The 72,089-nt window shown below is 33.3% G+C and overlaps 3 protein-coding genes across 6 annotated transcripts in view; all 3 read left to right on the top strand.

Moving 5' to 3' along the window:
* Positions 1–14,308, top strand: part of LOC111053226 (uncharacterized protein C18B11.02c) — a 658,598-nt gene extending 644,290 nt beyond the window's left edge. For all 3 annotated transcript variants that reach the window (XM_039425338.1, XM_039425336.1, XM_039425337.1), the window contains exons 9-11: positions 1,395–1,592; positions 3,919–4,196; positions 6,495–14,308. In XM_039425338.1, coding sequence (XP_039281272.1) covers positions 1,395–1,592; positions 3,919–4,196; positions 6,495–6,572 — 554 coding nt within the window. In that variant the 3' untranslated portion in view covers positions 6,573–14,308. The remainder of the gene's footprint in view (positions 1–1,394; positions 1,593–3,918; positions 4,197–6,494) is intronic.
* A 3,521-nt stretch (positions 14,309–17,829) lies between these two features.
* Positions 17,830–46,448, top strand: LOC111053227 (integral membrane protein GPR180). The gene is made up of 6 exons (XM_039425334.1): positions 17,830–18,389; positions 27,742–27,907; positions 33,978–34,211; positions 40,482–40,619; positions 42,369–42,624; positions 46,198–46,448. Exons 1-6 carry the CDS (start codon positions 17,902–17,904, stop codon positions 46,422–46,424), a joined length of 1,509 nt encoding a protein of 502 aa, XP_039281268.1. The 5' UTR covers positions 17,830–17,901; the 3' UTR covers positions 46,425–46,448.
* Positions 46,449–70,749: 24,301 nt separating this feature from the next.
* Positions 70,750–72,089, top strand: part of LOC111051715 (glycerol kinase) — a 59,108-nt gene continuing 57,768 nt past the window's right edge. Inside the window, exon 1 of one of the 2 annotated variants that reach the window (XM_039425332.1) lies at positions 70,750–70,931. The gene's annotated coding sequence lies outside the window, so the exon portion shown is untranslated. The remainder of the gene's footprint in view (positions 70,932–72,089) is intronic. The other variant, XM_039425333.1, reaches the window with a different exon arrangement.

The raw sequence follows: 72,089 nt of genomic DNA, 5'->3' as shown, positions 1-72,089 counted from the left end.
TGTAAACAAACTAAATTAGAACTTTTATGTTTTCAAATATTTCACAATAATTCAAATTTGAATTTGAATTCCAATGTATTGCTATTTTTGGTCTAAGACGTGTTAATTGGCTACACTGCGTTCCATTCACAATTTCCAGGCATTGATAATTATATAGATTTCCATTTTCCTGTAAAAATGACTCAACTTTAAAAAATAAAATGAAAAAATTTCTATGTATATTTTCAAAATGGCGGCCATTTTAAATTTTCGATTGCAAATTTCACGAAAACCGTTCACTTTACAAAAAAATTACTAGAGACAAAAAAGTTAGCAAAATTTATAAAGATTTCAAGGATACCTTATTTAATAAAACTGGTCGAAAAATAACAAAGAAATTATTTCTTTTTGTACTGCATGCATGACCACTTGTCACCATTTAAACATCAGAATTAAATTTCCAATTCCAATTGTATTCAAGATGAAGCTTTGGAACTCGGTATGGCTCCATATGGCCATCCAGCTGATTCTACAATGTTTTTCAGATGATCTTGTTTGTTCATAGTCATACATGCTGTACAAAAAGAATTAATTTCTCTGTTATTCTTTGACCAATCTCAATAAATAAGATATATCCTTGAAATTTTGATAAAATTTGCCAACTTTTTTGTCTCTTGTAATTTTTTTTAAAGTGAACGGTCTTCGTGAAATTTGCAATCAAAAATTTAAAATGGCAGCCATTTTGAAAATTTATATCGAAAATTTTTTATTTTATTTTAGTTGAGTCTTTTTAGCAAAAATATTCATGCAAAATTTCAGATCAATACAAGATTTCGATCTTGAGATAAAAATTCCTAAGTGAAAAAAACAAAATGTCAGTTATAAGGATAACCGCTGAGTTTTTGACACTTCAAATACGACATTTGTAGTCTCCTATCATTTGGTAGAGAGTTAGTGGGGAGGATATTTTTAATATTCTTTCCGAAGAATGGACATTGATAAGTCCAAAGCTCCGCCAATTTATGTAGATGCATAACAATATGATTATTATCTATAGTTATTATATTACAAATCACTTTTTCATATCATATACAGTTCAATAATTATTTTCTTAGTCTATATTATGTAAATTCATCTATAATTTTGCTGTATTGTAAGCTATTGTATATAAGTGTATAAGCCAGTATAATATATTGTAATCTACATAAATAAAGTACTCAATCAATCAATCAATCATCCAGGAACAATACCCTAGAATGTTAGATACTACTTCTGAAACACTCTGTAGATTACTCGAATGATGATTAATAAAACTAATAATAATAATAATAATAATAATAATAATAATAATAATAATAATAATAATTTTATTTCTCAATAAGCATTTAGTTTGATAATTTGTCCCACTCTTCCAGGCTATCCAGTTGTGAACGATCCATTGTATAACCATACAGTGTTCGGTCCCGAGAAGGGCAAAGGTGGTAGAATAGGCAAAACCGACGAAGAATTGATAAGAGATCTGATCAGCATTCATAACGCTGAGAACTGGCTGGGGATGGACGGCGACTCTGAACTCTCTATGTTCAAACCACTGTTCGAAGATGACGACAAAGGTAGGGGCTGGCTGACATTCTTTCAAGTATTTTTTGAATCTTACGTTTTTCACTATATCTTATCTAGTGAATTTGTAATCTCAGTTTTATAAATTTGAATCACAGAATCACGTGTAGGAAAGAACTCTTCTGTTATCTTTCAGTTTTTGCAATTTCATTGCAAATTTTTGAACATTTCACTTTTTGAAATATATTTTCTATTTATTAAATAATAAATTTCCATTATTGAGATAGAATATTTGTAGAATAATTACATTTCTACATCATTGAAAAACGATCTGGCAACGTTGACAGAGCTAGAAAAGGATAGCGCTATTTGCTTTGTCGAATGATAGACAAGGATAGCAACACCAATCTTGATTAAATACTGCCATTATAACGTGGACCTCACTATACCAATTTGTGTTCGACATACTGACATTATGATACAGTATCAACACAATATGATACAGTATCATCTCAACTTGATACATAACACCATAATTTGATAAAAAACAGGATAGATCTATCTGCTTTGTGGAATGATAGACAAGGATAGCAATCACAATAGCGTAATGAGAAATCAGGTGCTATAGTGAGGTCCACGTTATAATGGCAGTGGATAAAGATAGAAAAATAGCGATGCCGATTCTCTGAATTAATTAATTATATTTCTACACTGTCAAAAACATAATTGGTATCGTTGTGGACCTAGAAAAGGATAGTACCACCGGCTTTGTCGAATGATAGCAAAACCAAAGTTGATCAAATACTGTCATTATAACGTGGACTTCACTATAGCACAAAACGTCTTCTATTCCCAAATTTAGTCTAATAATTATTGTTCTGTCTGAACCGCTTCAAAACTCTTTCAATTTACTTCAATTTTTTTACATAAGATCTTAATTTTTATTTTGTTTCTTGATTCTTGGTAGAGTGAGACCATATTCAGCGTTTTTCAGTGATTTGATTATTACATTAAGGATTACATTCATATAGTGCAATTTAATTCTCCTGTACAATATGTTCTGTTCCTACTAAGCTCTTAATCCGGCTTCAACGGAATAGATTTTCTTTCTTTCATGTACAATTTTTATTCATTCATTAAATTTCAACAAATACTTGTTATTAAACCTATCATTAGACTGACAGCGTCTAAATAAAATTGCTGGTAGTATAATCCTAAAATATTGATTGCATTTACGGTAATTGTTGTATTATTCAAAAGCAGGATAAATTTCATTTTCATTAATATGATTGGTAGTGAAAAAAATCAGGAAATTATATTTTTGAGTGTACAATGCAGGGTTTTTTTAATAACATTGTTAAAAATGAAATTTCTTCTGAAAGAACAATCCCCTTGAAATGAATAAAGCTGCAAGTATAATACAAATTTGTATCTGATTAAAAGTAAAAACACTTTACTTATATGGGCTACTTTTGTACAAATTAATAAAAACAATATAAAAACCTTGTAGTATCCTTTATTATTAAAAACTTTAAAATATTTCAACAAAAATAAAAATTGTTGGAATATTTTAAAGTTTTAAAATACAAGTACTACAAGTTTTTATTAATTTGTACAAAAGTAGCCCATACAAGTGAAGTGTTTTTAAGGATTTATAACTATAATATTTGAATTGCTTGTCATTTTTTTCTTGATTATCTCTTTGTAAAAGAGGTGTGTACAGTTGGAATTAGTATATACTCAGAAAATAATTAATATAATTTTATTTTTAGATTTGTAATGGAATGTGAGAATATAGATACCTTTTTTAGAATTCTCATGTAGACTTGTATATCATAATATTGTACAATATACTTCGAAGCTAAAATTGATAAATCATCGATACTGTTATGTAATATGTGTCACTTCATATGCGACTGTCGGCCTCAGTAACTACATTTTAGCGCTAGTTTTGTAATCAATTTTATATCACCATCTCAAACAGGTTTAGTACCTCGAGATGCAAATACTCAATTGGCATTGCATTTTATTTTGTAATAGTATTTCCTCATGTTGTAACATTTGTATTGCTTTTATTATGTATTTCTAAGTTGTTGAGATTGAGTTTATATACTGCATAATTGGCAGAAATATAAAATTACAACAACTTAGAAATACATAATAAAATCAATACAAATGTTACAACATGAGGAAATACTATTACAAAATAAAATGCAATGCCAATTGAGTATTTGCATCTCGAGGTACTAGGCCTGTTTGAGATGGTGATATAAAATTGATTACAAAACTAACTAATTTTATATTTCTGCCAATTATGCAGTATATAAACTCAATCTCAATATGCTCAGTAATAACATTATCGCGATTGTTGTATTCCAGTTCCGAGTCGCGAGCCGTCGCCGTGTGAGAACGTGTCTCCACAGTCGCAGCAGCAGACGCCGCCGTGTCCCGTGAGCGTGCCGGCGCTGGCGACGCTTTCGCCCGTGGCGGCGTCGACCAAGGTGACAGTGGCCACGCAGACTGGCCACGAGGCGCCCGACCTCGTCTTCAATGCGGAGCGCATGACCTCCGACCCGCACTGCTACGAGTGCAAGGTCAAGTACCGCGACCCCAAGCCCTCCGATCTCGTCATGTACCTGCACGCCTGGAAGTACAGGGTGAGTGCTTTAATAATAATAATAATAATAATAATAATAATAATAATAATAATAATTCAATTCAATTTCAATTCAATTTATTCATTTCTTCAAATTACATTACAATCATAATACACTCAGTGCTTTTAGTTACTCCTCTAGCTTATAGCTAATTGAGGAGTGTCAAAATCATTTACATAATAATAATATATTCACATTCAATCATTACTGTATGTATTCTACAATGAGGAAATTCTTGAGAGTTTGACATACAGTAAGTTCCGATTTTCACCACTTGATAATAATAATAATAATAATAATAATAATAAAAATAATAATAATAATAATAATAATTTCTCTGATTGCCAATGAATTGCAACCAGAGGAGTTTATTGACAAAACATATACATAATTATTATAATATTATTATACATATAAAAGTTGCTAATAAAATAATAAATAAATAAATGCTTTATTCAACCAATAAAATAAATAAATTACATTACAATCACATTCAAGAACACAAACGCATTTCACAATCATTAAACATTCAATAAATAAACAGAATCCTATGTGTAGATAAAATAAATAGAATAATACAATATTTAAAAAATAAAATAAAATAGGATATAATAATGAATGATAATAACAATGAAAGGTAAGTGCCCTTGAAAAAATATGAATGGTTCGTCCCTCTTTAAGCATAATGCTTGTGCTGAGGGATGAGTCGCTTAACATAATAACTTTATCTTGGACTACAGTACAATAAACCAGAACACATTCAAACAAACCGGAATATCATTCAACTTAACAAAAAACTAACTACAACAAAATAAACTAAAAAATCCTCCAACAAAACTAAAATAAACTGAATCAATTGTGTTATACTTTTACACTATTTGTTATGAATATTGTAAACATTTGTACCAATATTTAACAAAACGAAACAATACTAAACTTAGTCCTAATTATGATACCCCACTATAATAATATGTGTCGAGGTGATCTTAATCATAGAGAAACAATAGCATAAGTAGATATCCCATGGTATAGGGCGTTTATGTCGCAACTTTTACTGTTTTGACCGGGTAAGAGTGTATGAACTGCACAATAAGTCAGCTGTTGAACTTTTGTAATCATTCAATCAGGTACTTGGTGCCGGTTGCAAAAAAGCCGGGTAATTATCAATCCTGATTAATTCCAGTAGATCCATCTTTTTATAATGGTCTTCTCTGATTTGGTTCACGTGAAGTTAATCAGGATTAAAATTTAACCGGCTTTTGTGCAACTGGGCCTCTGTGAGGGAAATTTTTGCATTCCTCTGGGAATTAATCTCAATTTGCTGTGATTAGATAGAACATTTCTGTATGAATATCAAAGTCTTATTCTTTCAATCATGTATGAATGTTATTATAATTTCTTCTTTCGTATTAAATTTTTTATGCTTTTGTACTCCAGAGCAAAGGTCGGTCCCCGATATCTGGTTATTTATGTTCAACGGATCTCGAAAACGGCTGTAACGATTTTCACGAAATTTGGAGCATAGTAAATTTATGATATAAAAATTCGATTGCACTAGGTCTCATCCTTGGGAAAACTTGCTGAACGACATTAAAAGGATAACTCATCCTTGGCTGAATCAGCTGAGACTTTCGTCGTCTGTGGATAGTAAAAAGTGAGCGAATGATTCTGTGGAAAATCAAAATATCTTCCACCAGATCTCGAAAACGGCTGTAACGATTTTCACGAAATTTGGAGCATAGTAGGTTTATGATATAAAAATTCGATTGCACTAGGTCTCATCCTTGGGAAAACTCGCTGAACGACATTAAAAGGATAATTTCATTCATCGTTGGCTGAAACAGCTGAGACTTTTGTCGTCTGTGGATAGTAAAAAGTGAGCGAATAATTCTGTGGAAAATCAAAATATCGCATCCCCGAAATTCATAAGCTGACGTATAGCTAGCTGTAAAATATAAACACGATAATTTTAGAGAATTGTGTTCTGTTTATCAATGAATAAAAATAACGAGCGAAGCTCGGTGCCCCGATATTCTTCATTATGCTCTAATTAATATTGTATTTCATCATGTACTGTGAATATACACTCTTATTATTTAATTTTGGATTCCATCCCGTACTCTGAATATACATTCTTATTCTTCAGATTTGGAATTCATCACGTACTTTGAATATACAATCACTTGTAACAGTGCTAGTAATTTGGATAGTGTGATTTTGTGCTCATAATATGATGTTTAAATGAAATTATTGATTGATTGATTGATTGATTGATTGATTGATTGATTGTGTTGGCAGGGACCAGGCTGGAGTTATGAGACGGAGCTACCAGAATGGGCCAGGGTTGATTGGACAGAATCGGAAGCAGCGGACTGAAGCTAAGTCCAACCAACCCAACCCAATGTGTGTCTTTCTCAACCACCAATTAAATGGACGAGTCATCATTTTGTCCTCCTAATATTCCTAATAGTTGTTTAATCGGTTACAGAAATGTGACTATCGTATTTTGGAATAATAATCACCTTCTATTTTATTACATCATTGACTCAATAGATGGTAATTCATTCATTTCGGTTGTTGAAACAAAAAAAAAACATTTTTATCAAAGAAGCCAGGTTTAGTTGATGAGGAATGTATAAGCATTTACATTTTTTATCTTTTAGTCATAGTTATTATTATTATGTTTGATATTGACTATTCATTATTGGATTGTTTATTAATCTAACGGGTTGTTATATTTGACTTCAAATAAGTCGTTCAATGCTGAACCGATTTTTTGGTCAATGATATTTTCAATTTTTGGACAAAAGACTCGATTTATTGTTACAGTTATCCCAATACAATAATAATGTGGCCTTCAAAGTGTCAATTTAATGAGGGGATGGAACTGGTTTTGCAGTGAAGTTGAAAAGAGACAGTATGCACACAATATCATCATAGATTACAAAGCGTAGTAATAAGATGAAAGCTAGATATCGCAATTATTCGATTCACCCTATAGTTAAGCTACCAACAGAGCCCTTGAATCATTGATTAGTTTGTGGAGGATTACCATTGAAGAAGTTTTGATTCACCAAAACAGTAGTGTTTTCAAATCTTTGGTTTTTTCACCATGTACCAGGTGTTTATTATAGCCTTCTCATATTTTTAAATTAATACAGTGAAATAGTGATTCCATTAGAGTTGAATTTTTCTCATACATTACATAAATATTGAATGATTTCAATGAAACTTGATCATTTTTTTCATTCAATATCAATCAATGAATCTTCTCATCAATATTATCGCATCATTTCTAGAGTGATGCCAATATTGAATTTCTAGAATGAATCGAAATTAATCATTGTGGAAGAAATTGTTAACTTCAAGCTCAAGCTAGAAACTTCTAGAATTTTAGACTTGACAGCTAACTGACTTCTAAGCTTGACTTCTCCAGCTTGACTTCTGTCAGCTTCTGACAGCTTGACTTCTAAGTAGACTTGACAGCTTGAGACATTTTTCCATGTCAGTTGATGAGCCTTTTACAAATTTTGTTAGAAAGATATCTAGTAAAATAGATTAATCTCTATGGCTGTAAAAAAATTAATAATCACGATCTATCTGCAGAATATTTTTATGGGTAACAAATTTTGACTCTCACAGTCACACAGTTTAATAATCTCAAAATCATATTTTTTCCAATATTCATGTCACATGAATATGAGTACTTCCCCAGTCCCACTTATGCTACGCTTTATTGAAAGTAATAACAAATTTAAAAGACATATTGTATGGAATTGTATTAGCAATGAGCTTGGAAATTTTGTTTCCAATTGCAATCATGTAGTTGTAGTTTGGAAATAGAAATGATGTTATGATTATGAATCATGTTTTCTTGATCTAACTCTTAATTTTGAGTTTTATCATGATATAATCGTTCGCTTGGTATCTTTGTTTCTTATAATTATTGGGGTTTCATCTTCATTTTAAATTTTTCTAAATTGTTTGCAATGCATTAAAAACAATCAATAGACTGCTAAATACTGAGACAATCATCCAAGGGTTACACTGTTGACTATCCAGTATAGTTATCAAAAGCTTTTCAAACTAATCTATATTTTAGAGTAATCATCTGCACATTGGTTTGGGTCTCTTAGTATAAAATATTGATGTACTAAGCCTGGTTTCTTCTTGAGGTGAGGTTTTAAAAATGAAAAAACATTTCATTAATGTTGATACATTGTACCTCATAATATTCTCATTTACTTTAATTTTGTTACATTGGTTATTGAATATAGTTATCAATTCGTGTATTTTCACATTCATTGAAGATTGCTATACATAATTTGATCATGATAGTTAAATCATATTACTGTCTTATTTACTCATAATAGATATTGAAGCTAGTGTTGAATAATGAATAGTGTTTGCCTTTTGAACATCATACAGAGCTTAATTGTGTGAGATCGAGTGTCGTGATAAAAGGTCCAACTCCACACCTTTGGAAAAAAATTATGTGGTAAATAAATTATGTATGAAATAAGTGTAAGTGTTGTGTAAATTGAACTGTGTAATCTATGTAAGATTATTAGAGAACAAAAGACATTTTGTAGGATTGTAGTTTATTATTGGATAGTTTAGTTTATTGTGAAGTAGTTTAAATGAATTCTAGGCATGTTGGAATTTTGTGAAAATATTGAGAGTGTTTTAGTTAGTCACTATTCACTTCAATCTTGGACTGGTTATGGTAAATGATTCATCGAACCATGTATGGGCCAACTTCATCATATATTATTAACATTCGAGGAATATTTCTAAATTTTTATTATTTATTACCTTATTTTTTCAAAATCAGGAAGTTTGTGTAATAAATACAAGCTTGTTGAATGTTATTCTATGGTTATTGTTACCAAAATTGTAAATGATTAATATCTATCTCAAAATCGTTATTGCTATGCTTCATACGAGTACCGTACGTTATTGCTATGCTCGTTCTAAAATAGATAACAACTTCCAAATCATATCATGGTTTTGGGTCCACTTTATTATAAATATGTCATTACTTTATTAGTCATGAAATTTTGTACAACTTTTCTTTCAAGTTCTTTCCAAACAAAGATTAAGAACTATTATGCTGATAGATATCATCAAGTACTCTGGATTTTTCTCAATCAGTAATACTCGAAGTTTTACATTATTTTGTTCATATTGTGAATAGCACTCCAAGATTGAAGAATAGATTGATGGTAATGATGTGAATGCTTCCCTTGCCTTTTGTGCCAGAACTCTATCATGGAGTTTGTGCCTTCAATCGAGCAGAGCTTCTTTGAGCATACAGAATAACAATGTAAATAATATCTTTCTACATCATTTTGTAATCGTCAATCCCGGTAAAATTAAAAGATTTTAAAAAGTGATCATTGTTTGTAATTTTTAGATGCTTATCATCATCAACAATCAAAGATTTCCAACTTATATCTTCATCGTATCTGATGAATGAATGTGATGTTAGCTACTTTACCGTTACTCCATTTTCATTCATGGAATCCCAAATAAAACTTTGTTCTGCTTTTAAATAGCCTTATATATTTGTCTATGAATAGTGAGAGATGAAATTTGTATGCTCATTGAATATTTGCCCCTATCGCTTCTTCAAAAAATGTAAAGAAAAGTTGATTTTTAAACAAGATGTAATTATTTATTTTTCCAATTCCCAGTTATCTTTCATTGTCAGAAAGATTTATAATGATGTAATTATTATCGATATTGGCAGTTTAGGATTAAAGTATCATTTTGGTGTTGATCTGTTGTCAATGGAGTCGTGTGTGTTTTGTTTGCTAGTCTGTGCATATAGCTTAAATATTATGTGATAGCATATCTCATAATTCTCGTACAATACTGTTTAGTATTTTCCAATTTGATAATCTTGTAAACCTCAATACATATCATATTTTCTGTTCATATTTAGAATAGTTCTTCAGAAACAGCTCTCTGTATAGGCATCTATAGAGCCATAACCTGCCTTTTCTAAGTGGATTGATCAACTTTCTGAAATAAACCGAATTATTCCATGCCATTATAGTAGAAACTCTTATTGCTTGATCTGATAACAATATTTTATTCAACTCATCTCTTATTTATGTATATGAAGATATATATTTTTACTTGAACTATAATATTATCTTCTAAGAAACTTGTCGAAACTCAAAACTTCTGCATATGCTTCTATTACAACTCATGTATAAGAGTACAGTATACTGTCTAAATAAATGGTAAATCTTGAATCATACAAAACGTATAGTTTAAATAGCTACAATCAATCATCAGCAGCAATTTGACTCCCTTTCCAGATTAGATTTTTTTGTAATTAGAAAGTTGAGAATAGCCTAGACGCCTAGCCCAACATTTTTTGTATGATCTCTTTTAAAGAAATAAATTCAACTCTCTTATAACTATTGATTCTGGTATAATATGGAAGTCTCCAGTGTCTATTGCAAAATCACAATATCCATTAATGAACTATTTCACTAAATATTAGAGTGCATTCCAGTATTGAACAATCAATTCAAGGCTGTTGAAGATGTTTTCAAATAATGATACAAAATGTACTGCTCTCGATGAAATTAAGAATTGAAACGTGAATAAGGTAACATTTGTTAATTTTAAAATTGAAATTGAAACTTAAATTTCATAACCTCTCAAACGGAACTCAAAATTGCTCCCACTGAAATGAAAAAAAATTAAGATCATAATTGTAGAATAAATATCAAGTTAATAGGGCTTTAGTATAAATGGTGTGCCTTTTTTCTGACAAGCCTTTATCGAAAAATATCACTCCATTCATCTGGTTAATTTATGATGATTGATACTTTCAAAAAGATATTTAATAATACTATGAACCATCAATAATGTTGCAGCTTTTCAATAAATTCAAAAGATTTTCGGTGTTTTAAAAAAACGAAAAAGTATATTTCTCATGTTTCTCAAATTTATACCTCAACACTCATCTGAAAAATAATTTTCTGTTGCGGATTCCCTGAGTGTCATGGATCCATTCCATAAACTTCTGATTTTTACTTTCCTTGCCCTATTACCATAGGTAAGGAAAGTATTGCTTCCCGAAATAATTAAGGTACACGAAATTCTAAATTTCCATACGTTTCAAGGTCCCCTGAGTCCAAAAAAGTGGTTTTTGGGTATTGGTCTGTATGTGTGTATGAGTGTAAGTGTGTCTGTGTACACGATATCTCATCTCCCAATTAACGGAATGACTTGAAATTTGGAACTTGATGTCCTTACACTATAAGGATCCGAAACGAAAAATTTCGATCAAATGCGATTCGAGATGGCGGTTGAAATGGCGAAAATGATGTCAAAAACAGGGTTTTTCGCGATTTTCTCAAAAACGGCTCCAACGATTTTGATCAAATTTATACCTAAGATTGTCATTGATATCCTCTATCAACTTCCGCAAGTCACATATCTGTAAAAATTTCAGGAGCTCCGCCCCATCTATGCAAAGTTCGATTTTAGATTTCCAATTATCAGGCTTTAGATTCAATTTAAACAAAAAAAAATCAAGTGGAAAAGATTCAGCATAAAAATTTCTACAATTAATGTACCGTTACATTTTCACCTCAAATTGAAAATAAGCTCGAAATTCGAGAAAATATCCTTATTCAATTGCAAACTGTTGGCAACTGTTGATTCTATTAAATCATTCACTGGAAGAGATAGGAGAATTGATCTTGTCAGCTTATCAATTTAAAATTATATTTCCGAAAACTCGACTCTTACGCTGGAGATACCTGATGAAATTTTATTTTCTGGTCATTGTGTATCATGTTTATTTTATAGTCCATGCAATTCATAGGAACCAATGTACCTAGAAATGTATTCTAGGTACCTTGATAGGAACTGAATTTGAACTTTCAAGAGAATTTCACAGATGATATTATAATAATGTACCTACGAGAACAATAAAAATTTCATTAAGGCAAGGAAAGTTGTTTGAGTGCGCCACACCAGATTTTTTCATAATATGGACGATACCAAACTATCTTCATTAAATCTTCCATATTTTTTTTAGCTGATGAATAATTATGTCTTACAGAATAGTGGCTTAATCTCTTTCTGAATAAACTCATATTTTCAAAGTGATTTTTAACATTAGAAAGTGCCTGGTCTTTTGATCACTTGACAAAAGGTAGATTATAATACTTATCCATCAGTGGGTATCATAGTAGATTCTGTACCCTAGAGCATTATTACTTTTTTAATAGAAAACCATTCTCAATGCACTCATTTCAGAATCCCTTGATTGACTCATTTTTCATCCTCAATTGATAAGTCTCAATTGAATATTTAAGAGTATTGTGATGTTACCTTAATGTGAACATTTCAAATAGATTCAAGTAGCCAGTAATTCTTATTACAGAATTTATGGGAAATTAGTGATTAGTATTTTGTATATAATAAAATGTTGTGTATGAAATAAATGAATTGAAACTGATCAACTGATTGAATCAATCTGAGCATAACACAGAGTCCAACATCTTTTATCACCTAGATTTTATAAATAATGAGTAAACAATAAAAATGCATAATTTGAAATATTGTCATTGCTATGAAATTGAAAAAATATTTTTTTATCCAGTCTGCATAAGAATGTAATTATATAGGATTTTTAGAAAGAATATTAGGAATGATGATTGTTCAAGAACATATAATATAACTTTGAAATTAAACTGTTTATGAATTTCCGCTTGTAAGCTATATGTATCATTTAGTTACGGTAGTGCAATGTTAGATACTTTTTGAGAGCTACAAAAATTTAAATTTTACAATATCATGATCTGCGAGTTTTTTATTCTGTTTTTTTTTAGGATAGTTGATTAATACTAAATGTAAACACCACGTCATTCAAGTACAGGTATTCATTGATATTATTTTCATCCACCAACAAAATATTACAATATTTTGGAGAAAGCTAATGGATCACTTATGAATAAGACCCTTACAAAAATTTAAAACCTATAGTAATATTACGTTTTCTTAGATTTGAAGTTTGAGGTGCACAGGCCGAAACGTGTTTATTATATTGAAACAGTTTAGTTAGATTTTGTAAATAAAATTTTAAATTCTGTTGTTGAATGTTTGTTTTGCTAGCTAAAAATTTACTTGTTAGGTACAGAAATTGAGTAAATTTGAGTGATGCGGTGGGTACTTGTACTCATTTGTTGTTGTTCATTGGAAAAGTATAATAATTGTTTTGTCATAAAAATATTCGTATATAAAAACAAAAGTGAAATTTGAAAATAATATATTATTTTGCAAAGCTTAAAGAAAATGTAAGGTAGGAATTTTTTCCCACATGCGATAAGCTCTGGGTTTTTTATATGCGTTTGACCAAACTTACTCTATATTTTCACCTATATTCTTATTTTTATGTACTGTCATCAAAAATAAATATTTATATTACTTCTGGATTAGACCTACTCGCGTCTTCTCATTCATTTACAAAATGTCGTTTACTATTCAATTATTGTTGTTTATTGAATTGGAGACAATAAATTTTTCAATTACTGTATCGAAATAAAAATTATTTATTCTGGCGTTCTGCTATAACGATAATTTCTATTGCCACAAACTGTCAGAGTAATAGAAATGGAAGTTTATTCTGGAAGTCATTGTAATTAATGACTGCAGCATATTATTTTCATAGCATGTATTTAGGATGGACGTTTATTACTTGACATGCTTTTTATCCATAATATTCAAAATTATGTAAATTTCAGAGTTAAGTTCAACCGTCTATTGCTCAGTGCAGACTTGATTAAGCAGCATTCAAACAGATTCTGGCTTTTGTGATTCGCACACGAACATTTTTTATCAAATCAATGTGCTTATCTTCAAAAAATGTTTAATTTGAAAAGAGAATTGCTTAGTTTTACGTATGTGTATTTGACATTTGTATTGAAGTGTTTAGTATTTGTAAAAGAAAATCTATATAATTGTATTTATTGACAAGTTTTGCAACTTGTACGTTGCAGGTATAGTGTACACAGAACATGATAAAATCTTTTATGGAGAAAAATGTTGCTCTTTGAATGAAATAAATTCCATCAACTGTATTCTGGATTTTATTCTTTTTAATTTTACCAACTCTGTTATGCATTTACAATAATATTATAATAAGTCTAACGTTATTATCAACTTCTATAAATACCCACTTTTTCAAAACCATACTCTTCTGTACTAAGTTGCTAAGGTCCGGTTGCACAAAAGCCGGTTAAATTTTAACCGTGATTAATTTCACGAGAACCAATGAGAGAAGGCCTTTTTGATAAGACGGCTTCTCTGATTGGTTCTAGTGGAATTAATCACGATTAAAATTTAACCGGCTTTTGTGCGACCGGCACTAAGACTTGGACTTATTAACAACAGTAGAAAATAAGGATCACATAAAGAATATCACCTTGGAAGAATGTAATTCAGCTTATTTGATATGAACTATATCACAGGACCTGTTTTATAAAACGTAGATACAAAGCGTTTTTCTGGGAGATAATCACTGTTTAATAAATCGATTTTAGTTTTGTAAAGTAGATGAGACGGTGGCACTTTCTCAATAACTATGTAAGCTAATGCCTTCACCAAATATGTAAGCGAATGGTAGGAAGAAAAATAAAAACTATAGATTTCGGTTTTTATTGAACATCAAAAATTATTTATTTAATACGAATATTCCAATATGAAACGGTGCGAAATGGAAAACAATTTATTGCAATTGAGATATAGGAAAGATTACAACTATAATCAAGAGTCAAAATTTCTGATTATAATAATCAGATAATAATTTAAGGGCTACTCGCTTAGCTGATCCGTGATCGTTCAGTTTTTTTTTTGATTTTTTTTATTTTGAAATTTAGAATATTTTGGGTCTGAAAAATAAAAAAATGTACAATTATCTTAGGCGTGATGCACACCGGAGAAACGCATTTCGTGAAGCCCTCTTTCATGAAACTTGTTTCATGCAATCCGTTTCACTCGCGCATGCATACAAAAGAAACGTTCCCTGCTTAATCTTATCAGTCGATTGCGAGCAACTTTCGTTTCACGTTTCCTGAAACTTTATTCACGAAACGCGTTTCTCCGGTGAGCATCCCGCCTTACTTTACCTTGAAAAATTGTCCCTTGGCCTGATATCCTTAAGATCAGGTTAAAACACTCCCGACTTTAAATAAAAAATATGTAAAAAAAACGTCTGCCAGCTGATTGAATCAAAAACACCAGCTTCCCTATAAGATTCAAATCCTGAAAACACAATTATTATGTAGGTTTAAACTGCCCGAACTGTGACAGCCTATAATAAAATTGAATTCTCAAGACAGAATCCTTCAGGTAACCAATGCCTTAACTCAACAACTAACTCCACAAACGGTTCAAAGAATACGAGCCTCGAAAGAAAAATTCAAAATCTATTTATGTGAGAAAACAGCCTTGATTCACAGATCAAAAGTCGACTCACTCTTGTTTGTGTAGCATGGGGCTAAAAATCATAATATTGCCTTCACGAAACGTGATAAAACACACGTTTCATATTTGTACATTGGAGATCTTCTCGCTTTATCAATTACATTTAATAATTAAATCCGCGACCAGATCTCCAATTCACAAAATAATATTTCAAAAAATTTAATGGGTTTTGATGTCATGTATGACAGTTTTATAGACGAAAAAAGAAAATTGATTCCATGAACATTCATTTTTTTTCTCACTTGTTATCCACAATTCAGAGCTTATTCTTCAAAATAACTGTGAAAATTACTAGAAATTGGATGTTCAAAGAGAGTTTGGAATGTCAAATATGCTATAAAAAAGTTCCATTAATATCATTTGTGGGATCGGATTTGTGAGAACTGTATCCTACTGTTAGTAGTTGACCTAACAAGGTGTCGTGCTATAATATGAGACGTTTCGCTACAATACAGAGTGAGTTATCCACTGAAACATGAAATGTTTCCTTCACTCTCAGATCAGAAAAATCACTCATCTTTAAATGCTTATAACTCAAAATACTTAGAATAGGAGCTAATCTCGCCAATATGATGACATATTGTTCCCCTCGTCAAGTACTAGAGATTGAGCGATTCTAATTTTTGACCATTTTTGCAAAAATCCTATTCATGGATTTCATGAAAAATGCAAACATCCCAGATTTGTTTGATATACGGGCTATGGATAGAGGTTGACATAACAAGTGTTGTGCTATAATATGAGATGTTTCGCTACAATACAGGGTGAGTTATTCACTGAAACATAAAATAATCTTTCCTCCACTCTCAGATCAGAAAAATCACTCATCTTCAAATGCTTATAACCCAAGAATAGGAGGGAATTTTGCCAATGTGATGACATATTTGTGTTGGAAGTAAATTTCTGCAGGAAGACTGAATTGACTGGAAATCATATGATGGAACGTAGGCCTATATAGGTAAAAAACCTTGGTGAGGCACGCACCTACACTCACACTTGCTGAGGCTACACTGTACCGTACACAGTGTATTGAAGTAGCGTTATACCGTACAATAATTCCTTGGTCATATATGTCATAAGCATGAGCACTTAAGTCCAAAACTAGTTTTGAGAAAATGGGTCAAAAGTTTTCTTGTATGTTCAAACATAATTTTAAAAAATTTTCTGATCCTATCTCAATGAAACTTTACAAAGTAGGTTCATGAAACAAAAATCACTTCACTCTTATAATATGGGCTACTTCATTCAAATTAATAAATGTTTTAAAGTTTTTAAAATGTTTTAACAAAATGGCACCCTACCTACTACAAGTTTTTAAACTGGTTTTATTATTATGAAACAACTTTACTTAGAAGCATTGAAAAACATACCGGTAGGTGATTAGAAATTTTCATGAAAACCTCATCTCTCTCTCTCTCTCTCTTTCAATTCCTTCAAGTCTTTATTCAAACTCGTCAACTGACAATTTTGTCAGTTTAACATAAACTCATGTAAAAATAATATTTTTGAAATAAGCATTAGGTTGTGTATTGTGTGTTACAGATTCGCACGTTCACAATTTATAGATTAAAATTGAAGTAAGCTAGTAAGTTAAGCATTTCTTTTTTGAAGCTATCTATCCAGTTCACTGGTCATTGATTTAGAAGGATGAATAAATAATTAGATAAAAATAATAAGTTAAAATGCAGTGACAAACAATAAAAATACTTGACACGTTTAACAGCTCATATCATAATCAAATACGTACATATACAGGATATAGGAGATGGAGGTATAGTATGTATGTAAAATATTACATGAAGAATCTAAAAAAATAATGAAAAATCTACACTCCCTCAAGTTTATTGTGGTTATCATTTCTCACAAAAACGTGTATTAGGGTTCCTAAATGATTTTGAATTTATCTAGTAACTATTATCAAAGTATACTAATATCAAGCCAAAGCCATGAAAAACAACAATTATTTTTTATCAATCACAGTGGAATATTATCACAGTATTAAATTAAATTTTGCCGCGCGTGGCAGTGGAAATTTTGCTCTGCACCAGGCTTGTTGTTGATTGGTTGGAACTGGAAACTGCTCAGTTCTTGGATTGATATCACAGCGCAGCAATCCAGTCCAGTCCAGTCCAGTTCAGTCAGAGTTCGCGTTCTCAGAATGTAGAAGCAGGTTATGTTCTAATTCAAAATGGTTTTTAAACTAAACTTAAGATCAAATTTAATTTTATTTATAGTATTGATAGTCTTGTGCTGTGGAAATTGTAGCCATGTAAAGGGAGTGTGGAGTACAAAAGACTTTTTTAAATTTTTATTGAAATTTGGTGTTCAAAAGACTGACGTACATTATGAGAAAGATACAAAAGGTTATGTTTTTGGTAATATTACCTCTAGAACTAATTTCTCGCATTTAGTTACATTTTCTGTCCTTGATAGACGTTATTTCTTAGAATACTATGGTAATAGAAGTGTTGACGATAAAGAACAAGCATGTAAAAAGATGTTTAGGAAGATTAGCACAATTGCGTTTGACGTGCCGTGTTTTGAAAATAAGCAAAGTGAAGACTTTATTAGGAAAGTGCCATGTGATAAAAATGAAGTGTGTAAAGAAGACAAGCTTGGGAGTGTAGTAAATGGATATCAATTGACATTTGAGGTTACTGATATTAAAGAACCTAGGTAAGTAACAGAGGGTATAATAACTTGCTTCATATTTGTTAAGAAACTAGTTTACAGTAAGTTGGCTTCCTTCTAAAAACTTGTTTGAATTGTATTTTACTTCTATTATTCTTTAAATTTATAATTTCAATCAAGTTTGAATGTCAGTTTAATTATTTAGAAATGAAGGTGGTTTTGGTTATTATTAATTTGAAGAAACTAGTTTTTTGTCTTATATAGAGCTGATATGTATGCTTGTTTATAACAATTAGCTAGCCTACACATCATGAAGAGTCTTGGGATTTATTACTTCCCGTCAACCCTCAGATTGCTGGCACTTCATTCTTGCAGATGTAATAAATACCCTGGCTTTTCATGAACAAAAAAAAATAGAAAATACCACAGACACTTCATGCTTGCAAATGTGAAAAATACCTTGCACTCTATGAACAAAAAATATCCCTGGCACACTATGAACAAAAAATAGGAAATACCCTGGTACTTGATGAAAAAAAAATAGAAAATACCCCTGGCAATGGAAGGGTTCAGACCCACGTTCACCCTCATCCTGCACAAATGTGCGTAAGGGTTCTAGGCTACTGCGAGTGACGGTTAAAAGAACCAATGATCGAGGCTTTATTACTACTGTAATCTGCTTGATGAATTGGGCTCTACTGCATTGCACTGTTTTAATTCTATTATTGGCTGATTGCATTTAATCCATAATTGGATTCAAAGTTTGTTCCTCTGTCGGAATGATTGACTTTGTTCTTGTAGATAACAGACGTCTCAGTAAAGTGTCTACTGAATTATGAATATAAACTCCAATGCTAACACAACAATGATACTTTCATTAACTGGCAAGCTGCTTACTAAGCCTTTTTAAACGTCTGTTGATTGTGTCATTCACAACTAGATATACGATTCCCTTTGTCGATGTTTCTATTACTCATCCAAGTCTACCTTGCATTTGTACTTCTGATCATCACCAAGCTAGTTTATTAAACACGGCAGACCACTTTCAAAAATGAGGTTCATTGCTTACTTTAACTAGAAAACTAACTAAATATATATTTAGTGCCCTCTGCACAGCGTCAGTTTAAAACTAGATTTCATTTTAAAATGGATTGAACCCATATCAAGTTTCATTCGTTATAATTTGGTTCATTTTGAGTTTAATCCACCAGCTGATTAAATTCAGTTTAAGCTTGGACTGAGCAAACGGCTCTAAGTGTTTTATAACTTTAATTTGTAAAATCATTATTTGATAGACCACGTAGACTAATAATTATTGTAGAATCGTTTATCGTTTTTGACGTTGGAATGTGAATGAATAAGGCCATTCCACACGAACGTGGTTGTGTAATTCTCACTGCGGTACATTTAATACCTTCAGCTTCATCCATAACCCATAATTGTGGGTTCGATGGCGTAAAAAATCAAAACGCGTACAAAACACACATTCAAAAAACTTAACAGTTCAGATGGCAGTAATCCAGTGCTCGCGCTCTCAATAAAAATTCAAATTATTACCCATAAATTAGTTTACACTGTAATATGCCTTGTCACACAGTAGCCTCCTGACGGTTCTCCTGAAGGCGGCCTCATTCAATTGCTTCACACTATTAAGAAGCTTGTTGTAGAATTTCAGGGCTGAAATCATGTAACTGGCCTGTTGTGGCGGTGGATGTCAATACGGGCAGCTAGAGTATGCTGTATCTTCTTGACATACACCAAGCACAAGAGGATGTAATGGCTGAAGACAGTCAGTACACCAAGGCGAGAAAAGATGGGCTTACAGTGGGCAAGCTTGTTATAATTCTTAAAGCCCTCTTTTGCAGCCTCAGGACATCAGCAGCCCCTGTCGAATGACCCCACAGGAGCAATCCATAAGTGATGTGGCAATGGAAGAGAGCGTGATTCATCATTAAGAGATACCTCTCCGTCACCAGGCCCCTCATCTTGAGCAGCAGAGAGCAAATGCGGGAGAGTCGGCTGATTACCTGCTGTAAATGAGTGTTCCAGCTGAGTTTGCAATCCAAGACAAAACCCAGCAGCTTTACTGGATTCTGAGGGTCAAGCAGTTCTCTTGACAAGCTGCAGATGATCCTTTGGGTCTTGTCCTCATCCAGCTGGAATCGATTAGCGAGGAAACATGAAGTGACAGATCGAAGATGCTCCGCAGTACACGTATCTCGTCGGCTATCCACACCGAAAATGTGTATTGCGTTTGCGGTTTGCTGCCTAGCTATTTGATTCTTATGCCATCATTAGAGAAGAAATGCAGCAATATTGCGTACTGTAGTTCAGCAGACTTCGGGCATACCTGTAGCTGCGGCTGCTACAGGAGTTTTTTAATGGTCTCATGTTGTAGCCTGCACAAATTTCACCCACAATTATTGTTACCGTAGAGCATAATTGGGGTATTAGATGCTTGGCCACGCCAAGTTTGCAAAGGGGGGTGGGCTGGAAGCGGAAATACAGCATAGACGTAATTGCTTATGGTTCTTACTTACTCACTTGTTACTTGTCTTAGTCTTCTCCGTAGTCAGGTGACCGGGGAATCGTCAGTTCAACTGGAGAAGGATGAGTGATGTGCTCTGCTATAAGAGTGTAAACTGTAAGATGAAGGGTAAAGTGTACAGATCAGTGGTGAGACCAGCTTTGTTGTATGGCACTGAAACCTAGCCTGTTTCAAAGAGGCGAGAGAAGAAAATGGAAGTGGCTGAGATGAGAATGCTGAGATGGATGTGTGGGGTCTTGTGAAGAGATAGGATTCGTAATGAGGTGATAAGAGGTACAGTTGGGACCATACATTTGGTGGAAAAATGCAGGAGGCCAGGATGAGGTGTGCAGAGACTGAGGATGATTATGTGGGACGGAGGGCGCAGGCGCAGGATTTGAATCTGAGTGGACGAGAGTGCGAGGAAGGCCAATGATGAGGTGGAGAGACAGAGTGGTGGCTTAGGCTTAGACAGAGAGTGGCAGAGGGAGTGAGACTGGTGACGCGGGGAGGAGATGGACAGGATTTTGTAGAGGAGACGGATGAAAGAGGGAAATGCCGATCCCATATTATGATTGGGATAAGGTTTAGCCAAAGAATAAGAAGATGCTTTGCCACGCCATGGTGGTTTGAATTGACAAATTTGATGATAAGGACGATTTTTATAAAAACCTACCAATCAAAGGCTACGCTGGTGAGGAATGACCTACAGCAATGTGACTAATATTAATTTCTATAATTTTTTTTTTTGCTGAGTATGAGATCAATTTCAGCTTACTCTTCAATTCAATTCAATTTTAATTCAATTCTTTATTGCCAGCATTTAACAATACAACAAATCAAGGATAATAAAATCAACTTTAACATTTTATTTTTCGTAAGCAGCAATTCTTATTGCACTATCGGTATTTATTTTTTAAATGATCATGTCTCATTAACATAAAAGCAAAACCTAATTTTCTTTAAATATAATTGAACATTTTTAACATTATTATTATTTGATTTAGGAAATTGGTCTCTATTTTTGGAATTTGGGATCTTAAGGCTGTGCAGAGGCTAAAAATAAACTTTCTACTCGTGATATTTTTCAAAGTTTTTTGATTTGTATAACATCAACGTATCAAAATGAAAAAGTTTTCTCAGGAGAACATTTTTTTCTGATCATTACTTTTTGAGATATGAGCGACTAAAGTTTAAATTCTTGGGACAAAACATTTCAAATTCGGTAAGAGATAAATCCATGAGATTTAGAGGATAGATTCTTCATGGAATTGTTAATCTAGTAAAACAAACATTTTCTGAAAATATCAATTTTTAAGATAGTTATTCAATTTACTAAAAATAACAAAAAATAACTTTTAGTTGAGTTATTTTTGGTTATTTTTAGTAAATGAATAACTTTTCCAAAAATTGACATTTCAGAAAATTTTTGTTTTACTAGATCAACAATACCATGAAGAATCCATCCTCTAAATCGCATGGATTTATATCGTACCGAATTTGAAATGTTCTGTCCCAAAAATTCAAACTTCAGTCGCTCATATCTCAAAAAGTAATGATCGGAAAAAAATGTTTTCCTGACAAAACTTTTTCATTTTGATAGCTTGATAATATACAAATAGAAAAACTTTGAAAAATATCACGAGTAGAAAGTTTATTTTCAGCCTTTACACAGCCTTAATGATATAGGAGTCATTGGCCTAGTTGTCTGCGACTTATCTGTCCATACTTATAAATTTCTAATTTTTAGCGAATCTGTTCACTATTTTTTAATATACCTATAACGAGCGCTTGGCTCTTCAGTGGGTTGCTCCTTAATTAACTTCACAAATTTCAAAAAAAAACTTTTATTAGACTAAAACTTTTGCTGGCTGCTTATATGGAGTATACTTTACCATATACCACCTATATACCTACCTTCATCATAAGAACAAGAGATAAATAATTAAGGTCAATCCCTATTCCCTTATTCCCTGTGCCAAGAATTTGAGAGCAAATTACTCAAAAATAACTAGTAGTTCAGTGAACAGTAGACCTCACACAGTTTCCTCATTCACAAATATCTGATGTCACTTGTTCTAGCTCATTCAGTTGAATCACAATAATTCACAGTTGAATCATAATTCACTCTTAAAAACTGTTATTTGTTTTCTCCAAGACCAAAAACTCACTTATGTTAATAAACTCAGTTCACGTTTGAATTTTTATACCATATGATAATTCTCCAGTTCCGTGATAATCTTTCCATCTAATAAAAATATTTCTCAACTATTAAAATTTTTTTTTCAATCAAGAATATTATAATTTCTTCAGCATTATTTAGTTCATTTAATCATTTTTATTTTATTTTCAATCACCTATTAAATTTGTTTTCCAAATGTGAGAATATTGATACTGATGGGCACGTGTTTTCCAAATTTGAGAATATCGATACCGATGGGCACGCATCATAAAAAATATTGAAACCCTACCTTATAGAAATAGACACGACCAGACATCTGTGCAATGCATGCAATGAATAATCCACTTGTCAGCTGATTGATTATAAATAATTATATAGTCTGATTGATCCTATCTTCAAAGTAGATGATATATATATATATATATATATATATATATATATATATATATATATATATATATAGTGCGATATCAGAGTATGGAGGAATTCATTTCCTTTTCATATTATCCTTAAAATGCAAAATTTCAAAAAACTTGCGTATATCGACACGCAGTTGAAAAAGGAATATTCCTGCCAAATCTCATAGAATTCTATCAACGCGTTTGGCCGTACTCGCGTTACATACAGACAGACAAAAGAAAATCCGAGTTAAAACATAGACCTCTTTGTCATCGAATCTCAATATCCCCAATATTGACTCCTATCATTTGGCTGTAGTAAAACCAAATACAGTAACTCAACTATCCGAATTAATGGGGACCGGGACCCATTCGGATAATCGGAGTTTTTTCAAAAAAATTGCCATTGGAGGGAAAAAAAGCTACGTTTTGATATTGCACTAATTTTTTATTGAATTAAATGAAAAAAACATGATAGTTTCACATGTTTTAAATATAAATAAAATGTACTTACGCAGTTGAAAAAGGAATATTCTTGCCAAATCTCATAGAATTCTATCAACGAGTTTGGCCGTAATCGCGTTACATACAGACAGACAAAAGAAAATCCGAGTTAAAACATAGACCTCTTTGTCATCGAATCTCAATATCCCCAATATTGACTCCTATCATTAGGCTGTAGTAAAACCAAATACAATAGAACTCTAACTATCCGAATTAATGGGGACCGGGACCCATTCGGATAATCAAATAATCCGATAATCGGAATTTTTTTCAAAAAAATTGCCATTGGAGGGAAAAAAAGCTACGTTTTGATATTGCACTATTTTTTTATTGAATAAAATGAAAGAAACATGATAGTTTCACATGTTTTAAATATAAATAAAATGTACTTATGTACAAGGGAAGGATAATAGTGAGCGAACGCGCAAACACTGGCATCGCAGGGGGAAGAATTATAGCGCACTTGGACTTTTTTTGGACAAATTTTTTTCTGAAAGTGATTCGTATAGTCGGAGTTCGGATAATTGGAGTTCTACTGTACTTGATAATTAGGAAGGTTTTCTATCTGTTTACAATTTACGTGAGATAATCAATTTTTCACTGCAAAATAAGCTATAAATAGGATTACTGCAGGTCTATTCAACATGAATTTGCTCCTTGTTATTATTACCTGTTTTGAAATTATGATTTCAACTGAGTAAAACGTTGAACATTTTTTATGCATAATTGCAGAAATATTGGGTGTTTGAATTTAGTGAGCAGTATTATGAATTCTCATAATGTAGCTCATGTAAACAAAATTACAAGTAGAGTAGTTGGTTCAAGGACAATAATTATGAATGCATTCCAGTTATATTTTATCTTACTTGTTGAAAAATGAAAAATCAAAATCGATATTTAGTAGTATAATGAAAATGTGACACACAATGGATTTTATTATTATAGTCCAGGCAACGAATGCTCAAATAAAGGTATAGAGGGAAAAGTTTGGAACACAATTTTCAACTCCACAGCTCTTTTAAGAATAGTTAGAGGATTAACATATCAAAAGTCCTCACCCCTACACCCTGTGCTAAGGGGTGGGGGTGGTTTGAAAGTACCATTTTCTCATTTTTCGCATATGTCTCGGGAACTATGCATCTTATGAACATTTGTATTCTTTGCAAAATTTAAGCTTACAAAATTACCAACAAGTCTTGTCTTCTACATTTTTTCCATATCTCTCATAGTTTCTGAGATATCCGCTCCTGAAGGTGAGACATTTTTTGAAAAAACATTTCTGCCTCCAATATCTTCATCTTTTCGGCCTTATCATTTTTGAGCGATTGATTAAAAAAAACCGTCTGATTATGAGCTGATAGAGCATCAAATTATCTTCAATTTTATGTATATTTACACTAAAACCACCCCCACCCTTTTACCACAGGCGGTAGGGGTGAGGACTTTTGATATGTTAATCCTCTAACTATCCTTAAAAGAGCTGTGGAGTTGAAAATTGTGTTCCAAACTTTTCCCTCTATAATCTTTCTTTGACTGGACTATTAGTAAGCTATGAAAAACTTGAATATTTCAATAAATCATTTTAACTTTTCAATTATAAACTCAATAATTTAAATAAATTATTAAAAAATGTATTCTTAAATAAAATTCTAGTCTTAATAAATATTTGAAAAATGTTGCATGTATTTTATCTCCTCTCACAAATTGAAACTTAATTATTTGTTGTATGAGACAATCCTATCTTTTTGTCTGACTTTAATCAAATCATTACGGAACATTACATGTTATATTATCACATGTAGATTTCTCTGATCACTTTATTCGACTATAGACGCTGTGAATAGTCCGGAACGTGTTTCTGCCGTTATGATTATGACTGTTATTGATCGCGACCAGAGAAAGTCATGCTAAAACCCTTCACTCCAGTTTCTTAACCGGTTGCATGTCACTGTCCTTGTTGCTACAACTAAAACTGTATTGTCTAGTTCATAGGCTGCAATTTGAAGTGTTGCATTCATTCTAACCACACAGACTACGCCCAATAATAAGAACTTGAAAAATACCTACCATAAGGAAATTTCAGAATTGTTATTTTCTCCGAATTCGGATTTCTTGGAATCATTAATATAATATTACCTACAAGTTTTCCTCATTTGATAATTATTTTACACGAGAAACATCTTCAACGATCCTTTATTGCTTCTCAACAATGTATCCATTTATTATTTAAAATTACTTCTGTTAGGTTCTGAAACAGTAGAAATAATTTAGTAAGAATTCAGTAACCGATAGGTCCGTTTTCTATGTTGACTTTACATTTAAAAGAAAATTTAATATGTAGATTGTAATGTGAAGGCCTAACTTGACGTAATGCAGCTTTATTAGACATTGGTTCCTCTCCTGAAATTTTATAAACCTTTCATTTGAACAGTTATTTATTCTCAGTTTCTTGTTGAAAGATTGATATAATTTTGATGTCAGTACTCAATCTGTATACGAATGAAAAACAATTATTGCTCAAACTCTATATATGTATTTAATTTTGGTGATGTAAAGAGAAATGTTATTAATAAAATTTTCATTTGAAACTAATCCACCTTTTTACTGGGCAATGAACAATAATATTATTATAGCCTACATGTTGGCAATTCCAGTGAGCATGAAATATACCATTCTATACATTCTATACTCACTGGGCAATAGTATGGAATAGTATGGGAATAAAATAATAGTATGGAATATTACATTCTATACTCACTGGGCAATTCAAGGTATAACATGCTTATTTTAGTAATCAAAAATTACTTGTCAAGTTTGGAAGTCTAAAGAGCGTTTCAATTCTATTTTACTTCTGATGTAGTCATTTATTTTTGGGTTTAAATTATGCAGCTAAAGGACCTGACTCCGTGAAAACTAAATCGGGCTAAACAACTTCTCTATCAGCTTTCTATTTATGGTAATGTTTTGATCAAGATGTTTATGTAATTCGGGAAGTATTGGAACTTTATTGTAAAAAATAATTGCTCTAGTTTTCAATTCAGTTCAGTTTTCAGTTGTGCTCCTATTCAAATGAAAGTTTTATTATTTATTTAGTTCTTATTTATGATTTTTGAGTTCAGAAGCCTATTAACGGTATTGTACATGTTTGATAAATGAACAATCAATATTCTGATCAGACTAAAGCTGCGTTTACATCAAACTTATTAAAAAATGTTAATAACTTAATCCTTATAGATTCTATTGGATTGAACGGAGCTTGACAAACACATATGTTCATCATGTGTATGATAAGTTATTATCAATCTAATAGAATCTATAAGGATCAAGTTATTAACAAAATGTTAATAACTTAATCCTTATAGATTCTATTGGATTGAACGGAGCTTGACAAACACATATGTTCATCATGTGTATGATAAGTTATTATCAATCTAATAGAATCTATAAGGATTAAGTTATTAACATTTTGCTAATAACTTTGGTGTAAACGCAGCTAAAGAGTTTGATGTTTTTTGAACGGTAAACTTTATATTTTAATACATATTACATACATTTATATCGTTTCATAATTATGTAATACATATTGTGATGTATTAATTCTAGAATGATAGGCTATAAGCTCTCATAATACTTTGCCACAAAAACTTTACAAATAAAATAACTTTAATTGTTAAAATTAATTCAATATTGATAATTTATCCTAAATACTTCTATCTTAAATTCCTCTTTAGAATAAAAATGATGTGTAACGACCATTTTATCTTTAACCGTTTTCCTTATTTTCAGATTTTGGTACCTGAGTCTAGTCGCATGCTACCGAAATGAAACCACCTGTGAGTGGCATCATTTCAATGAAGAAGCTGAACTTGAATATGATATTTGGTTTGTTAATGGAAATCCAAATATTAGCAGCTTCAATCCGCTCATCTATCAATTCTCTTTTGATAGACAGGTAATATGCCTTTATCCTATTGTCAGAAACACAATTACTGAATGTATACTTGATATAATTTTATGACGAACCTTTTTTTATGAACAATAAAGTCGAACAATAGTCTGATGAACAATAAAGTCTCGTGAGCTCGATCAACAATAACTTGTCACAATTTATAGTTTGGAGAACAATAACGTGTTACGTCTAACGTCTAGTTTGATGATCAATACGTTGCTTTCATCTCAGTTCATAAAACAATACTTGCTCTAAATAATTCATTTGAAAAGTAATTAATTAAAAAATTCATTCAAACACATATTAGATCCACTTAAGCTGCGCTTACACCAAAGTTATTAACAAAATGTTAATAACTTAATCCTAAATATCGGAGACCGAGCTTCGCTCTGGAGTGCAAAAAATGTATTACGAAAGAAGAAATTATAATAACATTCATACAGAAATGTTCTATCTAATCACAGTCAATTGAGATTAATTCCCAAAGGGAAGGCAAAAAATTTCCCTCACAAAGGCCCAGTTGCACAAAAGCCGGTTAGATTTTAATCCTGATTAACTTCACGTGAACCAAATCAGAGAAGACCATTTCAAAAAGATTGATCTACTGGAATTAATCAGGATTGAAAGTAACCCGGTTTTTTTGCAACCGGCACCAAGTTCCTGATTAAATGATTACAAAAGTTCAACAGCTGAGTCATAATTTTGACACAGTCCAACACATGAACTCTCTCACTCACTTCCATCACCAACAGACGACGAAATAATTATTATCAGCTGTTTTTCCATGGATGATTAATAATTATCCTTTTAATGTCCTTCAGCGAGTTTTCCAAAGGATGAGACCTAGTTCAATCGAATCTTTATATTATAAACCTACTATGTTCTGAATTTCGTGGGAATCGTTAGAGCTGTTTTCGAGATCCGGTGAAATACAAACATATAAACAATATAAAAACAGAAGTTGCTCGTTTAATAGTGTAGGATCATAGCCACCTCTAATACAAGGCCCCGGCCTACGATATTGCAACGTCGCAGTGTAGGCCTAGAATCTAATACATGATTGGTGAAAAATATTTAAAAAAATACCAGCTGCCTATTCATGTTAAAAGATCAGCTGGTATTTTTTCAAAATCTTTTTCACCAATCATGTATTAGATTCTAGGCCTACACTGCGATGTTACAATATCGTAGGCCGGGGCCTTGTATTAGAGGTGGCTATGATAGGATAGATCATATAAGAATGAACATAACTTATCATACACATGATGAACATATGTGTTTGTCAAGTTCCGTTCAATCTAATAGAATCTATAAGGATCAAGTTATTAACAAAATGTTTATTTTTCCGTCCTCATAGACTCTATAGATTAGATTGAACGGAACTTGACAGAAACATATGTTCATCATGACTGTGTACAGGGCCGGATCTAGACAATTTTTGAGGGGGGGCAAACTAAAATTTGCCGCCCCTCCCCCTCTTCACCCACAAAAAAATCCCTCACAAATTAAACAAAAATGGAACAGGTAAACAAATAAATTAAGAAAAGTTGAGATAGTTTTTATAAAGTATTTTAATTCATACAAATATTCACACTATAAATAATGGTATGTAGGTCGTAGTAGTATAGACTTTAGATGCATCATAACTTAATCTGTAATGATTACTTTACGACTCTTTTTGGAGGCAAATTCTTTGATCACTTTATCAAAACTAATGTTTGAGGCTCGCTTGTGTTCAATGGTAATAATGCTAAGATCAGTGAGTCTTTGTTGAGACATAGAACTTCTTAGGTGATTTTTGACCAACTTGAGCTTGCTGAAACTCCTTTCTCCGGTAGCAACCGATACTGGTAGTGTGAGGAATATTTTAAGTCCTGTTGTGATATTTGGGTACATTTCTTCCAGCTTGTTCTTTAAAATGAGTTCTAATGAAGTGGAAGCACTAGACGTTTTCAATTTATTATCCACTCCTAATGCAAAGCCTTTGAAACTTTCAATTTCAGATATCAACTCCTTTTTGTTCAAGTCTTCCTTATATGTGTCTGCCAACTCACCAGCTTTAGAATTAGTAAAATATATTTTCAAATTGAGTAATTCTTTTATTTAAAAATTTACTCTAAGAGTAAAAATTTACCTTTCAACTAGGCGAAAATTCCCCACATCTGGCAACACTGATTGGGGGCGGCATGGCAGTGAGGCTGGCATTGAGTGGGATGGCGATCAGCTAAAATTGTAAAAAAACTTTGCTGTGCTGCTTATTATGCTATTAGGGCTCTCACTCGCTCAGTGTTTTCTACTCGTTGCAATAGATTTATATTGATTGCTATTGTAAAATTATAATTATTGTTTGATTATTACGTTATGCAGTTTTGAAATTACTTAATTGACGTTACTTATGACGTTTGGCTCGTTTCATTAAAAACTTTTACAAACTGTATTAAACAAATTTTCTGCAACCAGAAATTTGCCGCCCCTCAACCCTGCCGCCCGGGGCAACCGCCCCCTCTGCCCCCCCCCCCTTGTTCCGGCCCTGACTGTGTATGATAAGTTATGTTCAATCTAATAGAATCTATAAGGATCAAGTTATTAACAAAATGTTTATTTTCCCGTCCTTTATAGACTCTATAGATTAGATTGAACGGAACTTGACAGAAACATATGTTCATCATGTCTGTGTATGATAAGTTATGTTCAATCTAATAGAATCTATAAGGACGGAGAAACAAACATTTTGTTAATAACTTTGGTGTAAACACAGCTTTGAAATTGTTGGCTTCATTATTTAATTTTATAATTATACACTCGCAAAATAATTGAAAGTAAATAAGAAAATGAACGTTTATTGTAATAATATTATAGTAAGTGAATGCCGAACGAGGGGTTTCCAATATCAATAAATTTATTTACCTTCTTTTATTTATCTAATATTCAGATGTTTATTTCAAGGTAATTGTATCTAATTAGTGCTCGTAAAGGTCAAGCAAGAAAATTATAGGCTATTCATAATTAAGATTAAAATCGTTGGAAAAAAGAAGATTCATATGGCTTTTTGTTAGTGGGGAGTCCCTTACGGGAAGGTCCCACCTAGTCTGTATATATATTTAATTTTAGCCGTCAATGGGCTTCACAACTCACGACTTTAATATGTCAGCCGGGACCTTCAGTTTAATATGTCCATCTGTTTTTAATTCCCGTTGAAAAAATGTCAACGATAAAAACCAAGTGTTCCAGAAGGGAAGACATGTTGGGAAGGACGTGGAAAAAGTTGTTCAGGATAAGAGGCGTTTACAATAGTCAAGTTTCCTTGAATTCAAGTTTTGAGTAAAATGAAAGTATTTTGAAAACTTGAATTCAAGTTTTGAGTAGAACAGAAACTTCCATCCACCATCCACCATACTAATTTAGACCCTTATTCTAGTTTTGTTGATTCAAGTAGATATTGAACATGTTTGACTTTCGGATTCAACTTGAATCTTGAAGGTACAATCCAACCTGCAAATGGGGAAATAAGATAAAAACAGTTGTCAGTTAATGTAGAAATGAAAACACTAGCCTTCAGGCTCGTTTCGCCAGCAACCGAGCGACAACCGAGCGGCTGTGGTCTGAGACTACAACCGCCGCGATTCGCCGGCGACTATTAAAACCGAGCGATGCATGTGTACGGCACCATGTGTTTCCCTATACCTGGCAATCGCTCGGTTTGTCAACCGCGCGACAACCGAACGTAAATCGCTGTCATGTGAACTGGCTCTTAGTAGTCGCCGGCGAATCGCGGCGGTTGTAGTCTCAGACTACAACGCTCGGTTGTCACTCGGTTGCCAGGCGGCTCGATATACTAGAGAAGGCATGAGAGCGTACACATGTCTTCAGTCAACCGAGTGGTTTCGATCAGAGCAGTAATATATGTTTAAGAGTAATATAGTGATTTAGTACATAGATTAAGATATTAAGATTGAGTACATAGATGTTGTACCTAGTAATTATTTATCATAACCGAGCGTAAACCGCTCATGAATCGCTGTCATGTGTACGAGGCTGGCAAACCGAGCGATTTGCCAATCGAGCGACAACCGAGCGTAAATCGCTGTCATGTGAACAAGCTCTTAGACCTCACTTCGCTCGGTCAATAATGTTGTGTTAGAAGGAATTTGCAATAACGTCAAAGATACGACCAAAATTAGCGTTTTTTTTTTTGCTTTTTTCTCAGATTTATCGAGAACAAATGAACAGAAATTGTTCAAATTTAGTACAGAATCTCAGCTAGGGTGTAATAATGTTGTGTTAGAAGGAATTTGAAATAACGCCAAAGATACGCCCAAAATTAGCGTTTTCCCAGCGTTTTCTCAGTTCTTTCATCAATTAATAGACAGAAAATGTTCAGTTTTGAGCATATCATAGGCGAAATATTGAAGACCTCTCGATTTGTAGAAGACCTCAGCGGAACCTCTGTACTGAATTTGAATGTTTTATGTCAATTTGATCTCGAAAATTTGAGAAAACGTAGAAAAACGCTGGTAAAAACACCTGTTACTATATCGGCGTGAAGCATGCTCAAATGAAAAATGCAGGCGAGCGAAGCGAGCCCGCTGATCTCATTTTTTGACGATCCAGTCGGTGGTCCTGGCTAGACGGATACGGCGAGCGAAGCAAGCCTGACGGGTAGTTTTTAGATATATTAAGGCTGTGCAAAGGCTAAAAATAAACTTTCTACTCGTGATATTTTTCTAAGTTTTTTGATTTGTATATCATCAAGCTATCAAAATGAAAAAGTTTTCTCAGGTAAACATTTTTTCCGATCATTACTTTTTGAGATATGAGCGACTGAAGTTTGAATTTTTGGGACAGAACATTTCAAATTCGGTACGATATAATTCAAATTCAAATTCAAATTTTCAAATTCAAATTCTTTATTTGCCATAATTCAATACAATTTTTTCAAAACAAAAACACAATTAAAAACTTGATTTAAACATTAACATGAAATAAATAATAATTCTTCTCAAAATTAGCTTATAGGCGTTGCCAGCAAAACCAGAGGTTTGTGTGCTGCAACGAGTATCAATCTTAGAAATCTTAACTTACAAAATTAATAAACCATTTAATCGATGTATCAATTGATATCAATCCATGAGATTTAGAGGATGGATTCTTCATGGTATTGTTGATCTAGTAAAACAAAAATTTTCTGAAAATATAAACTTATGGAAAACTTATTCAATTTAACAAAAATAACTCAACTAAAAGTTATTTTTGGTTATTTTTAGTAAATTGAATAACTATCTTAAAAATTGATATTTCCAGAAAATTTTTGTTTCACTCGATCAACAATACTATGAAAAATCTATCCTCTAAATCTCATGGATTTATCTCTTACCGAATTTGAAATGTTCTGTCCCAAAAATTGAAACTTTAGGCGCTCATATCTCAAAAAGTAATGTACAGAAAAAAATGTTTTCCTGGGAAAACTTTTTCATTTTGATAGCTTGATGATTTACAAATCAAAAAACTTTGAAAAATATCACGAGTAAAAAGTTTATTTTTAGCCGTTGTGGTTATGTTTTTTTTTTCTTAGATTACGTCCTAAAGACTCCAGTCATGGAGTATAAGACAAGTCATGTTATTACATAATAATTCTAACACTAAGTAGTTCAACCTAGTTTAGGTTTGAAAGGAATTCTTGTACACTATAAAAAGCTCTATCAACTAAATATTTTTTCATTTGTTTTTTGAAAATCTTTAAATCATCATTACTTTTCAAGATTTGAGGTAGCTTGTTATAAAATTTCCTACCAATATAATCTGGTTTTTGTTCAAATAACCTACTATTGTGACCCATTATATGATAATCTGCTCTGTTTCGCGTATTATACTCATGAACATCTGAATTCTGGATCACACCACTCGTTTTCACATGCATTACAACTTCATATACATACAAAGATGGCACAGTTAATAGACCAAGCTTTTTAAATAAAACATGTGTAACCCCATGTTGTCTTTAAGCGTTGCTTGTTTTGTGTTGTCTTTCTAGGGTTAATTGTTGTTTAATAAGGGTTGAAATGTCATTTTTCAGAACACAATACTGTTGTACCTGGTGTTCTTTCTGTGCTACATGGTGCTGGTGCCTCTGCAGATGTACGCAGTGACGCGTCAGCACCACCCCGTCACTAAGCTGTTCACCGTCAGTCTGCTATTGGAGTTTGTCGGCCTTCTCTTCAATCTGCTAGACGTCACCAAGTTCTCCATTGACGGAGTCGGCTATCATAGGATAGCTATGGCTGGAGATATCCTCGATATCTTATCACGAGTAAGTAAACTCGGAACTAGTCAAACGACGAATTCAAAATCATTGTTTAACAACCAATTGATCATTCATTGAATTACTTTTATTAGACAATCACTTAACAGACTGAGGGTCATTTGCACATCTGTTAAATATAGACATTAACGCTGATTAACAAATCAGCGTTAGTTTTACGAATTCATTTCTGTTCCTTATTTCGTTAGGTCGGTTAATATTTAACCCCGATTAAGTTTTCCGGTTAAATTACCAAGATTTTAACGGTTTCACAATCTGGCAACACTGTACGTTATATAAAATCCAGAAGAATTAGCTGGCTAGGTCATGTACAGAGAATGGAGGAGAACAGAATGCAGAGACAGATGCTTTCTGGGATAATGGAAGGAACGAGAAGAAGAGGCCGCCCTAGAACACGCTGGCTGCAAGATGTGGAGAAAGATCTGACACGCTTAGGAGTGAGGAATTGGAAGACGCAGGCATGTCAGAGAGATGATTGGAGGCGAATAGTTGAGGAGGCCAAGGTCCACGCAGGGCTGTAGCGCTTCGTAAGTAAGTACAATCTGGCAACAATGTAATTTAACCGACAGATGTTATTATTCTGAACAAATGGCACAAAATGATTGTTATTGAATTTAAAACTGAAAAAAAGATTAACAAACGAGATCATGGTCCAATATTATTAGAAATAGAAATGAGTTTAATTTCAACTGATAATGATAGGTATGTATTGAGGTAAAAATGAGGTTATGTTATTGAAGCGGTGAATTTGACCATTCAATACAGAGGCATGCACCATAAAAATTCTGGCTGTCGCCAGTGTCAAGTGCTATGCTGCTATCTGCAGACGACAACAGATCGAAAACTAACCTCAAAAATTATAATATAATTTTGAATGCTAATATCAGCTAAATACATTTCTTTATTCTATTAACGGATGAAATTCACTCATATATTTAGCTCATACTTTGAATTTTGTAGTTTTTTTTACCAAAAACCAATTGGAAGACAGCTATCAATAGGTAACCGGCGTTAATTGGATTTATTTCCCCGTGAATGGCCTGTTAAAAATATTTTACGTCGATTAGTTTTACCGGCGTTATTTTTTGATTTCTACCTATGTGCAACCAAATTTTCATCGTTTCAGCTAATCACCGTTAAAATGGTGCCAACTAATCAGAATTAATTTTTTTGACGCCGGTTAGTTTAATCTGTTGAATTTTCTGTTTGGTGCAACCAAAATGCATCAGTTAGCGCTAATATCGATTAAAATATAGCATTCAATCGTGATTAAACATCAACCGACGTACGTGCAACTGGCCCTGAAACCGTATTATCTATACAGGTTGACCACTAGCCACGAGAAACAATTTCATTTTAGAAATAAAAAACAAACAGTAAAATAGTTGTGAGTATATGCCATTTACTTTTTGTAGAGAAAAGTATGTTAGGAAGGTGACGTTCTCCTTCCCTGAGGAAAATTTATATTATGTACAGAAAGATTTTTACACTCGTTCCAGTGTATTATCAGTGATCTACGCCACCTTAGTGAGTATACTGCTTTCAAATCATCTAAAGTGATTTCTATTTGTGGGGACATTCGAAAGAGCATGTTTATCGACATAATTGTCACAACTCACGTATAGCAGGCTATTCGTGGCACTCGTTCGCATCGCGTCTAAATAAAAATATCCTTAAAATTAGCCTTATATCTGTTTCAATTTGTTATGTAATCTTTGAATTAATTAATTGATAAATGATGATTTTGTAGAGAATTTGAAACAATTAGACTTGTCGTCTTTGTGGGGAATATTCATTATGCATAATATTGTCTCTAGTGCTGTATTTTTTTTCTTGTGTGAATAAAGATTATTTGAATGAAATAGAATTGCTTGTTATCACAATGGAAAGTATTGTCGATTTTTTTCTTTTATGATAAGAGTAATTCTTCCTACTGGATTGTGATAAGAAAGTCTCTGATGAATCAGTCATTTGGGCTTATTAAGCTATTTTCCAACCATAATGTATTCTTTATTGCAATTGCAATTCAGATCTTTATTTAGAGTCAATTGACATCTTTCATCAATGTTGCTTACGATTTCTTTGATTTTATAAAAAGCTCACGGAATTAATCAATGCTCGTTATGAGTAAAAATAATTACGTTAATTGTGGGCTTTTAAATGCGATTAATTTTTTGAATTGTTATGACCTGAATGAATGATTCTATTCTAATGATTCACAAAACTTATTTTCATTCAATCGAAAACATAAAGTCAAGATGTTGGGGTCTACTCGTAGATATCAACATTATTTAAGCTGCGTTTACATTAAAGCTATTAACAAAATGTTAATAACTTAATCCTTATAGATTCTATTAGATTGAACGTAACTTATCATACACATAAAGAACATGTGTTTGTCAAGTTCCGTTCAATCTATATAATATAATCTACTAGCTTACCCGGCGAACTTAGTATTGCCAAAAAATCAATGTATCTCAGTGGTGCACACTTGACTTTATTTGGTGAATCATGAAATTTATCTGACAATCAATATTCTTATTTAAATCTCAATACGGACTTCCTATGTGCTTAAAACCACCGTTTTAATACCAGTAAACAATTTTATCACAGAGTGACGTGCTTATTACAGCTGGTAAGTTCATATGCTATATCATATTATCTCAACATGATCTTGAATCATGATGATCTTCCCGTTCTACGTTAGCCGCTCAACCGACAATATTTCGAAAACTTGGGTCTGTAAAATGGATTAATATAAATATTATTATTATTAGCCCCCCTATTCAAATTTCTGGTCAGAAACCATCCCCAATATTCACACAACATTTCCAAAGTTTCATACCGTTCTTTCAAGTAGTTTTCGAGTCTATAGGGAACAAACAAACTAACACACAAACAGATATTAATTTTTATATATAGAGATTTCTGGTCAGAAACCATCCCCAATATTCACACAACATATTTCCAAAGTTTCATACCGTTCTGTCAAGTAGTTTTCGAGTCTATAGGGAACAAACAAACAAACTAACAAACAAACAAACACACAAACAGATATTAATTTTTATATATAGAGATTTCTGGTCAGAAAACATCCCCAATATTCACACAACATATTTCCAAAGTTTCATACCGTTCTGTCAAGTAGTTTTCGAGTCTATAGGGAACAAACAAACAAACTAACAAACAAACAAACACACAAACAGATATTAATTTTTATATATAGAGATTTCTGGTCAGAAAACATCCCCAATATTCACACAACATATTTCCAAAGTTTCATACCGTTCTGTCAAGTAGTTTTCGAGTCTATAGGGAACAAACAAACTAACAAACAAACAAACTAACACACAAACAGATATTCATTTTTATATATAGAGATAAGGATTAAGTTATTAACATTTTGTTAATAACTTTTGTGTAAACGCAGCTTTACTTGTGTAAGTTTGGGGTTATAAAATAGTCTGTTTGTCTCTATGTTCTAGAATAGGATCAAGTTTTGTTAATTGTTTAAGAATTAGTTAAAATGAAAACTGATCTGAGACGTTTATTTAATATTGTGATGGTTTCTAAAAACGCAATCATATAGGTAGCCAGTATAGTATTTAAAAACCAAAGTTTTATGTGAAGTAACAGGCAGCAATGTGTATCAAATGGAACTCTACACTCCCACTTATCATATTATTGTATATAGGTACCGGGTGTCCCACAAAGTGGTTTACACGTTTGATTTTATATTACGTGCCCATTCATGCACCAATTTTTTTTAAATTTTACACAGTTTACAAAGTAGGTTCTGAAAATATTCTGGGAAAATTACAGCTCCCTAACCTTCGTAAAAACAAAATGGCGGCATATTGAAAATTTTACCAATTCGCTTCCTATAAAAACTACTTTCATCTGATTTGGTAGAGAGTTATTGGGGAGGATGTTTTTAATATTCTTTCCGAAGAATGGACATTGATATGTCCAAAGCTCCGCCAATTTATGCAGATGCATAACAATATAATTATCTATAGTTATTATATTACAAATTGCTTTTTCAGATCATATACAGTTCAATAATTATTTTCTTAGTCTATATTATGTAAATTCATCTATAATTTTGCTGTATTGTAAGCTATAGTATATAAGTGTATAAGCCAGTATATATTGTAATCTACATAAATAAAGTACTCAATCAATCAATCAATTTGTTCACTACGTTGCAGTAGTCTTGCCTCATTGGAAGGTACCAGAAATGGATCAAGCAATCTTCCAAAAAGATGGTGCTCCACCACATTTCGCAAATCATGTCAAGCAATTAGTAATAATGACAAACTTCATGGCCGTTGGATTGGTCGTGGAAGTGATTTTGTAGATTGGCCACCCCGATCACTAGATTTAACCATAGATAAAAAATAGCATAAGTAGATATCCCATGGTATAGGGCGTCTATGTCGCAACTTTTACTGTTATCTCAAGCTGATAGTCCACGTAGTTCTTTCCCGTGAAGCTTTATAACGCTGGTAGTCTCTCATATTGTGCCTTTTATACACTCTTACCCGGTCAAAACAGTAAGAATCGACAGTAATCGGCTTGAGATAACAGTAAAAGTTGCGACATTAACGCCCTATACCATAGGATATCTACTTACGCTATTGTTTCTCTATCATTTAACTCTTTGTGACTTTTTTTTGGGGTGACTTGGAGGAAAAAGTTTATACCCATAGCTTCAATAATGATGAGGAACTAAAACGATAAATAGAAGAGGAACTTCTCCGGATACCGCGGAGTTTCTTTTAAGAGCTTACGAATAATTTCTTAAGCGCTGTTATCAGTGTGTTGCTGTGGATGGATTTCAATTTTAATAATTTTGGACTTTAAGGTTTTTGATTAGGGTATGTTCTAGTTTTTTTTCAAGTCATATTGCCCTAAAGTGCAACAATAAAAATATTTTATAAAACCAAAAACACCGTTTTAATGTTCTTTAGGTATAGTTTTTCAATATGCCGCCATTTTGTTTCTACGAAGGTTACGGAGTTGAAATTTTCTCAGATTATTTTTAGAACCTACTTTGTAAACTGTGTAAAATTTAAAAAGTTTGGTGTATGAATGGGCACGTAATATAAAATCAAACGTGAAAACCTCTTCGTGGGATACCCGGTACATAGAATTAATTGTATTGATCATTTTGTGTTGAGCTGTTCGCTTGTGCTATCAATATTCTTTTTTATTGAAATTATGTTTCAATAATTTCACACACTTCTTCTAAAACACTCACACACAGAAAAAATGCAAATTTGCATTTATTCAAATATCTGAGATTTTTATTGTTATCCTACATTCTATAAAAATTGAATATTAAAATCATAGTTTCACAGTTTATTAATTAAGGAAAAAAGAGTAATTGAACATTGATTTTTCACATTGAACATGATGAGATAACATGTGGAAGTAACTTTTTCACTTATGATTCCTTATCTAATGTGAAATTTTAAAATAGTTTATGCAACATCTATGAAGTATAGGAAGATAAAATTTATAAAATTTTGTTGGCGGAGATAAAAATAGAAGAATTGGTGTCATTCAGCCGTAATAGGGCTGTTTGGTATACATTTTTATTTTTATTTAAATTGGATAATATTTTTCAATATAATTGTTAAGATCATTATAAGAGTGAGAAAAAGTGGCAACTGAAATTTTTAAGTGGTCTTATAAGCGAGTTATGGGTTGTTGAAGTGCTGAACTCCGTTTTCTTCCCAGATCATAAACGGTTTCGAATTTTCCATTGGAGTTTTTTTTTAATACATTCAGTATATCATTGGCTTTGTTCTATATGCGTTTTTCGCGATTAATGCCAAAAAACAAGTTATCGAATTTACAAAAAATGTTTTATTTATGAACGATATGGAGAATGAAATGTTTTAGTTTTGAAAGATACATTTTTTGAATTTTTGAGAGAAGTTCTAATAATATTGTCGAAACCGTTTATGATCTGGAAAGAAAACGGAATCTGGAAAGTTAGCATTTCAACAACCCATAATTCGCTTATAAGACCACAGAAATTTCAGTTGCCACTTTTTCTCACTCTTATAATGATCTTAACAATTATATTGAAAAAGATTATCCAATTTTAATGAAAAAGTGTAGTGAATAGCCTTAATTTTTGTATTTGTTGCCTGCATTCCTTGTAGCTTCAAGTTATCCTAATGCTTTAGTCTCAAAGATAATCTATTAGGTATTTAATGATTAATCTATTCTATTTATAATTTTCAGACGACATTCATGTTATTGTTACTGCTGCTAGCGAAAGGATGGGCGGTAACACGCATGGAGTTGACGTGGAAACCATTGGTTTTCACCATATGGTTTGTTTACGGAGTCGTTCATATTCTACTCTACGTTTGGAATATGGTTAGTAGCTGTTTTACTTTATTTAAGGCAACAATTTATTATTCCAAATCAATATATTCTGTGCTGATCTGTTGTCAACCAACCAACTAACATCTATAATCACTTTCCTTGCCCTATTACCATAGGTAAGGAAAGTATTGATTTCCAAAAAAAATTGAGGATAATACAAAAGGAAAAAGAGTCTCCTTCTAACGCCAATATTACCGTAAAATCAGACTTTAGAATTATTCATAAAAAATCAGCTGCCGAGTGGATTATTAATCGCATGCAATGACGCATGCAATTAATATCTCAATGTAACTTAGTAAAAAGGCAGCTGTCGTGTGGACTATTAATTGCAAGCGATGAGGCAAGTAATTGATAACTCAAAGTAGCATATTATTAATAATTTTCTTTGCTTCTAACTTGGTAATCTTTTGATGATAGTAGCATCATTTTTTTACAACAAATTATTGTAGATACAACAACCCAAACAGTCCTTAGTTGTTTACACACCAATATCTCAGGACAGGACATAATTCACTCTGTTGAACAGTATTATAGGAGGCGGTGGTTTTCAACTGTGCGAGGTCTACTGTTCACAGAACTACTAGTAAATAATAATTATTTTAAACCAGAATGAACAGTTAATATTACATCAATAAGCATGTATCAGCTACCGTCTATAGAAGTCATTGACAGAACTGAGGATCCTCCTATCTTTCTTCACTGCCATTATAACGTGGACCTCACTATAGACAACTAGTACAGATGATGATCTGTACTTTCTCTAGAGATATGACAGTAATCCTATACTATTAAACGAGCAACTTCTGTTTATATGTTTAGATGTTTATATGTTTGTATTTCACCGGATCTCGAAAATGGCTCTAACGATTCTTACGAAATTCAGAACATAGTAGGTGTATAATATAAAGATTCGATTGCGCTAGGTCTCATCCCTGGAAAAACTCGCTGAAGGACATGAAAAGGAAAATTATTATTCATCCTTGGAAAAACAGCTGATGATAATTATTTCGTTGTCTGTTGGTGATGGAAGTGAGTGAGCGAGTTCATGTGTGTGGGACTGTGTCAAAATTATGACTCAGCTGTTGAACTTTTTTAATCATTCAATCAGGTACTTAGTGCCGGTTGCAAAAAATCCCGGGTTATTTTCAATCCTAATTAATTCCAGTGGATCCATCTTTTTGAAACGGTCTTCTCTGATTTGGTTCACGTGAAGTTAATCAGGATTAAAATTTAACCGGCTCTTGTGCAACCGGGCCTTTGTGAGGGAAATTTTTGCATTCCTCTGGGAATTAATCTCAATTTACTGTGATTAGATAGAACATTTCTGTATGAACTATGCATATTATTATAATTTCTTCTTTCGTAATAAATTTTTTATGCTTTTGTACTCCAGAGCGAAGCTCGGTCCCCGATATCTGGTTATTTATGTTCTACGAATCTCGAAAACGGCTGTAACGATTTTCACGACATAAAAAATTCAATCATCTACATAAATATATATCACTGATTAGATAGAACATTTCTGTAAGAACTATGCATATTATTATAATTTCTTCTTTCGTAATAATTTTTTTTATGCTTTTGTATTCCAGAGGAAGCTCGGCCCCCGATATTAATATTATTAGTGTAGGATATTCTGTAAAATGTTGTAATCTATTCTTCTTTTAAAAGAAGACAAATAATATTTATTATTGTTTTAGCTAATCAATTTGATGTTGACCTTTTTTCTTAATTTTGTAGACCGAGGTGGACATCATCGAAGACATAGATGAATATCAGACGTGGCCAGGTTGGCTAATACTCGTTCTCAGATGTCAGATAATAGTTTGGTTTCTGTTTGAGCTGAGGACGACCATGTTGTATGAGCACAACTCGAAGAAGCTCAACTTTTTTCTACACTTCGGTGCATCGGCACTGGTGTGGTTCATCTACCTCCCCATTTTGGCCCTCATCGCCATGCAGATTCCAGCATTTTGGAGGTTCAAACTTCTCTTAGGTAATGAATACAATTTTCAATAACTATTACCTCTTATCTGCTTTAGCCTACTTTCCTTCAGCCGATGGTTTGACTAAACTCTCATGGCCGGTTTCCGAGCTCGGGATTTAGCTAAGTTCTAGACTTTAACCGGATTTAAACTCTGGAGTCAGAAAATTGGCTTTCCGAGTCAGAGCGTTAACATAGTCGAGGACTCAAATAGACCCTGGAGTTTAGATATCACATAAGACCCTGGAGTTTATAATTTCGCTTTCTGAGTGAAGAGCTTATAAGTCCAGGACTTGAATTAGATTCTCATCTCTTTCCGAGTCAAGGATTTATCAAAAATCGTCAAGTTCAGAACTTAAAACAGCGTGATTTTAAACCCTCGACTGGGGTAGGGTTTAAATTTAAGTTCTAGACTCAACCGAGCAAACACAATTCAGTTATTTATATTTTTTTACAGAGAAGCACTGATTGGGACAGAAAAACTAAGGATACTCCTTGTACCATTTATCTCCCAAATTTAGATAACACTTTAAAAGTCCAAAATAGGGTTATGATTTCACTTATGGTTTTGGAGTAGATGAATAGCCAAATAAATGTCATGGAATGCCTAAATTATTTGAATAGTCCATCTAAATTCATAATTAATAGTTTGCAATTTTATTTTGGAATAAATTTCTTCATAATATTATGCGTAAAAAAACTAACCTTATTTTACGGAAAATAATACTAGGATTGCTTTGGAATGGCCATCATCACATCTCCCAATGTGAATATTATTAATCAATGGCATATTCAACATATTAATAATAATATAACAACAATAAATTATTGTTCCATTTTTTTCAAAACAAATTCGTTTTCCAACTCATTAGGTAGCATACTAAAATTTTTATTCCAAAATCAATGGCAAGTATCAATGATAAATAATAGCATAATGTAAAATGAAATGTTCATTTTTTTATTCATGTTTCAAAAGATTTTGCTTTGAATTTATAGATCCACACAATACAAAGAAAAATCGAAATGTATTTCCACAAAATAATTTTTACAAAACAGTTCCTGGCCGTAATCCGTTTCTGACGTGGGTTAACTCATTTCAGAAGTTTAGAAGTGTCGCTCAACAAAGAAATGGACTTCAACGAACCATCAGAAAATATCGAAAGAGTGAGGCAGTCAGTTGTGCGTTCTCCCCGGCGTTTGACTCGCAAAAACGCAGCTGCTATAGCAATTTCTGACTCCACCGTCCAACGAATTTTTCATGAAGACCTTCAATTTCATCCCTATGAATTTGCTGTTGTTGAAGAATTGACTGAACGCGATTTTGTTGCCTCTCTCAGAGGCGATCTCCAATGGCCGGCACGCTATCCACATTTGACTCCATGTGATTTTTTTTATGGGCTTATTTGAAATCCCTGGTTTATGTTGTTCGACCACAGACTATTGCACACCAGTCCTCAAGAACAACATTCGCGACGCTATTGCCAACATACGGATTGATATAACCATAGAGAAACGATAGCATAAGTAGATATCCCATGGTATAGGGTGTTTATGTCGCAACTTTTACTGTTATCCCAAGCCAATAGTTCACGTAGTTCTTCCTATGCAGCTGTGTGATGCTGGTAGTCTCTCAAATTGTGCCGTTCATACACTATCACCCCAACAAAACAGTAAAAATTGACAATAATCGGCTTGAGATAACAGTAAAAGTTGCGACATAAATTCCCTATACCATGGGATATCTACTTACACTATTGTTTCTCTATGATATAACTTACTGCAACGAGTGGATACAAAATTCAAAAATCGACTTCATCAGTGTATGCGCAATGGTGGTCGCCATTTATCTGACTGCATCGTCATTTTCAAGACTGCATGAAAAAAATTGGAACATTGTATTCTCATATGAAATATTATCTTACGTCACATGGATAGGAAGGGGCCTTTTGCAGACGAGAATAATGTTTCTAGTCGAGGCGTTAGCCGAGACTAGAATTTCATTCGAGCACTGCAAAAGACATCCATGTCCAAGTAACGTACACTATTTTTTGTCATAACAATCTAAAGAAGAATCATTGAAAAAAGAAAACATTACCTGCTTGTGCTGAAGCTACTACAAGCATTCTGTAAACATAACCTAGTTTACAAATCCCGAATCAGAAATTTCATTATTGTTCTTGACAAAACTTCCACCTGGAGCGCTAAACGGCGGGTTTTTGCAACAGTGTTGCTGTTCCTATTTCGGAAGAAAGAAACATACTTGACTGTAAAGAAAACATATGATTTTATTACAGTATAGTATGCTATAATGAGAATCATATGTTTTATTTGTAGTACAATCAGCTATTAACCGGCTTGATTTCATGCATGTAAAACAGCTGATATTGAATGACTATGACAAAAAAAAATAAAACAATAACTAAAGTACTTTTGTTTTCATTGACCTTTCAAATAAGTAAGTTTCTCTGGCGCACCTTGTATTCTATTATATTAAGCAAGCGATTTCTGTATTTATATATCTGGTTATTTTTGTATCTGGTCATTTTTATATCTGGTTATTTTTATATCTGGCTATTTTTATATTTGGTTATTTATGTTTTACGGATCTCGAAAACGGCTCTAACGATTTTCACGAAAATTTGGAACATAGTAGGTTTATGATATAAAGATTCGATTGCACTAGGTCTCATTCTTTGGAAAACTCGCTGAATGATATTAAAAGGATAATTCGTCCTTGGAAAACAAATGATAATTTCGTGGTCTCTCGATAACAGAAGATGCGTGTGCCTGTGTGGGAGAAAGACAGAATTATTTCGAGCTGTGTAATCATAATCAATCAGCGAGAAATTTTATCTAGCTAGACAATTTAATCGATTTGATCAACATAATCTGATTTGTTGACATGACATGATAATCCTCCTAAACTAGAGTATATCATAATTTTCAAAGTTGATCATTATTTGACAATTTCAAGTGATTAGTGAGTGTTATGTTGTTACTCAATTTGGTTTGTATATAATTTAAATTATACATTTTTTGTTTTCAAATGTTTGAACAGAAAATTGAACCTGAATTCAAGTGTATGGAACATAACCTACTTTCTGGACTATTTATAGCAAAGACCTTAAAGATGCATGGACTCACATGCAGCGCTAGTGTCGTACTTGGAATTGAAATCGGCCATTGAGAGGGCAACCTATAAGATTATTATATACCAATGCCTTTGTAATCTATAGTATTACAAATATATAGATATAATATCTCGTGCTAAAATACCCCAATGGCGGCCTTCAATTTCAAGTAAGAGCTATCATTGGGAAGGCATAGGCATTGTGGGTCTATATCTCTTTAAGGTCTTTGATTTATAGTGTATAAATCAAAATTCGGGATAGAAGCAGTTTTGGTCTGTGCCTGTTAGTACTTCCCCAGTTATTTTAAAGAATTGTGTTCGGTTTATCAAAAGTCAATAAATAAATAACGAGCGAAGCTCGGTGCCCCAATATTATTATTATTATCATCATCAGAAGAAGAAACTGAGTAGTGTAATTCCAATGAGTAGTACCAATTAATGTTTGGTTTGCTTAGGTATCACATATTCAGCCGACTGCCTGGCGTACTGTGTGATGGCTCACCTGTTGTGGCCAACGCGCAGTGAGCAGTACTTTCTGCTGGCTTACGAGCAGGATGCTCGCGAGGAGTTGGACGAGTTCAACGAGGCGCCTCATGTTATCAACAGTGTCGGATATGCCGAACTGCGGCAGGCCAGCTCCTGCGACTCCATCACCCACGAAATCACTAAGGTCATCACGTGATACGCTGCAAGTATTAAGCAAATTGGTCAAATCTTCTCTACATGTTCATGCTACAGCTTAAATGCCATGAGAAGCAATATGAACCTGGTCTTGGAATACATAGATAATAATTTACATAACAAAGAATACATAGAGAAAGGAAACTCAACCGCTACCTCAGTAAACAAAGCCATAGTGCATTCTGTATCATCTCTGATCAGTGCGATCTATATCAGCTAAAGTTCGAGATAAATTACTTTTAACACGGCTCTTTCTCGAAGACGGAGAGGTCCGATGCTCTATCCTCCTCTAATCACTCCCACTACCTAGCAGCATTCTCCTTCTTTTGTGTCTGAATGAGAGAGCTTTGCAACGCGTCGCACCAACACTTCCCTCCATCTATTGCTGGCAATGTTCCAAGTAGTGAACTGGTCAGCAGGTATATTGGTTTGTGTATGTTACAGAGATGTTTTCATCACAAGAACATGAAGCAAAATGACACGGCGCATCCAATTGTGCGCAGGATGTCCGTCTGTGTTCACGCTACAAACTGTTGAGGGAGAAATGGGTTTCTCCTCTTCATGTTAAAAGTAATTTATCTCGCACTTTAGTGTTTTTATCGGTTTAAAAGCCCTACCACGTTACCATCAATCACCTGTCACTATGGCTTTGTTTACGGAGGTAGTGACTCAACTAATATTATATTATTTTGTTGAGTAGTTCAATAAAGCAATTTCTATACAGAGTACAAATAGTGGATTAAACATTATTTTCTCAAACTCTGGTGCAGTAAGTAGTAAATGCTACTCTCACATTACTAGTAGTTCTGTGAACAGTAGACATCGCGCAGTTATAATTCACAGCCTCCTCTTATACTGTCCATCGGAGTAGATCCTGTCTGTATGTCGTGTCGGCAAGATATCGTTGTAAAAACGGCAATAAATAGTCCACATAACACATGATTTTTTACCAAGTTACATTGATATATTAATTGCATGCAATTAATAATCCACTCGACAGCTGATTTATGATGAATAATTATCTAGTCTGATTTTTACGGTAATAATGGGCCATATGAATAAAGTTGAGCATTTGCTTATACTTCTAAAATATGGAGCATTTGCTTCATTTTCTATGAATAAACGTGAGCAAAACCTTCTGCTCATGCTCATCAAAAAAATAGTTTGAGCATTTGCTCAAAAGTAAAAGCTTTTGCTCAAAATTGTATGAATAAACTAGAGCATTTGCTCAACTTTTGAAGCAAATGCTTCAAAAAAGGTGAGCATAGTCTACAGCAGCTTATCACCTTTTGCTCATAGTAAAATGGCTCAACTAATCCGTATGAGGAAGAGGAAATTATACCAGATACGATCACAACCAATAGTTGAGAACTATAAAACTCTTATTAGATTCAACGATGATACATATCACCATTATCCCTACAGCTACCTGTTATAAAGATAGCCATCACAAAATAGGAAATAGGTATTCAAGAAGATGAAAGTGTAGACGATTATAAGGCTATTGATATTATAAGAATATACTGAAGATTATTATAGAGATGACATTTATTCACGCTATTATTTCAAAATTCTGAACTCAACTAACCTAAAACTCTATTCATAAATAGAAAACAGAGCAGACGACGCAAACGCAAGCGGTGCACCCTATTTGCATATTTAGCGCTTCCATGAGCTATAAAAACAAACTAAGGCTACAAAAGCAAATCAGCTGATGAAAAATCTCTAAAATACGTGAGCATTTGCTCCAGAGTTCAGGCACAGTATACATACAGTATGGAAACTTGGCTAGTATCCTACGCTAAAATCCGCCATCTTGTTAGGAAGCGCCGCATTGTAATAGTATTGATGGTAGGTTTGGATCACTTTAATGATCCGGATCAATTGATCTCATTCACAGGCCACGAGCCAATCAGAAGACCAGGATTGGAACTTCCCAAGGTCACGTGACGTGTTTAGTATTGGCGTCATGTAAAAAGTATTGGTTAGATAGGCGATTGATTACAAGTTTCCATTCTGTACTTATTCTGTGGTTCAGGAGCATAAGGTAAGAGTAAAAGGTAAAGCTTATTCATATAAAAATGAGCAAATGCTTTTGCTCATGAGCAAAACCTTATGCTCCATGCTCTTGCTCATGAGCATTTGCTCTGGCTTTATTCATATGGGCCATTGACGTTAGAAGGAGACTCCTTTTCCTTTTGTATTATCCTTTAAATGCAAAATTTCAAAAAAAAAAGATCTATGTCTCAAAAGTGAAAGAAGAATTGCAGTCGTGGTGGGACAAATGCTGCTTCTCCGATGAGCAGAGAGCCTCCTTTCGTCACTTTCAGGAGACACGGCTCACCGAAGATTTGCTTGAGATCTTGGAAACGTAGTTGGAGAATGTGCGAGGTTTCTATTTGAAATACGAACCATATGAACGAGGATCGGAAAATTATGTTTGAGAAGTTCCGCGAACTGGTAGAGTCGGCCAAAGACTCTAACCGGCTATTCAACCGCGGCTGTCTGCTGCTCAAGAAGGAAAAAGCTCGCAAAAAATTGCAGCTTGAAATGCTGCAATTATGAAACAAACAGCGAAGAACAAACTTATTAGAAGAAGAAGGACTTATTAGAGCTTTCGGCTCTTGAGACGAAATTGAAAGCAAAATTAGATGAATTTGAGGCCATAGAAGGCTTTATTCTTGGCAAAGATCTCCGTTTCGAGATGGAAGAAGAATGGCAAGAGGTGCATCAGAATAAAGATGCTAAAAAGACGGCCAGGAAAGTGGCGAAAACCGTAGGAGTGGTACAGCCTGCCGCAAACATGGCAGGAAGTGTAAGCTCCCTGATAGCGAGGAAGTGTAAGCTACCACCGAGCAGTAGCAGCAGCAGTCATACAAACTTATAGGTATATCTGCAAACAGATCTATCCTATCTTAGCAGGTATGTCCAGGGCGCCAAAATGTGAAGGCTATGACCAAGGATAGTGTATAGCAGGTTGCCTCGATCGCGTTTACATACGCGCATGAGATGGCATGAGCCTACGTCAAACTCCGACCTCTCGGCCGGCAAACGCCGGCTTCCCATAAGAATTACATACAAAACACCGCGTCAAATATCAATTCCTCACATAAAAACCGCTGTATTGATAAAAATATGTATATTCGATTCAATTCAGAAAGAAACAAGCTTCACATTAATGTGTATTTTGAAAACATTAATTTATTTCGAAAGGTATAGAAAGTCCTTGAATCTATCACTATATTCAATCGGTAAAACCGATTCATATTTGTGAAAAGGCTGGTAACTTATTTGTTTTGGACTTATTTTAAACAATAATATGACAAAATAAAGCGATCATATTTAATTGTATGCTGGTCAATCATATTTAAAAATGATTGTTTCTTATTTGACAATCGTTTGTGAAAATTGATAGTATCGTCGCCCGGAATTCTAGTTGCAAGCATTTGTATTTATGACTATTTGTTTAAGACTTTATTAATTGACAAATACCTAGAACCAATTTAGCGAATTCATGGAACTCTTCACCATGGTTACAAGTTATTTTTAGAACGTTGAACTGTCTGGTTACTAATAATTATTTCAGTTGTCTACTGGAAAGCGTAGTGCCAACACGTTGCTCTTGTATTGTGTTTTTGTTTCTGCTCAGTGCAGTATTATTATTGAGGATTATTAGTATATTTTATTGATTATATTCATGGGACACAAATTTAAAAAGGAAATATCATTTATTATTCACGGTAGTAAGTTATTTTTTATTTCAATGTGCCAATGGGATACTTATGAATGCAAAGAACACCTGTGTAAAGCAAGAATAGATGTTAATTATAATTTAAATACTTCACCTAATTATAACTTTAATTATATAACATTAATTATTTATGAAATGTTTCAACTACCTTACAGCACAGTAGTGTAATGTGCTTTATTTCTTGATAAAATAACAGCATTAAAGTCATTAAAAGTCATGATTATCTATTTTTTATCATAATTATGATAAATAAAAATCTTTATAATGATTAAATGATGTTCATACATAGGCTTAGGGCTTATCTAGATTGTTTATTTTTGTGATAAAGCTAGGCAACCGTTGATGGGTTCACATTGTTTCAGGAGTTGTTGATAAAATAACGTTAATATCCTGAAATCCCTAAAGAAGCTGTTAGTTCTTTCCACAGACCTCCTTAAGGATGAAATTTCTAAATAAGAATAGAATCTGTTCAAGAGAAAGAACTAAATCGATGCAGAAGAAAATAAGAGACAAAAACATATTTGAAATGGTATTATCAAATCAAATCGTGTGTTCAAACGATTTGTTTTAGACTCGCCAGTAACATTTATAGGATTTTTACTGAAAATTGGTTTTGATATTGTTTCAAAGGGGATAAAATGCCTATGTCAATCACTTCTATGTAGTGTTGATGGTTAATTCGCTATGAGGCCTCCAAAGTTTGGCATTTTTACATTTGATTGCATGTTAAGCCGGGCCGAGAGGTCGCAGCATGACGTCACACCACAGCCGGCTGCGTTCTCCACGCGTCTTATGTGATCAAGGCAACCTACTATATACTATTCTTGGGCTATGACGCCTTTCAACGTGTCTACTTGATCAACGTATATACTGTTGAAGCTAAGAATATTGTCAAAGCACTCCTAGAGCCCAAACGTATTGCTAAATATGTCAAAAGTGAATTGTACGTTTATCTCAAGTTTGTTAGCTTAGAAATGATAGACTCAATAGTAAAGTACACAAATTAAGACTAAGAAATTGTAAAAAAAACCACAGATTTATTGATACCTAGAAAAACCGGTTTCGGTTATTACATCACTGTCAATCTTTGATAAACTAAAACTAAATACAAGAGCAGCATAATTTTTACTAGTAGGCGAGTACTGCTATTGGTCAAGGGCATGAACGCCTGCCATTGGCCCAGCTAGACAGTCTCCTCCCACTCAACGGTGTCACAAAATGGCGGCTTAAGCAACAGACTCGCTATGATAACAAAATTTACTTTCAGTACAAAATAAGAACCAAGAAAATAAACAGAACATTTGATAACAAATAATCAAAGTTCACAGTTGAGTTTCTGCATGTTAATAACAAAGGCAGATATTTGAATATTCTAGAGGCTTTAGAAATAACAAGATTAATTAAGGAAAATTCCCAGTATAGTTTAAATGACCAGATTCATTTCAACCAATACAACACTACGAATTTAGTTTTATCGTAAAACTGTAAGCATACATTAGTCAATAGTTTTCCCATTTACATATTTGCTTTATTATCTTTCACTTGTTTTCTTGGTTCTTATTTTGTACTGAAAGTAAATGTTGTTATCATGGCGGGTCTGTTGCTTAAGTCGCCATTTTGAGTGGAAGGAGACTGTCTAGCTGGGCCGAAAGTGAAAGTACACAAATACTTTAATTGAAAAAAGCTAGCATCTGGGAACTTTTCAAGGGACAGAGACTGCAAACATACATCAAGGGAGGAAATAATGGCTCTAATAGGCATTTTGTGTTTACTGTCAATAAACAAAAGCTGCAAAGCTGATGCTAAACTAGCATGTAAAACAAATGGTACTGATATTATGATATGCAGAGCAACATTTGAATCAACAGATTTAGATTTATAATTATTATTTAACGAAAATCCTAAATAAATGCTGTAAATCACCCCGAAGACTTCTGCTACTGCAGATTTAGATTTTTTTGCAATCAATCAGTTTTGATGATATAAATACCAGAGCTGTCAGAGTTGCAATAGACAAACTAGCTCCCATTAGAGAAATTTACGCTGCTTTGCATGACAATTTTCAAAATTGTTACAGTTTATCAGGGTTTGTTACTATTGATGAAATGTTGCACCCATTCAGAGGTCCTTGCAGCTTTGTTATGTATAGGCTATGCCTAACAAGCCTGCAAAATATGGGCTGAAAATGTATTCCATGTGTGATGCCAAAACGTTTTATGTTTTCAATTTTGAAATATACTGTGGGAAACAAGTTGCAGGGCCTTTTCACACATCAAACAAAACAATTGATGTTGTGAAGCGTTTGGTAGATCCAATAAAGGGCACAAATAGAAATTTGACAACTGACAATCTCATGAGCTTGCAATGTATCTTTTGGAAAATAGAATTAGGTACTTTGTGAAGAAAAATAGCCCGGAGATGCCACGTCAGTTTCTCCCTAACAAAACCAGAGAAATTGGATCAAGTTTATTTGCATTCCAAGATGACTGCACAATCGTCTCATACTGCCCCAAAAAACAAAGCTGTCCTTCTTTTGTCAACTATGCATGATGAAGTAGAAACTGATCATAATACTAGATTACAACCGCACAAAATGTGAAGTTGACTCTGTTGATCAAAAGTGTGCTAATTACAGTACAACCAGGAAAACCAGGAGATGGCCTTTGGCTTTATTCTTCACATTCCTTAACATGTCTGCTGTAAATTAAACCCAACCCACTTAATAATGGCATAGCAGATGTGTGACATTATGAGTGAGTGGTAGACTGCCATTGTCAGTTTGGTATCATTTAATCTTCTAATTTGTCGAAGTGCAAAGACTCCAGATGCTACCCTCCCACAGAGCTGATCAGTATAGCAATCCCAAGAAAGATGCTGATCCAGAGCAACCCCTAGGAATTTCTCGAAATGAGGCTGGTTCTAATTTCAAATTTATTCATTTTTTATATATTCACAATGCAAATGACACTGATTTAATATCATTGGAAGATAAAATAATAAGATAGTCCTTGTGCTATTCTTCTTACAAATTAAATTTATAGGTGACAAAGTCCAAGATAAAGTTAGAATTTCATGTGTACAATTAAAATGTGTACAAATGTTGTTAAATATTATATTAATTATCAAGGTTATTTGAAAATTTATATTTCTTTATTCAATTATAATGTGGGAGTTGCATTTACTACGTACTGCACCAAAGTTTGAGAAAATGATGTTCTCTGTATAGAAATTGCTTTATTGAACTACTAAGTGAATTGTTTTATATGAAAATTGAAATATTTTGTTTTGTACTTTGTCCAATACTTCCTTTTTGTGTAGTTGAGAAGTTGATATTGTGGTAATTATTCATATTGAATGAAAAAGACTAAGAAATTGTAAAAAAATAAGTGGTTTTTGACAATTTCTTAGTCTTTTTCATTAAATCCAATACTTCCCTTTTCTTCTCCTCTTCACCCTTCATTCCTTACCTTTAGGCCCACCGCAAAGTAGATCACGCTAATCCACGAAAAGCAACCCACGCCGTGGGATGTTTTGTAAACCATTGCTAGGCTTATCTAGACATCTGTGTAATACATGCAATGAATAATCCATTTGTCAGCTGATTGATTATGAATAATTCTATAGCATGGTTTACAAAACATCCCACGGCGTGGGTTGCTTCTCGTGGATTGGCGTGGGTCTACTTAGCGGTGGGCCTTATACCCTCTACCTACCTATTACATGGGAAACCATAGTTGGCTAGGTATTTTTCCTCCTCTCTTTCTCTTCAACACACCCCGCCATGAAGCCTGTTTTTGTATTTTATAAGAAATATTTATTTTTGATTATGATTTTTGTGTTTTGATTTCTGTTATGTATATTGTGTTGATTTGAATTAAATAATTGATTGTTGAGATTTATTAATAAGTGGGAAAGTTTCATAGATGTAACAGTAGCTACATTATTTGAATAAGTGGCCTGTCTACATTGTCTGTAGTATTGTGAGATTAACTTGAAATTGTCAGCATTGTTTGAATGGGAAAGCATTGGTGTTATATATAAGGAATGCTGACAGTTTTACGTGAATCTCGCTCTAAAAGTTGTGAGGTGTACATAACTATAAATTGTAAAAATAGTTACTTGTAAAATATAAGTTTAGGTGAGATCGTGGCGATTCTGTTGCTTAAGCCGCCATTTTGTCACACCGTTGAGTGGGAGGAGACTGTCTAGCTAGGCCAATGGCAGGCGTTCATGCTCTCGACCAATAGCAGTACTCGCCTACTAATGTAGTATAAATTCTACTGCTCTTGTATTTAGTTTTAGTTTATCAGAGATTGACAATGGTGTAATAACCGAAACCGGTCTTTCTAATTATCAATAAATCAGTGGTTTTTTGACAATTTCCTAGTCTTTTTCATTCAATAGTTCTAAATCTATTGATCTATGAGCTTTCTGAGCCACTAACATATGCTAGGAAGTGAGGATTTTATTCAGTTGTAATACTGCTGGAATTCACAGATTCATTCATTGACAACTGGGGTCTGCTCACATAATTATAAATAAATAATTTACTGTCAAAAACATAAAAAAATGTCATAACAACGTCATCAAGCTTGAAGTAATATCACATTATACAAGGTGCGCCATAGAAACTTACTTATTTGAAAAATATCCCGTTCGTTGAACTGGTCGTGTAAAGGGGCAGGAGGGGGCGCATCTGGAGGGGGAAGTTCTCAAATTTATCCTCCCTCAAGTAAATAGCCATCATGCTCCGGTCTAGAGAGCAGCGGGCCTTCGCAGTTGAGAGCTTCTTTTCTAATGGTCGATCACCTTCCGCGCTCGATTTGAAATTCCACCCCACAGACTCGTTCCTGGCCATTATTCGATTCTGTCGTGGGTTAACTCATTTCAGGAGTGTGGAAGTGTCGCTAAACCCAGAAATGGACTTCAACGAACCATCAGAACTCCAGAAATATCGAAAGATTGAGGAAGTCAGTTGTGCGTTCTCCCCGGCGTTCAGCTCGCAAATACGCAGCTGCAGTTTCTGAGTCCACTGTGCGATGTATTTTCCATGAAGACCTTCAACTTCGTCCCTATAAATTGGCTGTTGTTCAAGAATTGACTGAACGCGATTTTGTTGCCCGTCAAAATGCATGTGATATGCTGATTGATAACCTGCTTGAAGACGCGGTCATTTGACAAGGCTCATTTCCTAATTCGTTTCCTCAATGCGATTTTTTATGGGGTTATCTGAAATCCCTGGTTTATGTCGATCGACCACAGACCATAGCACACCTCAAGAACAACATTCGCGATACCGTTGCCAACATACCGACTGATAATGGGGGTCGCCATTGGTCTGATGTAATTTCCAAGACTGCATGGAAAAAACTGAGATATTGTATTCTCATATAAAAAAAGATTGAAACAATATCTAAAGTACTTTTGTTTTTATTGACCTTTCAAATAAGTAAGTTTCTCTGGCGCACCTTGTATAAATATCACATTTGAGCCTACTAGAACCAAAAAGAGCAATCTCCATTTTAGTAAATTTTTCAGAAGTATACTTCCTGTTCTCTTATTTGTAATAGAGTATAAGAGCTGAGTTTTTTTATTGTTTTGTTGTAATATGTTATTAACAATTACATCAACATTATCAATGAATAAGACAGTAGAATTTTAGATTTTTAGTAAATTAAATTTGAGATTGCTCTTTGTGGTACCAAATATTTTTTTATAGTGGATATTGTCTTCTTTGGTCCCAACATACTTGGATATTGTCCTTTTTGCTGAAATCTCCACCATTATCACAGTATCAAGTACTAGTACAACTGGTATTATTCTCACAGTACAAATTAATATATATAAGTACTAGACAGGTTACCTTTGTTTTTTAACAATGGTTTTTTCCACTTTTCTGGCTGGCGACTTCTCTTTCGTGCTTTAGATTTAGACACAGGGATCACTACAGGTGTTTCAGAATCCTAGCTCCACTAAGTTTCACTCTTGGCTCACTTGGAAAAGTTGTAAATTTTAATATACAATAATAATTCAACTCAATTATTAGAAGACTGGAAGGCTATAATAACTTTATTTTCAATGAAAATATTGTGATTTGATAGCTGGAATCAGACAGACAATGAATGCACCTATGAATAGCCTTGAACTTGAACAGCTGGAACAGTGGTCACGTGACAGTTTCCTTCCAGCTGGTTGGCTGAAATGTAGTTTGTCTTTTATGATTCCAACACTTGGTGGAGATTGTCTCTTTTTGAAAAAATCTGGTGTGGCGCACTCACACAACTTTCCTTGCCGTTATGAAAATTGATCAACTGACGCTAGTGTTCCCGCGTATATCAAATCTACTATTCTAAGATCTGATCTGAGGCAGCTGGTGACAGGACAATAGCGCTGCAGACACACGAAGTCTGCTATCTCTTCATAGTGAATGATTTAATAGAATCAACAGTTGCCAACAGGTTGCAATTGAATAATCTTATTTTCTCGCATTTCGAGCTTATTTTCAATTTTAGGAGAAAATGTTACTGAACATAAATTGTAGAGATTTTCATGCTGAATCTTTTCCACTTAAAGTTTTTAGTTAAAATTGTATCTGAAGACTGATAATTGATAATCTAAAATCAAACTTTGCATAGATGGGGCGGTGCTCCTGAAATTTTTACAGATATGAGACTTGTGGCAGTCGATAGAGCTTATCAATGCATTTTTCAGGTATGAATTTGATCAAAATCGTTGGAGCCGTTTTCGAGAAAATCGCGAAAAACCCTGTTTTTGACAACATTTTCGCCATTTTAGCCGCCATCTTGAATTGCATTTAATCGAAATTGTTCGTGTCGGATCCTTATAGTGAAAGGACCTCAAGTTCCGAATTTCAAGTCATTCCGTTGATTGGGAGATGAGATATCGTGTACACAGACGCACATACACTCATACACACACACACACACACACACACACACCACACACACACACACACACACACATACAGACCAATACCCAAAAACCACTTTTTTGAACTCAGGGGACCTTGAAACGTATAGAAATTGGGGTACCTTAATTTTTTTCGGAAAGCAATACTTTCCTTACCTATGGTAATAGGGCAAGGAAAGTAAAAACCAACGATTTTTGAATCCAATTTAACCATGGATCTTGTTTTTCTTTGGTAGCATCTGTTTTGAGCATTGGATAGATCTCATTTCTATACATAGAATGGAACAAAAACATGAACATGCTAAAATGGTGGAGATTGCTCTTTTTGGTCCCAATAGGCTCATTTCCAACATACTTCTTCTTCGGATTGATCGAATGGCTCTTTTCTGTATGCGCAATATTCTATGAAGGTTTGCTATTGAAGTTGATCCCCAGGCGACCATGTCATAATTATCTAATATGAGATGAAAATAGGGGCTGGCAGGCTGTAAATGCTGTCTTCTCGTTCTCATTCAAGTTACGAGTTACATATTATTAACCTCCAGTTGTCAATGAAAAACAAAACTGCTATAGTGAGTTCCACTTTATAATGGCAGTGGATGAAGATAGCAGAACAACGTTGCCGATCCTCAGTCTTGTCAATGCCTTCCTTAGCCGGTAGCTGACACAGGTTTATTGATGTCATATTAACTGTTCATTCTCGTTTAAAATAATCAATTATATTCTATTAAGCAAGAAATTATATTTTCCAATAATTTCATAAAGAATTAATAATTATTATTATTAAACGAAAATCCAAATTAAATGCTGTAATTTCCACCTGTAGAATATTTCATAATGAATTTTCATAATTAAGATGAAATATTTTGTTTATTAATTATCAATTGTACTTGTACATTGTTAAAAGACGATTTGCAACAGAGCAAAGCGAGAAAGAGATAGCGCTATCCGCTTTGTTGAATAACAGCCAAGGATGGCAATACCATTGCTAATCAAACACTGCAATTATAACGTGGACCTCACTATAGTTGAGTTACAATGGAATAATAATAGGCCTATGATAATTATCTTTATAAATTGATACAAACAATATAAAAACCTTGTAGTACCCTTTATTATTAAAAACTTTTAAATATTTCAATAAATAGTAACTATTTAGGGTCGAAACTGTTTCGACCCTAACTTAGGTCATTTTAAACTTAAAAATGGTTTTCGTACAAGGTTTTTATATTGTTTTTATTAATTTTTACAATAGTAGCCCATGTGAAGTGTTTTTATATTTATAATTACAAACCAAAGTTAGTAGACATCTGTCTACTAACGTTGATTACAAACAACTATTTTTACCTTAAGTGTAAAATATGTGATTACTGCTGTGATGTGCTATATTCAACATTATATTTATTTTTATGTTAAAATTTAATTTTGTACTGTACAAAACTATTATTTATTTATTTCATATGTAACATATATGTTTTCAATTTGTTAGTATTTAAGGTGTATTCAATATTATTGTTGAGGTGTGATTCAGATGAATGCTCTTTGATATGCAGTAAATTGTAATGTATGGACCAGACTTGGCTTAATGCTTGTCATTTCACCATTTTCCCAAGTATGAGCACAGCCATCTTTATAGTGAGGTCCACGTTATAATGGCAGTGGATAAAGATAGAAGAATAGCGATGCTGATTCTCTGCATCAATTAATTATATTTCTACACTGTAAAAAACATAATTGGCATCGTTGCGGACATAGAAAAGGATATTACCACTGGCTTTGTCGAATAATAGACAAGGATAGCAAAACCAAAGTTTTTTTTTTTTTTTTAATTTGAATTGAATTTATTGCCAAAATTACAAATACATATTTGTACAATATTAATCACAAGAGTATACAATACAAATGGACATTGATTTTAACTTGAGTACAACAATATTATCAATGTAATATTTGGCACTGCCAACATAAGAGACCTTGTGTGTTGGCAGTGAGTTGCAGTTCACTTATAATTCTGCTTCAAGTACTTTATATACAATTCAAATTTTATAATGTTAAAGAAAGTATTACAGTAATTTACAAAAATCGCAAAAGCTTGGAAAAAAACAAAACTTAAGAATACTACATATTATATGATAAAGTGATATCCAATTAATTATTGTGACGTCTTGAGGCCATCATGACAGTTAATCTTACAAAAAGAGAAAATAAATACAATACAACTAATCTCCTGCAAGATACGTGGTACAATTACATACCTGGTTCAAGAACCTGAAACTGAAATACCATCGTTCACAGTTTCTAGTAACAATGCTTGTTGGGTACAATACTATACTTCATACAACTATTTTGAAGAATATATTCTGCTCAATCCAATATTCTATACTAAGTTGATCAAATACTATCATTATAACGTGGACCTCACTATATAATCTATGGTGAGATTCATTTTAAACGCTAAAGCCGGTTAAATTTTAATCTTGTGGAATTAATCACGATTAAAACTTAACCGGCTTTTGTGCCACCGGCACTAAGCATTGGTTGTGGATAGTATTGATGTTGTCTATAAGAAATGCTGACTTTTAAATGTAAATCTCAAGCAGTGTTATCCTGTCAATAAATATATCACCCTGACACTCTAACATAGCAAATTGACGTCTTTTTAGTATGATGTTTATTTAGATTACAGATAGAAGATGTGAGTTTCATATAAATTATTCGAAAAATTCACTGAAAATGTCAGTGATACAACAAATCATCCCAGTGTGAGATTCAATTGTCTAAGGCTTGTCACACACCGATTAGTCAAGACAAGATTAGTAACGTTTAGTCACAATACTTCACATAGTTGCTTATGGAGTCATGTCTAATTGCAATGACTAATCAGTGTTTATTGCGTCATAAGTAGCAATGTGAAGTATTGTGACTAAACGTGTCTTGTCTTGACTAATCGGTGTGTTACCAGCCTAAGTCAGCATTGATTGAATTAAAAGCATGATGTTATTATAATTTGTAGAATGAATGAGAAAAGAATGTCTAAGATATTCAAGGAGAGGTTAAATTCAAGAGAGGAAGCCGAGAATAAGGTGGTAAGATGAAGCGAGAGGCGATCTCCAAAAAATGGGATGTAGAGGAGGAGAAGAATGACAGAGTACCGAGAAGCGTGGAGAGCTGTAGTGGAGGCGGCCAAGTGCTAAAAAAAAGGTTAATTCTAATGTTATTAAAATAGTTGACAGTTTAAAATTGATCTCACTATAGACAAACGTATCATTTAATTGTTATAAATATAAAGAAAATAAAAATCTCAGTACCCTTTTTTTGAAATATTTTATCACAACATGTTTCGGACATTTATGCCATTAGTGAAACATGTAGTGATAAAATATTTCAAAAAAAGGGTACTGAGATTTTTATTTTCTTTATATTTATATTACAAGTAGCCCTATACAGAAAAGAGACATTTAATTGTTTCTCACAAGTAAATTATAACCTCATCAAATTTCTAGTTTTTATGGAATTCTAAAGTTATTTGAGTGTTAGTGGCGATCATAAATGGAAATTATATTTTGAACTCTTGAGATTAAACTTTGTTTTCATATTGTGAAAATATATTCTTCTTATACATATAAGCACAGCTTATATTAGTCAATGCTCTGTATTATAAATATTAACAATAAGAACCCCAATGGAGCCTGTTTCAAAATTATTGATGATTAATGTGTATGATGATAGTAAATCTTTAAGTTAACTATTCTTATATAACTATTATGTAGAATATTCTGTAACTGAATTAGAGAATTGAGTGCACTCTTATCTTCATAGTTGAACTTTTTGTAGATACATTTTGTGATGTATCCATGCATTGATACACTTCTTAATGCACTGTAGTTTATGAGAACGCACAATAAAATACTTGATGTGCTATGAGAGAAATTTGTGTCTACATTCTTCAATTTCATTGATTTTATGTGTAGAGAGAAATTTGTGTCTACATTTTTCAAATAAAAATTGATACATTGACATTGGATAAAGCAATGAGCGAATACTATTTACTAGTCAAGTTATAATAGCATACGCTACTGAATTTGAAAGAAATTTGCTTGTGATGAGGTAACTTTCAATATAATTAATAAATCATGACACCATAAATAAAAATATAAATCTGAATTATTAAAAATATTTTTGAATTATTAAAGACAATATCATGACACTAATATTGTTGATTGAGGAACAGTTTTCCACAGAGTAGTAAAATAATAGATCTTGTAAAGTTACTTGATTATTTCAAAAATTCACTTGAATTACGTGCTTGTCCTCATTGATTATTTTTCTATAGTTGGTTTATAGTTTGTGTAAAATAAGTTGAGACTTGGCCCTCCATCCGAAGAAATTACAGGGTTGCCAAATCGTCTAAATTGCAACTTTCTCAAATTTCCAACTCAACGTCAGAATTGGATCTAGAATATCATCCCCGATATCCTAGTAGTACTAAAAAACTTTCAGGGTTGAAGGATTAAAAGGAAATTCAACTTTTATGATAAAATTGGAAACACCGCGAAGATTTGTTTTTCTTTTGAATATCACTTCTCTCAGAATCATGGGGCTTCGTAATGCGTAATAATTTTATATCAAATTAACGGGGAGAATGTCTCCTTTCTATTAGTGGTTGGATCATTTTTATCCGACCCATAGTTATTTTTCAATTAATGATTATGTTCGTCAATGTCGAGACATTTCGAGCAGAAAACATGAAATTTTCGACAAGCTAGAAACTTTCTTGTTTCAAAAGATAAGTAGGTGGTGAAAGCGAGAAAGTTTTCCCAGAAATAATTGAAATTATTTCTCCAATTGTCAAACGTTCTCGGAAGAACGTATTTTGGCCTCTCAGGAGTTTCAAAGTCAAGGGTAGCGGCTCAATGGTGTGCCACCATAATTATGCTATCAATAGCTGGGATCAACAAAATCAAAAAATACAGAACGATTGAAAAATTCAGCAACTGCAAGCCACATGATTATAAATAGTGAAAATGACAACCTCGCCTCGAATAATCCAAGCGGTGATATTCTACATCCAATTCTGATGTTGAATTGGAAATTTGAGAAAGTTGCAATTTTACACGAATTGGCAACCTTGTAATTTCTTGGGATGGAGGGCCAAGTCTCAACTTATTTTACACAGACTGTATATATTTAGATTGTGATAATAGAAACTGTATTTAATTCGTTGCCGGATGGATGTAAAATTCGTTGTTGTTATATTTCACTGTTTTCTGTTGAATAAAACTTCTCCATCAAAGTATTTCCTTGAACAATAATGTATCATGAATATCTTGATATTATAATACGATGGCCTATCACTAACAGAGCTCTGAGATAAAACATACATGTAAATTATCTACAATTTATATGCCCAAGACATTATGATGAACCAAGTTCTATTAATGGTTGTGGTACAGTTCAATTCAAAAACCCTGGTTTAACTCTAGAAGCTATATCTGCGCAGGCGTAGTTTATACTTCATTTTTCAAATTGCAAGCTTAAGTTAAGCTTTTGGTGGGTCATTAATAATCTTTATAGTATGATAACCTTTACCAGTTCATTCTCTTTTCAATATTGTAAAGGTGTAAACAGACCTATGCGCCACAGATTCGCGCATTTCGCTTTTTATCAGCTGATTATATTTGTATCTTATTGGTTCTGTACAAATACAGGTATAATAAGCATAGCATCAGCTGATGAACGTTGAATGTGTTCGTGGTGCATAAGTCTGTAAGCACCATAAGATGTTAAGGATGGTATTGAAAAATTAATTTTCACTGCTCTTATAATTTATTTATTCTTTGTAGGTTTTATATTGTACATAAATTGTTATTTGTTGAATATTTTTTATATTATTCTTGTAATATTTATAATTGAGATACTCTTCATGAATCATTCTGCAGTTTATCAATACATTTTGTATAAATTTTCGTTAATAATTTCAGACGAATCAATGATGATTCTATTTGATGATTGGAAATGTTTTTTATTGTCTAATTACTCTGAAGGTTGTAGGATTTTTTCAAAAAGTTATCAATATCCAGGAGAAAACTATTACTTTTTTGTAATTAACTTTCAAGTAAATTTGAGTTTCATTAATAAGTTAATTCCAGATTTTCTAGAATGGGATAAAAATATCTAGTTTACTGTTTCAGAGATTAAAATACAATTCTAGGTACGATAGGTGGAGTACAATGTTGTTTTTCAATCGATGATCAATGACATGACAGATTGATCTCACTTCATCTCTATCCTATCGATTCACGAAAATAATTATTTTGTAAGGACTAATGTTCAACACTTTAGGCTTGAGACTAAAGCATATTGTATTGTGCATCAAATTTCAAAGTTCACAAAATATTTACTACTGCACATTAAATTCAATTGTACAGTTTTCTCTTGCTTAACACATTTTAGAGTATATAATATTTTTCTAAAATTTTTGCAAATTTATTCAATGTGCCAAACTACTGATAAACTATCTATGCTGATTCAGGTATAGTGTGATCATGTGCAATTCACAAATAAACTTGTGATCTTTCGAAATTTTTTTCAATCCATAATATAATTTCTTCAGCATTATTTATTTTCTTTAAACATTTTTAATTTATTTCAAATCACCTATTAAATCTGTTTTTCAAATGTGAGAATATTGATACTGATGGGCACACATCATAAAAATATTGAAATTAATACAATAAAAACAATATACAAATCTTGAAGTACCGTTCATTTTTAAAAACTTTAAAATAGTTCAACAACTAGTTTTGTATTTTATTGAAAAAAAACAGTTTAAATCTGTTTTTCAAATGTGAGAGTATTGATACTGATGGTGCGTGCCGCATCATAAAAAATATTGAAATTAATACAATAAAAACAATTTATTTATTTTTAAAAAATAAAGGGTACTTCAAGATTTGTATTTTTGTTTTTATTTTATTGAAAAACTAGTTGTTGAACTATTTTAAAGTTTTTAAAAAATAAAGGGTACTTCAAGATTTGTATATTGTTTTTATTAATATGTTAAAAAGTAGCCCATGTGAGTGAATTGTTTTTAAAAAATATTGAAACCTTACCTTATAGAAATAGACACGGCCAGACATCTGTGTAATACATGCAATGGATAATCCATTTGTCAGCTGATTGATTATGAATAATTCTATAGTCTGATTAATCCTATCTTCAAAGTAGATGATATATAATAGTGATATCAGAGTATGGAGAAATTCCTTTTCTTTTCATATTATCCTTAAAATGCAAAATTTGACCTCACTACGTTCGGTCAATAACTCATGAATAAGAGTGTTCATGGTAGAATATTATGCTGAATTACGAGTACCGCCTATTATATTGTATGTATACATGTGTACAACAGAACAGTATCACCGTTCAACATGCGAAACATAAACACAAACAATGCTGTAGTTAGATTTTCTTCAAATGACAGCATTGGTTCGATGGGGAGCATTGATTCTACTTATAACGAATACTGGCGGTTTAAAGTGAATCTTACTATTGAGTTCAAACTTTTATCCTTCTTCTCAGGCACGGCCCTAGGGACTTTGCCGCCCTGGGCGAGATCGGAAACTGCCCCCCCCCCCCGCATGTATCCCGTCTTTAATTGTTAATCACGGGTTCCACATCTCCTTGAGCGATCGCCTAACGCCGGTTACACATTGGGCGGTTTCTGCCGGGGCGGTAATTTAGCCGTTGCCGCCGTTCGAGCAGTAGTCTATGGACTTGAATGGAAGCTTACACACTAGGCGGCAGAAACGCCGCGCGGCTTTATTGCCGTTGGCGGCAACTGTGCAGTCGCCCACTGTCACTGCGGCTGGCGGTGTTTTTGCCGCTCTTGTCTACGCAGTGGCATACGTGACCAAATGGGCGTTAACACATTTGTGGTTTTCTACCGTCGCCGCTGATCAGTCGTTTTTCCCAGTTGCTCCAAGTCAGAGGTCTTAGAAAATCAGCCTTTTAATTTATGTCTTGTTGTAAAGTTTGTAAGTTGTTTATAACATTTATTTATTGTTTTAAGTATTTGTGGTTGACGAGTGTGAGAAAATTAGTAAGTTAATAGACAATGAGTTGTTAATATCATTTGTAGAACAGAGGCCAGTTTTCAATATATTGTTTGAATACATGAGAAAAGACCAGAACCATGTTTTTGATGTAAAATTCCCTTGTGCTAATACAGAGTGGCCCAAAAACCTCGTATTTTAGGTTCATCTTCCAGTATTCAGCTATTTCCGGCAAAATCAGTGATCGAACAGAAAAATTTGCTCTTGCCTTTTTTAAGATCATATAATTCTGAATGAAATGAGATCATTCGGAACTCTCTATCTCCAATGAGTACTGAGTTATGATTTTTCAAATATGAGTGATATTTTAAGAAAAAAAATCAATTTTGATCATATTTAGTATTTGAACAACCATAAAAAAATAAATTCGTATGGCTTTTGTTGGTGGGGAGTTCCTTGCGGGAATGTTCCACCGCCTGAATATATAATTTAAGCCGTCAATGGGCCTTACGACTGTCATACTTCAGCCGGGACCGACAGTTTAACGTGCCCATCCGATAACACGGGAGTGATCTGTTTAAAAAACTTTTGGCTCTCAGTGGGGTTTGAACCCGGGATCTCTATGCTGCTACGCAAGCACTCTATCCACTAGACCACGGATCACTCCTGAACAACCATATATCCCGATTACAATCCAGATGTAAAATTCAAAATCCCTCTGGGCGTAATTTTGTGCTCTAAAATCTGAGACTAGGTAGAACGCTCTATCTCATATAGATTTCTAGGTACACCTGACAACAATGCTCATTGTATTGTGAAAAACACCTCATTTTTAGCTTCAACCATCATCACCATCTATATTGTCCTCACAGTGCTATTTCGCACAATGATATAAGCTCATGAGATTATGTTCTATGAGAATCACCCGTTAGTTACTTCATTTCAGTATTTCCTAGTGGAGAGGCGCGCGAGGACACGATCAAGGATCGCTTAAGGATCAAGCTATCAAAATGAAAAAGTTTTCTTAGGAAAACATTTTTTTTTTCAATCATTACTTTCTGAGATATGAGTGCCTAAAGCTTAAATTTTTGGTACAGAACATTTCAAATTCGGTATGAGATGAATCCATAAAATTCAAAGGATAAATTCTTCATGGTAAATTTTTGGGACAGAACATTTCAAATTCGGTATGAGATGAATCCATAAAATTCAAAGGATAAATTCTTCATGGTATTTTTGATTTGATAAAACAAAAATTTTCTGAAAATATCGATTTTTGAGAATGTTATCCAATTTACTAAAAATGACCAAAAATAGCTTTTAGTTGAGTTTTTTTTTTGTAAATTGAATAACTTTCTCAAAAATTGATATTTTCAGAAAATGTTTCAAAATTTTCTTGTTTTATTCAATCAACAATACCATGAAGAATTTATCTCGTACCGAATTTGAAATGTCCTGTCCCAAAAATTTGAACTTTAGGCGGCCATATCTCAAAAAGTGTTTTTGGAAAAAACAAAAATTGGAAGAAAATGTTCTCCTAAGAAAACTTTTTCATTTTGATATATACCGGTACAAATCGAAAAACTTTGTGAAAAATATCACCAGTACAAGAAAGCTTATTTTTAGCCTTTGCACAGCCTTAAGACGTAGACTGCAACATAGTATTAGGCCTACTTAACTTGCTAAGTAATTAGAACTACAATTTCTACAAGTTTGTTTAACACACCTGTTTAGTTAAGTAGAACTTGTCTGACCTTTGCATGGGGAAATTCCTTCACCAATTCTTCAAGATCTGGGGACTGAACTATTTTATGTTCGCTAGACCACTCAGACGTTCCTGGGACATTGTTGATCTTAGAAAAGTCTTCATTAGCTCGAGGTTGAAAAACTTCTTATATAATTACCATTCACATTTGATATTATGAATTTATTATTTATTTGTACGGTATTTAAAATTTTCCATTCCTTTAAATTTGCCGCCCCCAAAACCTGCCGCCCTGGGTGGTCGCCCGGTCCGCCCACCCCTGGGGCAGGGCCTGCTTCTTCTAGTCGTGACCTGGGTCCTGGTGACCCAGACAGTTTTAGTTACCAATTTTGCCGAAGTGTGCGCTACTGTCTACTGCAGCCAATCCAATGTGCAATGTAAATATTCCTTCCTGTCAGTAGAAGGTTAACCTTGGTGTAGAGTGTTTGAGCTGTGTGACGCTATCATGGAATGGCGCTTCTAGTTCCCTTCTGCTGAGTTCTTATCGTGAAATAACGCTTCAACTTCCCCTCTGCTGAATTCTTATCGTGAAATGGCGCTTCTAGTTCCCTTCTACTGAGTTCTTATCGTGAAATGCCGCTTCTAATTCTCTTTGTCTGAGTTCTTATCATGAAATGGCGCTTCTAGTTCCCTTCTGCTGAGTTCTTATCGTGAAATGGCGCTTCTAGTTCCCTTCTGTTGAGTTTTTATCATAAAATGGCCCTTCTGCTGAGTTCTTATCGTGAAATGGCGCTTCTAGTTCCCTTCTGCTGAGTTCTTATCGTGAAATGACGCTTCTAGCTCTCTTCTGCTGAGTGACTAGTTGTTATCGTGAAATGGCGCTTTTGGGTCCCTAGGACCCAAGGGTCACGACTAAGGTTACTCTTTTACTTTTTCAAATGTATGGACCTACATACAACTATTATAATATTCAAGTAGTTGAAATGAATGGTTTGGACAAAGACTTTGACGAATCAACGAATCGTCTTCTAAATGACGATTTAAGTGACATTAGTGATGCTGAAAATGTATGTATAGTTCAAGACGAGAATACTGATTCAGAGCAAGATGACAGTGAAGCTGAAACCAATAAACTTGATGTGATCCCAGAAACACAGATGGCAGGTGTTAGTGATGTGGATATGAAGTGAAGTGATCTCAGTGGCAGTGCGGAAGATGATTATTATTACGGTAAGCAACAAGGGAAGAATGGAGTAAGATTCAAGTGGTCATCAAAGGAACCCACTGGAGGAGGTAGGCCGTTAGCACTTAATCTCACAATACCTCAAGTCAGGGGAAATGCAAAAGCTCTGGGTGTTGAAGCTACTCCTTTCGATGTATGGATGACTATTTTCACTCCTGAAATAATGATCCAAATCATTGAGCACACAAATACTAAGCTTCAAGAGATTAGACCACATTATGCTGACCAAACAAGACCTGAGTTGAAGAATGTTGAACTCCCTGAAATGCAAGCAGTTATAGGACTTTTATATTATGTTGCTATTTTCAAAGCTAATACAGAGGACTTTGGGAGTTTATATGCAACCGATGGTACAGGTCGCAAAGTTTTCAGATTTGTTATGTCTCAAAAGCGTCTAGAAATACTTTTGTACTGCCTTCGGTTTGATGACAAAACAACAAGAAGTGAGAGAAAAAAGTCTGACCCTGCAGCACCTATTTCCAAATTATTTTGTGACATAGTTGCACATTTCAAACATAATTTTGATGTGGGAGCCTACACATGTGTTGATGAAATGTTGTGCAATTTCAGAGGGAGATGTAAATTTCGCGTTTATATGCCCAACAAGCCGGCCAGATATGGACTAAAATTAATGATTTTGACTGATGCACAGAGCTCATACTGTTACAATGCCTACATCTACACAGGTGAAGGATCATATGGCGAAGGTTTGAGTGATGAGTATAAAAGCTGCAGCATTCCAACTAAGGCAGCAGTGAGATTGACTGAGTGTATTTACCATACAAACTGAAATGTCACAGCCGATAATTGGTTTTCTTCCATTCCCTTATCAAAATTGTTACTAAAGAAGGGACTCACCTATTTGGGAACTCTGAAAAAACATAAACCGGAAATACCAGTATCATTCCAGCCAAATGCTACTAGAAAGGCTGGTGCAGCTTTATTTGGTTTCACAAAAGATTTGACATTGGTCTCCTTTGTGCCAAAAGAGAAGAAGGCTGTTCTATTAGTGTCATCCATGCATCACGACAAAAGCTTTGATACAGAAACCCAAAAACCCACTATGATTAAGACGGGGGGTTACAAACTGACCGACCTGCAAACTGACCGTCCTACAAACTGACCGTCTTGCAAAGTCAATTTACAGGTCGGTCAGTTTGTAGGTCGGTCAGATGGTATACACCCATTAAAGACTACAACATGAGTAAAGGTGGAGTTGACAGTTTGGATAGAATGTGTGCAAATTATTCAACAGCAAGAAAGTCTAACTGGTGACCAATGCGTTTGTTCTATGCCTTACTGGACATAACTGGTGTTAACTCTCATGTAATATACCAGTCTTTTGGGGACAATCAAGAATTCCACAACAGAAGTGACTTTATGAGAAGTCTTGCCAAAGACCTTGTAACGGCATACATGCAAAACCGTCTGGCTGATTCATCACTGCAGACTGAGCTGAAGCTGGGAATGTACTGCATCATGGGAGTGAAAGTGCCAAGAAACCAACCTCCAAACAACCCAGCTCAACCCAGGGAGAGGTCCAAGAGGAAGAGGTGTTCCACATGTCCTGCAGTTAAAGACAGAAAAGCGAGTACAGAGTGTTACCTGTGTAACAACCCTATTTGTAATGAGTGCGCCAAGAAGTTTTGCAAAGATTGTACACCATGAACTTGAGGGTGGAGTAAAATCATCCCTAACAGTGAACTATCACCTTATAATTTTCTTATATTTTTCTAGTAGTGTTTCATGTAAGATGTATGATAGTATTTTATCACTATGATTTTTGTTTACTATATATTATTTATGTTCATATCAATAAAATTATAACCAAATGTCACTTTTCACTACACTTAAAATGCTAGTTTTCTTAAATTCATTTTAAAAATGATAATAAAACTAAATTTTTGCTTTAAATAAGTGATCTTTGCATTCATTACGGTAGTATTCCTTGGACATATTGAAATCATAAAATAACAATAATAATAATAAAGATATAGGTCCTATATCTTTAGATATATTCATTATGGAAAAAGTGGGTCCTCAGAAACCAGGCTCATGAATAACATCAGAAAAATAGGGTCACGACACAAGGTTACATTGTAATCTGCTGGTTTACAATAATCACTTTAAATTTTGTAAACTTTTACTTGTCGAGTAGTTCTGCAAATGCGCGGCTAGCATTCACGCAAGCCTGTTAATTAATTATATTTATACATTGTAAAAACGATCTGGCAACACAGCAAAGTGGGAGAAAGATAGTGGTCTCGCTTTGTTGAATGATAGACAAGGATAGCAATACGTTGCTAATAAACATTGCCATTATAACGTAGACCTCACTATAGCAATAATTGGGTGGTACCGTGTTGGATTCCCGGGCTGACAAATAATTCAGTAACCATAATGCAGATGATATATAACAAATATAATCTGATACTGTATTCATAAAGCAACGGGAACCCTACAAACTTAAATCTGAGATCATACCGATCTGCTGATTCTCGCACATTTGAGATATCGTACCTATGAATGATTAATATTCATGTTTGTTTACTGCTTTGTATTGGTTAGGTTGGCAACAAGTTGAGGAACGATTGTCAAACTAGGCAAATCTTGATCATATGTACTGTATCTCCAGATTATAGCTCTATGGTTTTGCCTGACTGTGAAAAGAGGTTATCTTATTGATCTGTCTTAACCTAAAAATTTATTTTCGCAGTTCTAGATTTGTTATCAATTTATCTTTTATATAAGAGAAAAGCAAATCTTTCAATCTACATAAAGTGTAAATAGTTCAACCGTTTAAAGATTGGAAGCTGAGATCTCAGGCAAGTAAATTTAACCATGTTTTTAAAAAAGTTAATTCAATGACATGCTTACGTACACATACATTTTATTCTAGAATAATTAATATTCTAAAATAATCAATATTGTAATAAAACAAGAATTCTAGGCTATTTATATTGTGTTTTTCTTTAAACTACATAATCATGCTATTGTTTCAAAGCTGGTAAAGCTAAAATTCCTATAATTTTCCTTGACTTGGAAAATGTTTACAATATTATAATTTTTTAATTTGTCGACCAAAAAGACTCACTAATTGAAATTCTGTGTAACTGTATATGCACAACGTGTATAACTGTATAGCACTGAATCTTGTTATTAAAATAACATACTAAATCGATTCCAACCAAAAATTGATGACAGGAATGTTATTAGGCCTTGACTTGAGCCCTAAATCTTTACTGTACTGTAGCCAAGTGCTCATTTTCTCTTTAAATTTTTGTTTATTACATACGGTAGATCAATATCATCAGTCTGGAATTGATCTGCAAACAATGTAAGTTAGCAAACAACATAATTTGAATTAGAGCTTCTATCTATTGTTTCAATCTTTCTCTTCATTTATCGGAGATGACTAAAAGTAAAAATTAATCTTTTTCCCTTGCTTGATGGTGTATGCAATTGTGCATATAGTGAACGGTTGATGCTATTAAAAAAACCTTCATAATAGCAAAAACGTCTATATACATCCAGGTAGTATAATAGGTAGTATTATATATAAGTGGTGCTGATATTTTAGGCTACTCAGTCTGTGAATGAGAAAGATTTACAGAGTATAATACAAGTAGTGTATCTTGTTTCAAAAGTTGGGTAGAAAAAATTATTTGCACAAATAAACCAATCCATTTTCTTGTTTGAAAACTAAAAGTCAGTACAAATGCACAATAATTATTTACAATCGTCACTGCATATTTTCAACTTTTGTAAAACTACAATAATTCACGTAACATTTTTAGATAACTAACTAAATTTAGAGTGACGTTTTCTATAAAAAAGACCAATAATTAACTTTTGACTAACGCCTCACCAAACAATCAAGTATAATTCGCCATTGCTTCAGCAATTAGAAACAGTAATCTCCAATCACAGAAAAAACACTGAAAACGCACCTAGGTCAGTCAACTCCTCGGCAGATATGCCAA

The sequence above is a fragment of the Nilaparvata lugens genome, chromosome 3, assembly GCF_014356525.2.
Source record: "Nilaparvata lugens isolate BPH chromosome 3, ASM1435652v1, whole genome shotgun sequence".
Classification (NCBI taxonomy): Eukaryota; Metazoa; Arthropoda; class Insecta; order Hemiptera; family Delphacidae; genus Nilaparvata; species Nilaparvata lugens.
This window is presented reverse-complemented; position numbering and strand designations above follow the sequence as displayed.

What these genes read in the sequence shown, in the direction of transcription:
- LOC111053227 (XM_039425334.1), top strand. Translation starts at nt 17,902, where the DNA reads ATGGTTTTTAAACTAAACTTAAGATCAAATTTAATTTTATTTATAGTA. An exon ending in ACTGATATTAAAGAACCTAG is followed by an intron (nt 18,390 to 27,741) that starts GTAAGTAACAGA and finishes CCTTATTTTCAG; the next exon opens with ATTTTGGTACCTGAGTCTAG. An exon ending in GAGGTTCAAACTTCTCTTAG is followed by an intron (nt 42,625 to 46,197) that starts GTAATGAATACA and finishes TGGTTTGCTTAG; the next exon opens with GTATCACATATTCAGCCGAC.